Source organism: Platalea leucorodia (genome assembly GCF_965183815.1).
Source record: "Platalea leucorodia genome assembly, chromosome: 2".
NCBI classification, from domain to species: Eukaryota; Metazoa; Chordata; class Aves; order Pelecaniformes; family Threskiornithidae; genus Platalea; species Platalea leucorodia.
The window spans coordinates 66,472,407-66,544,302 of record NC_138824.1 but is presented as its reverse complement, the minus strand read 5'-3'; the positions used below and the strand labels follow the sequence as shown (position 1 = coordinate 66,544,302).

General features: G+C 43.9%; 1 protein-coding gene across 1 annotated transcript; it reads left to right on the top strand.

Moving 5' to 3' along the window:
* The first annotated feature begins 27,916 nt into the window (after positions 1–27,916).
* On the top strand, positions 27,917–71,196 carry GAS6 (growth arrest specific 6). Its single transcript, XM_082334199.1, has 15 exons — positions 27,917–28,131; positions 28,531–28,697; positions 43,393–43,417; positions 44,214–44,276; positions 50,616–50,738; positions 52,316–52,435; positions 54,314–54,439; positions 55,532–55,653; positions 56,377–56,495; positions 56,893–57,082; positions 62,516–62,680; positions 64,225–64,393; positions 66,037–66,209; positions 67,022–67,250; positions 70,648–71,196. Exons 1-15 carry the CDS (start codon positions 28,062–28,064, stop codon positions 70,797–70,799), a joined length of 2,013 nt encoding a protein of 670 aa, XP_082190325.1. The 5' UTR covers positions 27,917–28,061; the 3' UTR covers positions 70,800–71,196.
* The last annotated feature ends 700 nt before the right edge of the window (positions 71,197–71,896 follow it).

The window sequence follows — 71,896 nt, the reverse complement described above, 5'->3', positions numbered from 1 at the left end:
CATCAAAGCTCTGCAACGGCTGGTATGCTCGTACGACGAGAAAGTAGTTGCTACTTGGCAATATCAGAGCTTGGAAGCTATCGGATGACGGCCTGTTTTTCCAAGGCTTTTCTCATCAAGGGATGCAAGCCGTTCTCATAAAGCTAATAGCTGCAGGCCAGCTCAGAGTCCTGGGAGCCAGATCCCACTCTAATTCCTTGCAATTGTAACGTGAAAGAACAAAGGGCTATATCCTGCCATTGATACTTTTTCAGGACTCCTAATGAACATAGCTCGGAGACCCAGATATAGGTCAATGGCAGGATACAGTCATAATGACCCAAAGTGAGCTAAAAGAATGGTGTCTTCCTACTTCAGCTTAATATGACATAGCACTTACACATAATGGAGACCAGATTTTTCTTTTGAACAAGTTGTCAAAGTATCTGTTGCATCCCGATGAAGGAATGCTTGAATAGCAAATCCCAAACCTAACACTTCAGTAAATCTAGCAAATTTGTTATACTATACCACACTGAGAAATCTCTGCAAATCCTTTTAGTTCAGCCTTTGCAGGTAGAGTATCTTGACTAAGACCACAGCTGGAGTTGTAACCAATAAAATGAGCCACCTTAAAAGATGATGGATGATGATGCTACTCCATAGCACTTGGTACCAACTTTGCCATGTCTTTCAGTTTATGCAGGCCAACATCTGTGTGATGAAACCGTATTTTAGAGCTCACTAGCTACTATCAAGTCACTGAATATTTAGCCTTTCTTTAGAGTGTGTGTATTTATTACTGCATGGATCGGTAAAAAAAATGAGCCACAGAGGTTTCAGCTGAACAATATTTTTAGAAGCTAGCTTATTCTTCTACCGGTGGTGATTAGTCCAAACAACTCATGACAGATTAATTTCTCTTTAAACTTTTTCTCTCTCACAGTCAGAGGTAGCATTTCAAAATATCTGGAAGGGTGCTATTTGTTTTTCTTCCCAAAATCTCCACAAAGATGTTGTGGATAACCACAAGAGTATCATCCACATTCCTTTATGGTAGTACATGGGGATATGATTTATTCAAAACCGGAGCGTACTTTAAACACGCGCCAAGCCAAAGCGCGCCGAGTCCCAGAACGGAGCCCTGGAGAATCCACCTAGACTGTTGACAAACCTGGCTCGGAAAAGCAACCTCTACGCTGTCCAAGAGTAACAGGGTATGTGACAGTGCTGCTGAAAACCTAGGAGGCTAACACGACCCAACCAGGCCATCTGGGGCTGTTTAGCTGTTCTTGCTGTGTGATACCATAACTTGGCGTGAAGGGCTGGAGCCTCCAGCAAAATCAGACATGACAAAATCTTCTGAGCTGAGTCAGAAACAATAATCATTCTTTTCCCTGCAAAGAAGCAGAAATCACTGACTTTTGCATATCTGAGAGCAGTCTGGCAGATAGGAGTGGCTGGGCAGCAGTGCCTTTTGCCTCCTGATCACCTTGAAAACGTGAAAATGCTGAGAAAAGAAGGGCTCATTAGGCTTTATTGCACAGTAAACATTTACAGTGTTGATTCTTGTTCGGGTAAATGAGGCCACATTTACATCTACCATGAGAGCCTGCTACTGAGGCAGCAATCAGGCAGGATGGGCCCTCACCTCCTCTGCTGCTCTGCAGGCACGCGGAGTCCCCCTCACGCAGGCCTGCCCTCTCCCAGGAGATGCTGGCAAAGATGAAGTTGCCCTGAGATGAAGTACCTAATCTTGTAATTTTTCAGTCTTTTCCCGTTATTGAGGCAAACTGAGGAAGAGTCTTTCAGTGTGTGTCTTGGAGAGAAATAACTGTTCCCCCTGCTTGCTGGGATGAGACAACCTTGATCCTGGTGTGACACAGAGAAATGGGGAGCGGGAGCCCAGCTGCCGTAGCTACAGATCAACGGGTGCACACCTGGGGTAGGCTTGCCCCCACCAGCGGCACTGCATAAACAGAAATATCAGTGGCGTTAGCAGGGGTGGAAATGCGGGGACCAGACGCCCAGCACGATGCAGTCTCCAGCGCATGAGATGATAATTCCTGTAAACTGAGTCTGCTGCAATGGTCTGTGCCCGAGGGAATAAAGATGTCGGAGATTATGCAATGAGGTAGCCTGAGGTAAAGCTGAACATGCTTTTTACTGGGTTGCTAAAAGATAAGGGTTGGGAACCTCAGAAGAAAGCAGAGCGGAGCTGAACTCTTGCACGTTCAGCTGTGCATAGCTGGCAGCTGCCACCTGGGAGGAAGAGCAAACCTAAATTGCTTCTCTAAAACTTTTGTGAATGCTCCCTGTAAACACTGCCCCATAAATGCTGTCATTTAAGGATAATTTTTACAGTAGGTTTAAAAGTAGGTGCGTTCAGGACAGCTTGTGGCAACAGTAGAAGACTGCTACTCAGAAGAGGTGGAGGTCCTGCCCCAGCCTCCCTGGAGGTTGCTTCTCTGCTGCCTCACACCTTGTGAGGCTGCCAACTTCCCCGTCACCTGGGGCGCAGGGGTGATGTTCTGGTTTGGTAACATTTTTACCCTCACTCTGGGATGCACATGTCTACCTGCAAAGCAAGACAATGATGCTTCAAGCCATTTTTGGTTTAGTATTTTTTTGCAGCTGACATCCTCATTTCACAAAGCCTCAGGGTTGCATAGGCTGAACTTTGCAAAAATTCAAGCAGTGACCTAAACTTTGTGACTTAGGACTGCTTGGTGGCGGTGAAAGGGAAAACAAGAATGTGCGATTCTGTGATTGCTGAGACAGACATGCTCCTCTAGCCACAGTTTGCTTTTGAATTTAAGGAGTTACTGAGAAATTTAGTCAGCCTGGAAAGTAATAAGAGGGAAAAAAGTACCAGAAAGAGCCCAAGCCGGTTCTGGGAGCAGGAGAGCCAACAAAGTCTGGTTTCTTCTTGTTTTTTTTTCTGTTTGGTGACCTTCTGCATCCTACTGCAATAACCCCAGCCACTGTCCCAGCCTCTGCACTCGCTTTTCTTTAATTTTGTTTTATTTTTATGGCTAGCCTTATTGCCTATCCCTTATACAATTGAATTCATATGGCATTATTTCAAAAAAAGAAAAACGCAAAGCCCAAGAAGAGGGAAGAGAACTATAACTCTAAAATTAAAACAGCCAAAGGAATATCCCTGTGTCTTTCCCAAGATTCCCAGCCTCTTCCCAGTTCCTTCCCATGTCACCTATACCTGCTCATGTCACCCTGCCGGCTGTGCTGCCCGACACCATGCACACCCTGGCTGCCGCAACATGGGGCTGGTAAGGACACAGCTCTCTCTGGTTTCCCTTTCACAATAGCTTTTATTTGAACTTTCCTCCCCTACATGGCTGCTGATTTTGTAAGCATGTGGTATCTGCGAAATTGCTACCTGCAGTCTTGCCTAGCCAAATTTGGCACGGGGGCGTGTGTGTCAAAATTTGTTTGAAAGGAGGTTAAAGACAGAGACAGGCACTATGGCTGCACAGGCCACATTGCATTTGGAAATCAGGCTAATACGAACTTTAATTTTTGTGTGTATAAGAGCTTTTGTCTTTAAATAACTGCTGTTCCAGAACTCTGTTTTCTTTGGCTGCTTTAATTATAGCATTGCAGATTTTTCTTCCCCCTGTTTGACTCCTTCACTTACTATACTTTGCTGGATTTCCTCAAGCATGCAGGAGTGTGCTAGCTGCAAAATGACTGCCTATTGAATGAGCAATGATCCTGCACTTGTAAACTTGTCTCATCATTAAGGGCTGAACTGTAGGATACATGCAGAGTTGGACTGCTGCACGTTTACTCAGAGAAGGCAGATTTCCCTTTACAGCTTTTTGGTACAGGGCTATACATCTGACACCACAAGCAGAAAATGCAACAAGCCAATTCAAACCATGTCTACTTCCATCTAAATTGTGTGGTCCCTACAGAGTGAATGCAATCCAATCTGAGCTGGAGAATGGTGACTGGTGAGAGGCCACAACCTATTTATTTTCTTCACAAAGAAGTAAAGAGTGTAAATATCACACTCTGTGCTGCAGATGCACCACCAAGACAGATGCAGGCTGAGAGAAAAGATCTCCCCTTTAACTGCCATGAAATCTGTGGAACAGGATCAGATCATGAGATCAAAAACTGCACTCAGCCTTATAAACTGAAAGTTAACACAAGGCGAAACCCCAGAGGCGTGAGCTCTGAAAGAAATTAGAAGAGAATAGACTAGACTATTTCAGTTGGAAGGGACCTATAACGATCATCTGGTCCAACTGCCTGACCACTTCAGGGCTGACCAAAAGTTAAAGCATGTTGTTAAGGGCATTGTCCAAATGCCTCTTAAACACTGACAGGCATGGGGCATCAACCACCTCTCTTAAGAAGCCTGTTCCAGTGTTTGACCTCCCTCTTGGTAAAGAAATGCTTCCTAATGTCCAGCCTGAACCTCCCCAGGCACAGCTTTGAGCCATTCCCATGTGTCCTATCCCTGGGTACCAGGGAGAGGAGCTCGGCACCTCCGTCTCCACTTCCCCTCCTCAGGACGCTGCAGGGAGCCCTAAGGTCTTGGAAAGAAGCAAAGCCAAGGGGCATCTAGACGCGGTGCAGAAACAAGTGACTTGGATACAAGATTTTAAAGTGCTGCAGTAGCAGAAATACGAGCCAGGCATTGGTGTCCCTCGAACATGCTTGTCCAAGAATTGGGACGTAGCTCCCCTCCTCTGTGAAATGACTCTGCAGCAACAGGTCCAGTTGAGGCATTTCATGATTAAACTGGGCTGACTGAGAAAGTGGCTAAGAAGAGTCACTCCCGGTGGTGACAGGGCTCGCCAGCATGACTTTTGGGGCAAGATCATCATCACAATATGCAGCATGGTTAAATGCCAGCAGTGGGAGGAGCAGCTGCTGTTTAGACACTGCAAATGCTCATGAAGAAAAGCAATGGCTTTTTATATTTCCTGCCTGATAATGAGATACAACTGCGTCTCTGAAATGGAGTCTGACACCTAGAGCCAGAGGGGTTGGGTGAAACTCCTCCCAGCACAGTCCTTCAGGTGGTGGGATACTGTCCCAACAACCCCATGGCTGAATGAATTGAAAGCAGAACAGTATCCTGTGTTAGCCTGGAAGATGGGCAGAAGGAGATCATGACTGGTCTTTCTAATCTGTAATTATTGTCCTAACATTATGTGGAAGATATGTCCCACAATATGAATTTTATGGTGCTAGTTTCAGCCAAAATATGTGTTGCAGGTCCCACTCTTTTGAAGACATGAAACAACTTCTGTTTATAAATTCCTCTGCCATTGCAGCATCGTCGCCAGGATGGAAGGTGATTCCTGCTGACATACCTAGTCAAGTCATCCTGAACCATGTTTGCCTGGGATCAGTGGTTTAACTTCTTTCCCTCTGGCTAAGCACATGTGTGCCCCTCTTCCTATGTCTTGTACAGCAAATAATCATGAAATTAGCCATCCAGCCCTCCAGACACATGCATGGCACACAGGCATCACTGGCAAAGCACTGTCTTGCCAAATATTGCAATACAGAGTGGTGAACTGTCTTGGATTCCCAAAACTTAAATACTGTATGTTTCGGCAGGGTGCTGAAAAGAAGACATGGCCATTAACCCAACATCCTCCACACACACAACAGAGCTCACTGTTTTCTTTAAAAAGCCAGATGAAAGCATTCAAAGAAAATTAAGGGGTTTGGATCCCTAAATGCCATGAATATGCCATGAAAACAATTGCTGTGGAGCCTGCAGATGCTCGGCTCTTCCAGAGAAGCAGCACTTGGAGGATAGTTCTTCACACCTAAACAAGGGCCATCTACCAAGGCCAAGGAGCACTGAAGGGCTCATGTCATATATGTGCTGCTTAGGGCTCTTCTAGGTCAGGCTCATGCCACAGAGAGCTGTGCAGAGCACTCCAAAACATGGCTAAACGTGAAGCGTGCAGGCAATCAGCTGTCCAGGGCTCTAGCTGACTCCCCTGCCCTTTTCTCTTGAGCAGAGTAGATGTTATTCCCATAACATCTCACACTGAAGACTCCAAAAGTGAGAAGCTAAAACCACAAGATCCTGTCAGGGGAAAACAAAAAGACGTGTTGGTGCTTATAGCGTTTTTAAGAGGCCGTGAGTCTTCCCACCTGACAGAAGAGGTTGAGCTAAATAGGACTTGCCATTGAAGCCTGAAAGCTGTCCATGTGTTTCATTTGTGATCGTGACTTTTCGTTTAAATGGAATTTGGACAGTGTTCTGCACCGAGTGATTTCCAGAAAAAATTGTTCTTCATCCTGCTGGAATTTTTAAGGAGATATTTGCCCAGGCTGTCCACATGAGTGTCTCTTGTACTGTTTGATCCCTCGGAGAACAAGTTTGATCCCTTGGATGAAATCACAAAAAACATTGTGCAACTCTGTTTTTCTCAATTAGGAGCTTGGAAATAACAAATATACTGGAATGTGGTTTCAGTCCATTCCCTTCTTTATTTGACCTCCTATGAAGAAGAAATAATATATTCTTCTTCTGGAATAGGAGCTGTGTCAGCCAGTATATTGGCACATCTGTGAAATGTACAGGCTTACTCCAAAACAACGTCTTCTTTTGGAAAGAAAATTGCACTGAATCTCTTCTTAAGTCATTGGCCAGCCATGCAACAACAGGATGGGAATTTGTCCTGCTTTTCACCAGATCTCTGCAGTCCTCAACCAACTGAAGCCCTTTCAGCATGCTCCCCTTTGATGGCTCTGTGGGTTACAGCATCCGCATCCCTCTGCTCCAGCACAGCCAGCCCTCCAACCCAGCTCCCAGCAAACCTCCTTCCACAGCCTCTTAGACCATCGAGAGCCTTGTACCTCCACCAGCCCCTTACCCTCCCAGTGCCCGCGCAAGGACCATGCTGTCCACCAGCCCTGGGACCCTTTGGGGAACCAACTCTCCTCCCACCCACCCCTTCGCTACAGCTGAGATCTGCTGCTGCCACTGTGAACCCCAGAGCCCGTGTGGCCCAAGGCCATAGCCAGACACTCCTGTGCGCAGGAGGAGCCGCCCCACCAGCCTCCATCTCAGCCGCATCATTGAGTTGCAGTTCCTGCAGTCTCCTCACCTCCAAATTTGCTGAGAGCAGAGGGAGAAGGCCAGGAAAAGGGGATACAGCCAAAGAGTCCTCCTATGGCTGCTTGCACCTTCTCCTAGCAGGCATTCCCTCCTTGGGCAGCTTGGCAAACTCACCATCTTCACAGGCACCCCCCACCACAGCCACATGCACACCAGCCCCTTCGGGTCTGCGTAAAACATCTCCCACACTGCATTCACCTTTTCCTACCAGCAGCACGTCATGTCGGACCTACGCTTCCTCCTCACTTTCCTCCTGCCTCCGAGGAAACTTGTTCCCCAAGTCAAATGGCAGGAAGGAATAAACTGCTGGGACGTTCGGACCATCGCAGGGGGATTCCTTATTTGCCTGCAAGGATGCGCAGGCAGTCGCTGCTGAGGTATTTCAGGAACGGCCGTGGAGAGAGACAAGGGCTGGGAAGGAGGTGGGAGGACTATGTCTAGACAAGCAATTGATTATGGTGTTTGGCTTGCTGATTTTGCAATTGTCTTCCTAAAGGCCTGGCAGGACTCTGTACTGGGTTTTTTTAAAAAGCTCATAGAGGCCATATTTAGCCTACAGCTGTTTTTACCAATGCTCAGTTTGCTTTTAAGACATCACCAACTAACAAATCATTTAATCTTTTGCGAAGTCTCCCCCTCCTCCTATTAAAAACCTATTCTCCAAACACCACAGTCTGCTTCTTAATGATCCAACTGGGAAAATGTTCATGTTGCTAATACTTTACTTTTTCTGTTTAATAGCAGAATAGAAATTGTGCCTGCATAAGGTAAGAATTTAAAATAAATCTGAATAGACAACCCAAATCCACAGCCAACATATTAATAGACTCCTGGGTTCTGAGGAAAGGCAGTTTCATCATCAGCCTGATCTCTACACAGGCAAAATCCTATCTACTGTTCATTACAGTACTATTTCGAAAACACTGACTGCTTCTGGAGAAACCTGTGTGTTAGCAGAAAAAAATGGAAGTGAAATAACCAAAAGAAGAACTACAAGCTGCCTATTTGCACAATTCATCCATGCTAATCAGCCTCTCGATTTGCACAGTGTATAGGAGCTGATGTAACTGCCCTGAAATCCACTATAGATGTAATTGAAACCTGCTGCAAAACTGGGCTTTTCTAACTGAGTGCTTGCTCAGTGTTACTGTGAAGTTTCAAAATTTTACAAGTGAGTTTTATGGCTTGTCCTGTGTAGTAAATAAAATGCTGAAAAACTGGCTTTCTCTTCAGATTTGTTGTTCTTGTAATGATTCCAATAACTACCACATCGCTGAATATCTCTTAATATGCTTGCACAGACATGAAAATTTATGATAAACAGATGGATTTTGAGAAAAAGTACAACGGCAGTAACTCAGCCTTGTCTTTTCATGTTCAGCTGCATGCTTTTTTATTATTATCCTCTATATGCTTTTTTCCAACCACCCAGCTATATGTCCCTAAAGAAACACACATTCTTTTCAACTTGGAACCATGCAAGTGTAGCAGGTCACCTAAATAGGAATATATAGGTCACGATATTACATGACTTAGTAAGCTCTGATTCAGTGATTTATGCTCTTTTTCAGTTACTTCATCACCACTAGCTGCTGTTGAAGGAGCCAAAATGAATACAAATTATTATGGTTTGAAATAATAAAAAGGAAAGGTCTTTTTCATGACTTAAATATCTATTTTAGGTTCATTTCTAAAATATTATTCCCACTTATTTTCAGAAGGAAAATGTTATGTTTATTTTACTTTTGTTTAGTCAAGTGAATGGGCTAGACTCACTTGCTACCCAGGTGACTATTTAGTACCACGATTAGTCCCACTGAAATCAGAAATAGGCTTGGAGCAACCTGCAGAAGGGAGCATTTCGGTGTACAATAAAATGCTGTAATTCTGCCGACTCTAATGCACGTGAGCAGGCTATGTCCCTTTTCAGGGGTACAAAATACATATTACACTGGCTGTGACTTGCCACAGTGCCCCTGAATATTGCCTGCTGAGACGTTAGCTGTGACAGGCCTGGTTTGGAGTGGACAGCAAATCATGAATTTGTGATTGGCTGGGATGGTTTAAGGACAAGCAGCCATATTCTTTGCATTTTTAAACCTTTTTACTTTAAAAATTAACCTCAACTTTGGATGAGAGGCCTCTGTATTTTCCAGCACTCCCTCCGGGAGCAGCCCTGCAGCCCCCGGAGCACTGGTGGGAACGCACGGCGGGCAGGAGGGACAGGGTGGGCTGGGACAGGGTCCGGTGCAGGGGCTGCCGCCAGGGACCCCAGTGCTTCCCACATCCGCTGCCATCCTGTGCAGAAGAGGGTGCAGGACTTTACATCTTCCAGCAGACCAGCTTCGGTATGCGAGAGGGAAGCGCTGTCCAGTAGGTTCTTACTTAACGTATGTGTTGTTCAGCCAATTAACTGAGTGGATCAAATACAAACCAGCTTTCAAACATACTGAGAGATCACCGAACTTTATTTTCACCAAAGTCAGCAAGAATTTTGCCACTGATTTTACTGGAGCAGAGGGGTGCAAATACTGCAGGACTTTGAAATCCTTCCCGTATGGTGTACCCTCTAACTCTTCCTACCGCAGGCTGCAATTTGAAAGCCAAATATAATCAAATAACATCTAGCCATTAGGAATTTAGGCGTTTTGGTAAATACTAAATGATTATACACACTGTATAATCATTTAATGATTTATAATAACACTTTGACAAAAAGGTTAGCTCTGAGGAGGTACAGATGAAGGGATGCCTCTTGGCATCAGCGCTTGCTCTGCTTCTTCATCCCCATTGTACATCATTGTACACCTGCCCACTGGAAAGTGGATTGAGACCATCCTGCTTATTTTGCACAATTTGCTCAATTCAGCTATTGAAAAACTTCCCATTTACTTCTGACTGGCTTTGAGTTGGCAATTTCACTTACTCATGGAAAGCTTTACAGCCAGACACAATCCAGCAATTTATAAGTCTCAGAAAAAAACACAAGGACAAAAGTATAACCTAGCACAATTTTTTCAAGGACAGGTCATGCCAAAATAAGGCAATGTCCAAGAGAAGGAAATAGACTTAGTCATTTATTCCAATGTATTATTTGTAGATAGGGAAGGTGCAATATCTCTTCAATTTGGTAAGGTGTTGCAACCAGCTCACATGATACACTCATGCACGTTACATATATACAGTATATCAAGAGAAATAAAAAAGTTGTTGGAAAACTGTATTCAGAAAGTTGCTATCAGTGATCTGTGATCAGAATAGAAGGATGTGTGAAATGGACATTTACAAGGGCCTCAGTCTTTTTCCCTTCAATATTTTCATTAATAACTTCAATAACGCAGTAAAGAGCATGCTTAGTGCTTAGTACTTCTCATTTTGTAGACCACTATATTGGGAAGGGTAGCAAACACTTTGGTGAACAGGATTGGAATTCAAAAAGATCATGATAAATGAGCATTATAGTTTGAAAAGATAATTCAGTAAGAGGAATGTGAAGTTTCACAGTTAGGTTTGCAACTTTCAGTGGCTTATAGGATGCAATGACTCAACATTGTCAAGCTATTATGAAAAATAGTAAAAAGTATGCATGTCTCTTCTGTACAACAGACGACAGACTCTTGTTTTTTTTAGAGTCAGTGGAGACCCGTTGTGAGAGAAGACAAAGTAAAATAGAGGCAGAAGGGGAAAGGAAAATGCTTTTTGCATATTGCAGATGGACAAGGGGAAGAGGGAAGAGAAGACAATAAAACAAATTTCGAGACGATTAAGCAAGGATGGAAACAGCGTTCCTTGTAAAAAAGACAAAACCAGAAAGATTTGTGGTAATGTATAGGTTTTTCAACAAAGGGTTGAAAAAAGTTTCATTTTTAGATCTTCACTTGCATTGTGGAGATGTCAGAAAAGTCTCAATTAGTGTGCTCTGAGCCAGGTTATTTCTATTGACTTTGATGGAGTAACAGTGGAAAGGCTGTCAGAGAGAGGAAACCTCAACACTTGAAAAAGTTATCTCAATTTTGCTGGTGTCACTAATTAACATAGATTTAGTAGAAACACATTCATCTCCTTAAGACATATTTTTTATTATGGGAGAACATGTTTTTATAATGGGAGAAGTCCACTTTTCTGTCACATTGCTTTTTTGGAAAGCAAATCCACTTTAAAAAAAGAAGTCAAAAAAATAAGAAGAGACCCATTCAAAATGAAGAGGTAGATCTAAACTTTGTGACTACTCTAAGCTGTGCAGGTATCCCCAGTCTCTGCCACAGAGGCAACAGAGGAGGGAGAGTTGTGATATCCTATCTGAAAAATAGAGTACCCTCAAAATTTCACTGCATGACCACTGCACTGACACGCGACTTCCATACCAAAGTAAAGCCTCGTAGTGAAGGTGCACGTGGCTGTGATGGAAGGAGGAGCTGGGAGATCAGTTACTGCATATGAGTCTTCAGGAGACTCTGAAGACACAAGCACTGCTTAGCAATGTACCAAACTTTGCTGTTTCCCCCAACAACAACAAAAATTGTCTAAACAGTAGAGAATTCCTGGAAGAGTTAAGAAATTCCCCTATGTATAAAAGGAGATATAACTTTATCATTCTTCTTTTGTAGGAATGAAAGGGCTTAGAGTAATCCCAGACAGTCACTGTTGTCTCCTCTTGATATAGTTGACATTTCAGGATTTTTTTCAAATATGCTGCAGTCACAGAGACAAAACACAAAGGACCCACAAAAACAAAAAAAGCCCAATTTTTAACCAGACAAGAATGTGTAAATATAAACAGGGCTGCCGAAAAGTTCAGTCAGTCCCATTTATAATTGCAGGGAGCCATAAGATCCTTTGCGTCAAGATAGGCTGCATAGGTCTGAAGCCCACACATGAAAGTAACCCTGAGCATGCTACTATTGCTGGTTGTAACAAGATCTTCATTTGGTGCTGCAACCTCGTTCAGTGTGTATCTTTCCATGAATGTCCTAGCCTTTCCACTTTAAGATGTTCCCATGCTACAGTGCTCCCAAAGTCCCAGATAATGAGGAAAAGGGAAAAAGGAGGGGATGTAAACAAACTTGAAGTCTTTCAAACCAGTCAGCATCCCTGGGGCTTTTTTATTTTCCTCACTGCAAACCCTTTGATTCCAGTTGCAGTCCTCTGTACACTTCCCACAGATGAAGAACCAAAAGCAAAGACTGCCCCAATTTGGGTTTTCTACTATCGCCGCCTGTGTCACTGTTAGGCCAATGGATGAGAGCGGTCGAGCTGCTAGGCACGGCCATGCTGGCTGACCAAGCCCAGGTGTCCTGGTCCTGAGATTTCCTGCAGATATTATAACCGTATTCATAAAACAACCTGTCAAAGTTGACTGTGCCAGTGTCAAAATACACTTAAAGCAGAGGATTCTCCATGCCCCTCTCCTAGCTCCACATGAGCTCTGAACTGATGTTCTGAACTGATGTGCCATTCAGGACACCGTACCTGGCAGGTGGAGCGTGGTACCGTGGGGACGAGCTGTTTCAGCATGGGTGCAACTGCTGGGTCGCCACGGAAATAGTGAATAGCTTCTCCTGTACAATGCAAGCTGTCTGTTGGGTTGTTTGGTTTAGTTTTATTTCTCTCCTGCTTGCACCCACAGAATTGTTGGTGTTCACAAGACTCAGTTTTAGATGTTACATGGACATGCCTGCAAGCACACGAGGAAAATTATGCAGTTGGATATCCATATACTGTTTATCCTACCTTGTCCTATTCAGACGAGTCTCATCACAGCCTACTGCAAACCACTAAAAAAATTCCTGTGAGATTTGAAGCCTTTTATACTGCAGGGGCTTATTCGAACTGAATTTCTATAAATTAGTGAAAGAAATTCCCCAAAAGAGAACCAGAGATTGCTTAGACTAGGCTTTTATGTTGCTGAGTTTATTTTTGAATGAGTTTTAAGAAACTTAGGATAATAGGCACTTTCTGCAGATTTCACTCTATTCTCTGTTTCTTGATGAAAGAAGAGTATTTGTTGTAGACTTGAATCTCATTAGACTGCATCTAGAGTCATGAATTGTTTGGTTTCTTTCTTTTTAATGTTAAGCTTTTGAGTATTGTCTAGAGGAAAACATCTAGGACTTGACTGAGAGGTTTAATTTCACAAAGGCATTGATGCTCTCAATTCTTGGTTAGGATCTGGATCCTACTCATGAATCTAGACATACAGCTCTACACCACAGAACAACATAAGTAGCCCAGCTCAAATCACAGATGTACAAAGGACTTTTTGCACGCCTGAAGTAACACACACTTGAGAGCTTTTCTGGACGGGGCCTAGTTCAGAAAGCCTGATAAGATATAGCTCAACACCACTGTGTGACAATGTAATGAAATGCAAAGCACTGACTCCTGCCAGAGACTCGGTGGAGATTCAGATCTCGTTCTGAATCAAGACTTTCAGCATCATGAATTTAAACTGTGGCTCTTAACTGCCTACTGGAAAACATATAAATGCTTAAATACATATATTCTTTATAGTGTTCCCTTAGACTTACATGTAGGCTACCAAGATACAGTCTTCTATATGTTGCCTTTTCTACCTCTATATACACATATGTTTACACATGCTTCTCTTGCTAATTCTCAATTCCGACTGAACTAAACTCAAGAAGCCACAGGTAATTTTGGATGATGTCCGAGGATTACTGGCAGGGAATGAGATGACCCTAGGGTGCTCTGTTCAGCCTTGATGTTCCTTGGGACCTTCTGCAGAACATGTTTTTGCCATCAGCACCTGTTCGATGTGCATAAGGGTTAGCAAATGCACTTTTTGCTGCTGTGCCAATGAACGTCCTAGCTTATGAATCAGTATATGCTGTCAGAAGAGGCCATGTCTCACCCTGCCCAATTTAACTGAAAAGGTATAAGCAGGAGCTGGAACTTAACATGTCAAAGTACATTTTTATGTGCAAAAAAGGCCCACTGGCATAGGGATTATCAGCGAGGAAATGATGTCCCAGGTCACGGCTCAGTCTCCAGGCAACGGGATGGGTGGCGGGGTGCTGGCACAGCCTTACCTGAGCCAGCCCTGAAGGCCAGCTGAGCTGTCATTGCTCCACCACACAGAGGTTTCACAACCCAGGCCTTGTTCCAGACATTCAGCCAAAGCTTTCTTTTCATAACCCTACATAATTCACCACGCATGCATCACACTAAATCATAATTAACGAACAAGAGTTTCAAGCAATCGTAAATCAAATGAGACTGGCCATGGCCTCCCTGGTGGGGAGAATCAGACTCTGCCCTCCCTCCTTGTGCCCCAGTGCTCATCACCTCCTGGTGTCCTCACGTGTTAAGGGCACTTGGATCTGCTCCTCATCTTCCAGCCATAGAGATACTGGGGTGCTACCACACAAACCTATTTCAGCCCTTCATCCTGGAAAATCCCTTTGGCCCTTTGTATGTTATCTTGGCAGCAAAAAATTTTATGCTCCTAACAAACAGCTCTGCAGCAAAACTGTTGTGCTAAAGACTGGTTTATAGTGGTAATGAGTAGCAATTACTGTGCCATATACTATCTCTTCTAAATTTTTCTGTAGGTGCTGTTTTGCTCAGAGGGTTCTGGCCAGGGACACACTGTAATTTTCTAAATACTTCAACTGCAGGATTCAAGGATGGAGGAATAACTAACTGTGAAACTGCATTATCTGGGGAGATAATCCTTGCCACTCCTCTTTGTCGCAGTGCGGCTTTACACGTTTGCTTTGCAGGGTTAGGATCTTATTTGTAGGAAGGAAGGTTTCTACTTTGCTGTTCCTCCCTTTGCCACTCGGGTGGGCAAAGCCATACAGCTCCCAGTGGCCAAAGATGATGGCTGATGGCAACCACCACGAGGAAGTCTTGTGCTGACCTACAGGCTCTTTTGATGAAATATCGATGTTTATAACGCAGATATCCACCATGGAGTAATCTCTTTTTAACTGATGAGTATGTATTCAGGGTGTGAATCATTTAATCCCAAAGCAGACACCTGAAATAGCTCAGATGAACCATTCCCCTAAAGGTGTCTACATCCTTCTGCTTGCCATGAGGAAAGCTTGGGGTGAGTGGATCAGACACAAACATCTGCTCCAGACGTGTCTAAAGGCAAGCGAGATGGTTGCTTCCTCCCATGCATCTCCCAGACCACGAGATCGGAGATGTGTCTCCCCGAGGCGCTCATCCCAACCCCACACGGAGGGCCCGTCTTTCGCAGCAGACCTGGGCTCTGTGAGAGCTTTTGGCTGCAGGACAGCCACTCGCTCTGTGCTTCAGGCTGTCTGCTCTGATTGAGACAATTCCAGCACAGAAAGCAGTAGTTGGGCTCTTTGAGGAATGCTTAATTTTATCTCTTCCCTCCCGCCCCCGCTTCCCGCCACGGTAAGCTAAAATAGTTAAACATTTGGGGTTTGGTTGCATGCATTGTTTATCCATACTTGCTCTTGCTTCTATGTTTAACAGAGGAAATAACTCGCTGCGATAAAGTATCACTACATGCTGGTAACATCAGATAAGCCAAGCTGGACAAAAATGTTTTCTTTGGCAATTCTCCACTTATTTTAATTTGGCCAGAGGACCTGCTCTACTTCTGGAAATGTGAAAGCCCCAGTTACGCTTGACTGTAACACAAAGAGTTTCACAGTTTTTCTTGTTAAACTCCATGTAGGACAAGGAGAACAATCCTGCCATTTCTTTCCCTAGTGTACAATTGGGCCGATAAGCATCAAGCTGCACATATCAAAAACCACAATGAATGTCATTTGCATTAGTTTTCTGCCTTTCCAGAAAAAATGAGCCTTTGCAATCTGCTTATCGGCCCCTATCGGAAGCTGCACAATGCTCTAGTGATATGTATTTAAAGCTGAGCACAGGGGAGGAAAAAGGGAGCATGCCTGGAGGGAGCCCTTTTGGGGTGGAGGCAGCCTTCCCACGAGCAGCAGGAGGAGCTGAGCATCCCCCTTGCAGCCGGCTGGTGTCAGGGGAGCCCCCGTGCGCCCCAGGGAGTGGGACGGGGGCACTGCTCCCCTGGCGCAGCGAGGGATGGGGAGAGAGGATCGGGGTGCAGGGATTGTCCAGTGGGAACGGCTTGTGCTGCAGCTTCTCTGTGGTGCCTGTCAGTGGGAACCGGGCTGTGGGGGTCACGCAGGAGATACCTGGGCACATGGGGAGGGAGGGAAGGAGAGGGCTGCTGGAGGATGGATGCCTCTGACCCCCCTCAGGTAAGCATGTACTGGTGCTTGGAGTGGTTCTCGGGTCAGGTTTTTATAACTCCCTACATGGTGCTCTGGATGTGGCCACAGCTGAGCGCCTTGAGTTGAGAGACCTGAAGCACCGCAGAGGGCAGTTATCTTCACCACTTGTAATGAACATATATAGCTATGCAGGATGTATGCACAGGGGAACACACATGAACTCATCTGTGTTATGAGGTCAGCTGGCGTGCAGGAGTCACACCAGTGGCATGGCCACAGCCTCTTAACTTTACATTTTGCACCTAACACAAAGCTTTGACATCATGAGCCCTTTTCTGCCCAAAGGCTGGAGCGTGGCACTGCCCACGGGAGATGCGGGGCAGCAGCAGTGCTGCTGGTACAGCATCTTTCCCCTTCATCTCCCACCAAATGCCTTGAAAAGCTCTGGCTGGCTTTGCTACAACCCCACCACACTGCATGTCAAGGGCAGCTCCTCTGCTGGTGGTGTGTATCATACAGCCCACACACAGCGAGTCCCCTACTGTGTGTGGGATTTAGCAGGCTTCACCGCAAAAATGTGCATCTGCTGTGCATTCACTGCACCTGCCCCTAAGAGCTGGTGTCTGCGCAAGCGATGGACACACCGAAGATTTCTAGTTTTGACAGAGTTGCCAGTGGTATGGAAACGTGAGCTACAGGCAGCAAATGCACCTGGCATATAGTGAGCCACGCTGTGAGGATCCTCCTTGCAGCATATATACAGACTGAAAGCCTTAAATAGGCTGGATTTATTTGTTGTTTTTTTTCCCACCCTTTCCTCCCTCCCTCAATACAAACATTTATGTAATAAAATATTTCTAGAGCACAATGTATAAACAATGCACACTTAATAAAAATAAGAACTGGAAAACTTTAGTAAGAAAACAGCTGAACTTAATTTTCTAGCCAGATAACGACTGAAGGTTTTTTTTCAGATATTACTGTGTTTTTCTTGCGATAGGTTTGACTTACTCAGGAGTATTCTGCTTAACACTGGCTCCTTAAAGCGATACTTGCATTTTTTCTTTTAGCTATAACCAATGTGCAATTTCTGGGACTTAAAATTTGAATTTCTGGTTAAATAACTTAGAAGCAAACTATAATTACGTGCCTTTCCCTGGTGCAGCTGGTGCCAAACCATAGATAAAAAGCAAAGTGATTATAGACAAAGGGCAACCACTGGGTGACCGCGTTTCCTTTGGAGGGAGTCAATACAAGTCGTTTATGAATAAATCTAGCAAAGAATCTGCAGCAGAGCCCAGTACCCAGTGTTAGGCTGGATCCTGTATACAATATGCAGTCACTGGATAAAATACTGAGAGAAGCTAACACAGGACATACCCTATTCCCTGCTGAGTGTCCTCTCCATATGCCACAGTATCACAGGTCCCTTCTCCATCATCTCCACTGCTTCATAGCGTTGCTTATAGGAAGTGAGGGTGCGCTCCTCAGGGACAAGGGGTTGGCACCACAGGCTGAAGAAAGCCCCAGCTCACGTCCTGTGGTGGGGATGGATTAATCCGTCCCTTGCACCAGTCTGTAAAAGGGGTTGCTGCCCCTCCAGACCTGTTTATTCCTTTTAAAGGGGTGTTGCTGCTGCTCTTCGTATGGCACACTGGTCTGCCCAGGCCAAAACGCAATGGTGCTGAACCGGGTCTTTTGGACCATTGTTTTTCTGGTTCCAGTCCTTCAGATCCAAGAAGGGCTTTAATTACCATGTAATTTATTCAGAGGTTTACTCAACTGCTTATTCAGCTCTCCTGTGGTAGAGCTTGCAGACCCAACTGGCATCAATGATAGCAAGAATACATTGCTTTTTGAAGAATTAAACCTTCATTTTTAAATTACTGTTCTAATACAGGCTAAGATGAGGAAAAGAATCTCTCTCTCAACTTAAAAGCAAACAATAGTTCTCTCCTTTTATTTGTATGCTATTCTATCCAATGATTTTTCTCTCTTTGCCATAGAAATTTTGAAATCAAGTCAAACACTGGAAAGAAAAGATGGTATTGCAAATCTTGGACATAAAAAATCTAACTTGGACTTAAAAAACTAAAGTCAGTTCCAGCTCTTCCTGGGTTTTACGTTTGAACTTCCTCACCTCGAGGCTTCAGCTTTCTAGTCTGTAAACAGGAATAACACCTTCCTGTCTCAGAGAAGTAGTGTAAGAAGCTTAACTGATTTGTGTTTGCAGGGTGCTGGGATATGGCAATACGTATGCGGGTACGGCGATACACATATGTGTGCATATTTGTATGTATCTATGGATGGACGTACAGACTGTTTTTATGTTTGTGTATACCTCCTGTTTTTTCTCTTCGCTGTAGCACCACCTTCCTAAAATGCAAAGCTTTCTTACAGACAAGATGTTTACCTGAAGACCAGCTTGCATGTGAACGAAACACTGTGTTTTCTCGACATATACTTCTTGCCCATTTTAAGTGCCAATGTTAGAAAGTTTTGATATTTGATAAATGTAGTAGAACACAGGCTCAAAATCAGCTCTCATTAGTAATGTACTGTCACATTATCGTATCTTTAGGAGCAATCAATAATTGAAAAGGGAAGCAATACTTCACCTAGATATGCCTCTCCCTCCCTAATTTTCCTGGTTTAAAAAACAAGTTGTTGAACTATGGTTTTTTTTTATTTAAACCAAAACGGATCTTCCTTTTTTTCTGTTGCCAGTGCCCTCCGAAAGAGCTGGGGCAGGCTCCGTGAGCAGACCTTTGTTGGGCTGCCTCCCATACCCAAGCCCACATCAACCCCACCTCTTGTTCCCGGGACTTGTGAGCCATCCTCTGTACCTCACACCTCCTTTTGGTTTGCTGCTTTTTTGCAGGCGTTCTTCTTTCCTCCAGCTTTGGGAGATGGAAATTTCAGGGCAGTCAATCATAGGCTGCTCAACAACATGACATCTGGAAACTCCTTCCCTCAATGACGGCAGGCTTACAGCAGGATAACCATCTGCTCTGGCCTGCCCACCACTTCCATTTTTCATTGTCTCCCACAAAGATGTTAAAAGGCCTGATTCACTTTTCATTCCCTCTCAAACCAGACAGCCAGAATTTCCCTTCCAGAAAAAAACAAAACCAAATCCAAACCAGAATACATTCTGGTTTAGAATTAAACTCAGAACCCTTGCTTTACTTAGCCTGTAGAAATATTCTATTATTATTATTATCAAAATATAAACACACAAATTTCCATTTGTATGGAGAAACCGGCACATCAGATATTTTGTTTTCCATTCAAAAAGTAGATCTAAATTTTGATATTTTAATACATATCCTTGCATGCACTTTCCAAAAATGACTTTTCAGTGTCTCAGTTATGTCTATTTCTTGTCCTGCTCTGATACAATTCCCTCTGATATTACCTTTTCCTCATCCTTCACACATGCCAGAGGTTACAGCATCCCGCTGACAAACCTTGTCGGAACAAGGAGCTAATCAATAAGACATTACAGAAACCCCTGTTTTCATTTTGCAACATGGACCTGCTGGAACTCTGCTGCAAAGACTCGTCTCCTTCGAATACAAAATAATAAAGATGTAGTCCAGAGGGCAAAATGTCATCTTCACCATATTTAGTAAACATATTTTCAGCCACTGAAGGTATATGTCTATATATACACACAAACAGGAGGCCAGGGGTGTGTGTGCACATAGTATGCAAAATAGTGACTGGCTTCTGTTTAAGGCTCTTCACATTTGTGGCTTTTTAATTAGGGACAAAAAAAAAAAAGAATGGATGCACTTGGCTTTGGCAAGGAGGTCAGTGTTTCCTGCTGCTAATAGGGAAAAGGTGAGTGACAAAACCGACATGTTGCTGTGCTGATCAGCACAAGCGCTTACTGATGAATTCCCAGGTTTTCCACCTGCTTAAAATAAAACGCATCCACAGGAGAAATGGGCCTTGTGGCAAAAGGTTGAGACGGTTTTGCTTGCTTTGCCAGGAAGGAACTCTGTTATCCTGGTAAACAATTTTGAGATGCCATTAAATTGCTCTTATTCTGTTATATTAAACCTGACAAATGATAAGATAGGTTTCTATTCTGGTATTCAGCTCCTTTCAATGCAATTTAACAGCTGGAAATGAGAAGGCAGCTCCACGTTACCAGGCAACTCTCCCCCACCACCAGCAGCTGCCCCAGGGACCCGGGCTCGGGAGCTGCTGGGCAGTGACAGCTCTTCTCCCTTCTTCCAAACCCAGATCCATCCATGGAGGCTGCTTCAGTGTGGGGTCCTCTCTAAGAGCTCAGAGCATTTGCGGGAGCTACATCTCATGAAAACTACAGCTTCGTCTCTCATCATCCCATTGTATGGCGTTACATAGCTAGGAGTTTAGCCACTGACTTCCAGTAAGCCAACTTGTTTCTATATACAAGCGATTTTAAACTTACACATTTATTGCTTTGCGTTAACGAGCACAATAAAGGATACATCATGCTCTCCCAATAAGAAGCTCATTTCAAAGGCAGTAATGGGTATCCGTACACTCCCTCCTGCCTCCGAGAGACAGCTCACACTCACGTAATCTCTCAGCAAGTCCACTTGCCAACTCAGTGTTTAGGTTATCCCTGGTGCAGTCTTGCAGGGCATGACACACTGTATGGGCTTGTATTTGTTCTTACTGGTTTGCTGTGATGTTCTTTTACTCCTCATGTCACCATCTATATTTATTTTAGGCTTTACTCAAGCAACTAAAAATCCCCTAGAAAACAAGCACATGTGGAATGCATAGGAATAGAAACTGCAATGACCTCATACATAGTGTATTAATATACAGCTGGCCTAATAAAACACAAATCACATCCACTAGGAATATTTATGAAATACCTTACATCACTCAAAAGTTCATTCGTATTCAGAGAGCCTGGTTTGGGATTCAGGGTTGTTGAACTCTTGTCCTTGGTGAAGTCAGAAATGGGCTCCGTATGTTGACACCACCTTTTCTCTTGACTCTTTCCCAGCAACAGGACAGGTCGCTGTAGTTTCTTCATCACCAGGATGCCCCATGTTTTAACTCAGCACACTTCCACTGGGATGAGGACGGCAGGGAAGAGAGAAGAGGAAACAGCTCCTTCCACGCCGGTGCGATGCTTCAACGCAAGATTCAGTTGTCTGGGCTGCAGAGGAGCATTCAGGAGGCAAACCAACGGCCCTGATGATGAACTGGTCCTGTGCAAAGGTTACTCCTCTGGTCATTCAGTCCAGCACACGGACATGGGCATGACCAGTATATGCAGGAAAAGGAGCCTTTCTCTTCTTCTCCCTCCGGCATAATGTGTCACTATCAGAAAATGGGGTTTGGGTCCCTTCTTGAAAAGAGATCCTAGTTAGGGAGTCTTTTATTAAATTTCTTTTTGAGTAAATTATGCGTGAAAGATGAATAACCTTTCTTCTACATCTCTCTCCATGCATCCAGCTTCATCTCTTTATCCAAGTCTTTTTTTCTCTCTCTCATCTGTATTTGCTTCTTCTCATCCATTTCTTCCTCCAGTAAAAGTAAGCATATTTTGAAAGTTAACTCTTTTCTTCTTGAGTCAATATATGCTAATTGCTCAAAAGAGTTAGGCAGTATAATGGGACTTTTTCTGTGTTTGTTTCATTAGAAAATGTTTAATTTGAACATATTAGATAAGAGAAATTTTATGACATTAGCATTATTGGAGACCTCTTGATGAAATTTCACCTCCTCCCACAAAAACATTGGCCTGATCTAAACAAAGAGACATGTTTGTGTGGCTCCAGGAAAGATTTATATTTGGAAGAGGGGAGAATAATTTTTCATATTTATCCAGGGATCTGAAAATAGCCTGAATGAAAGCGTGGCTTCTAATTGTTTTTAGTTGCAGTTTCTCATCTTTCTGACAGATCCTTTTTCATCACCATGTTCATTCTACATCAGCCTGTATCTTTGAATAAGGTTTCACACATGCATTAGTAAGATCTTTCAACAGAGCTGCAAGCCCATCCATCGTTACACTGAGGGCCTTGAAATCGTCTTAGAAGGCTTCCATCCTGTTTGTTTTTTACACTTAAGGTTTTTTCTTCTCATTAATACAAACACTTTACAATTTTGATTTATTTTGATTCATTTTACAGCCAGACATTAAGTGAAGCTGATGTGTTTCAAACACTTGTTGTTTTCAAAAAGGAAAGTGCAGGCTGTGCAAAAAGCCCCAGCTCATCTGCATCAGCAGCACTTTAGGAGAAGGTCCAGCCTGATCCCCCACGTGGGTTTCCCAAGCAGCAGGGGTTGCATTGGTACCATGAAGGTTCCTGTCTTGCACTCTGTGTTCAATTCCTGCTGATGATGAGAAGAAATCTTAAAATTTTTAGCCTGGGAACCCATACTTTTTCTCATTAAGTTAGGCCCATCTGGGGAAGCTTCACACTGCTACAGGAGCTTTTTCATCTTTGGGTGAAGCAGAAATGCAAATCCTCAGCTCTTCTTCAAAATGGCACTGTTTCGGTAAGGATTTTGTGTGTGATTTTTCCATACAATCAAAATGTGTATGTGTGTGTGTGGTTTTGGTGTAAATTACCTGTCAGGGATGTCCTAGAGCTATTCATATTCTGTCTGCCCACGGTGGTTCCAGTGATGGTGATGGGGACTTTATCTTCAAGCAAGAAATCTATTACACCTTAACGTAATATCCTTAACTGGAAAACAGACATGCAAAGGCAGGCACATGGTAAAGGAATTGGGCTTCCTCAACAAAGCAGTTAACTCCCCAATCTAATGCTTGGATCCCAGGGATCCAGAGGTCTTTTCCATAATGGAGGAAAGCAAAGCTATTCTTTTCAAAGCTATTATTTTCAAAGGGAGTACAAATTAAAATGCAGAGTCGGTCATATAAGGACCTCTTTCAGTTTCTCCTTCTTGTCTGCAACCTCTTCTTGCCATGACAAATACAAGAGCCTCGCTGGGCTTCCCACCTCCCAGGTGCTTGGTGCTAAATGCATCGTGGTGACTCAGATTGCACAGAAAGCAGACCCTCTGGTCCCCCATCCCCACCTCATCCCCTCTATCACCTGCAGCAGTATTTAACAAACAGGGAGCTGCAATGTACCGTAGGTTGGGGCAGGAGATTTAGTATATTTGCTCAGTGCCATTTAGCCTGAGAGATCCTCCATGGAGGATGGTGGCACGTTCTGCCTAGGAGTTTGCACATTGTCTTGCTTGCCGCAGAGGCAGTGCCACTGCCCAGATGAGCAATTTGGTTTTCCTGGTGCCTAAAGCCATTTTCAGTCACCATTTTGACCCCTAATGAAAGGAAATCCCATTGACCTGGAACCAAGACAGGCACGGAGGGGACGACGACAGTTCAGAGCTTCCTGTCCTTGAAACCTCCAGTTTATATCCTGGCATCAGACTGCAAACTGTAGTTCACATAACCAAGCAGCAAGTTCCAGATCTCAGTGTGCTAAGCATATTTGGCATGTGCCCAGCCTGTAGTGCATTCAGGTCAAGGATCATGGAATCAGCTAGCTTACTCTCCCAGGGATTTGTTGGTTAAGTACGCTGCCTTCCACAATCATTTAATTTTTTAAATATTCTGATGTAATATCACACCCTTTTACTCCTCCCTCCTAGTAGAATAGAAAAAAAATATAGGAATGTCATCTTTGGAGCACTTTTGAAGGAAAAAGAACAAGAAACGAACATGGAATGAGTATGTGAAACAGTCATTTGTCCCTAAAATCTGAGATACTTTGGCAGTGTGGGACAACCCATAGGACATAAGTCTAACCAATTTTTCCTTGAGGTCAAACATTACATGGAAAAAATGGTCCTTCAGAAGTCAACAAGAACCCTCCCCCCTCAGTGCCCCTGGCTGAGGGGATGACGGATGGAAGGAAGGGCACACCTGGGAATCCCTTCCTCTTCTCCATAACTCAACATCTTTGACTATAAAGTCGTGAGGTCTATTTACTCTTTTCAGGACATTTTAGTTTCTTTCTACAGTTTGGTACCTACAAATGTAATTAGTTGCAGGAACCTAAAGGAACTTTGCTCATTTATTCCTGCTTCCAATACACTTCTACAGCTTGGCTACATCCTATGCACTGGTTTGCACCGAAAGGCAAATGCAACCTTGGTTTTTGTTTTAGGGCTAGGTAAGGAAGATGGACTAACTGATACTCATCAGAACTTGGAATAACTGACTCAGGTTCTCTTACTGGTGAAATAATTTTTTGATTTTTGGTATTTGACAAACACCTTCTAGTGGTATTTTTAATCACTTTTCTCAAAATTTGTTAAATTTGGTGCATATTTCTGGTTAGTGTCTAGTAACCAATGGAATCTAATCCTACAAGTTCAGATTTACATCTGGAAATCTCTGTGCCTAGACTACTTTAAAGTCAAAAGGGCGTCTAAAATGAAATGGGACATGCTGAGAATACAAGCAGTTCATATAATGTTGTTTTAATATTTTCTGCATTATTTTTCTATCCTGCTTTTTATGTTCCCTAAGACCTCACTGGGATAGATGAGATCAGATGGTATAAAGCCATGAATTTTGAAGAAAATGAAACTGCTGCTTTATGCAATTCATTGCTTAAATCCGTCTTAAATGCTACAGTGCCAGAAGAATGGAAGATGGAAAATGTGACTGTTGGAAGGACTTCTGGGCTCACCCAAATCCGTGTTTGATGTCTGTGCCAGGCAACTTACTGAAAACTATAATAAAGAATAGAATTAGTAGACTGAATGACATGTTGGAGGAGAATCAGCATTGCGTATCAAGTAGGATGCCATGTTTGGCAAACCTATTAGAGGTTCAAGGAATGTTTTTTATGTAGATAAGGATGGTTCTGATAATATTACATACCTGGATTTTCAAAAAGCTTAAGTGTATTCACATGGAATAAAAGGTAAAGGATAAAAAAATGTCTGAAAGAAAGGAAACTTATCATTAGATTACACAATATAAAGCAGTTTCCAGAACCCACAAAAATCTCTGCTGTTCACCATCTTCAGAAACTTTATGGAGAAGTTTAATGCCATGAGGACAGTTTGCAGATAATACAAAATTTGTCTAAACAGTCAAATCTTAAATTGGTCATCAAGAATTTCAGAAGGCTCTTAGAAAAAAGAAATACTTTTCTGTTGGCCTAGTGAGCTGAGCTGACTTGCTGAGAGGTCACATCAGTGACAAAACCATACAAAAATTGAGGAGGGAGGAAGAATTGTGCATCCAGGGATGGGGTGGAAGCACAGAGGGAAGGAAGAGTGGGACCACCTCTTTTGGTAGCAAAAAGCCGTTAGATTAGCTCAGTTGTATCGCTTGATAGCACTTTTAATGTGACAACGTGAAAAATAACAAGTGTAATTTAATATATGGACATGCAAAGTGATGCATCCATGGAAGGCAGCCCTCACCATATGTATGCAGTGGTAAAATAGCAACTCCACTCAGGAAAGAGGTCTCAGACCTTTTGTTCATAGCTCTTTGAAAATAAGAGGCCAGGACATAAAAAGGAACCCAGGCAATGCTTGGAAATAGTAAGAAAAATATAAGAGACAAAAGCAGGACAGTGCCGCTGTAAACCCACATCTTGAATACTGCATGCAGTTTTGTCCACTTCGTCTGAAAAGAAGTATAAATAGAAAAGATACAGAGAAGGATGAAAACAAAGATGGGGAATGGCTTCTGTATGAGGGGCGCAGGCTGCAAACCCACAGCAGCCTATGGACTTACTGCTGCAATCCCACTCCTCATCTTACACTTCTTCACCCCGTCGTTGAGCTGGTTCAGCACAGCAACCTGGCAGAAAACATACACACACTAAAAAAAGCAAAGAGGTTCCTGCCAGGTGGGTGAGCTGAAACGGCACAGCCACATCTCCGGACAGGGGCAGGGGGACACACGACGGAGGGAGGAACGTGGCAGCCAGCCCTAGCAAACCTCTGCCTGCAGCTGTAGCTTCACAAGCCATTGGGGCCAGCTCTGCTCCTGAAATTAGCAGGCCCACGCTCCCTTTGCTTGCGGCTACTCGTTGCCACCCCTGAAAGCCTCTCCCCTTTGGTGTTTGTGCAGCCATGCGGAAACTCAGTGGGGGAACTGATCTGAATGAAAATTAATCATTTTTGTTGGGTTACTCTGATCAGGTTCGTTGCATGCCAGCACAAGGTGCGGACGTGACGAAAGACAGGACCAAGCAACGGGGACTGGTGGGACTGCTTCTTTGAGCAATGCCAGCTCAAAGGGGTTTGGAAACAAATAATAGACCAAAGGTCCATAGCTTAGGAAAAGGGATGGTTCTGGAAGTATATGAGAGAGGGCTATAAAATGACATGCTGAAAACAAATAGAGCATGATAATTCACCATTTCTTAGAAGACAGAAATTCAAGGTACCCTATAAAATTATTAAGCACTGGATTTAAAACTGGTGGGAAAAAGTTCCTGTCTAGCCTTTGCGCACATTTGGGACCTTGCTGCCGCTCCTGGAGGCCAGAAGTACCAACAGATCGAAAAGGTATTTGACAAATTCATGGAGAAGAGGTACATTTGTGGCTGTTAGCGTGATAGTGGACATGTTTTTTACACTAGAGAGCTCTTCCTCTGCACTTCAGAAGCTGAAAACAGAAAGAAAAGACCACGCCATGGTGGTTTGTGTATTTTTATGACTCTTACCTGTACGTCGACTACTGGCCATTGTCAGGCAGAAGATACCAGCCTAGGAATGCTTGCTCTGAATGAGTAGACTGGATCTCATGTTTTCATGTACTTTACTTCAACTATCTGTAATATAAATACATTGTTTACATTAGTTACATTATATTTGCAGTAATTTATTGTGTACGCACAGAGTCTGCATTAGATATACCTAAATACTAAAATTACATTAGACGACTTATTTTTTCACACAAGTTATGCTGTTAAAAGATATCTTGAAGAATGTATAGATTTGGTATTACTTGAGTTATCTGTCACATTTACCCATCTGCAGGGCAGTACAGATAACAGGGGTAGCTTTAAAGCAGTAGCAAGAGACAGCCTACGCACAGCTCCCAGCTCGGATCCTAGAGTTCTGGGTCACAGCTAACAGGGTTTCCTACATCAGAGATGCGCTGCGTCATTACGGATGGACAGGGGCAGTGAAGGACAGCGGGCAACATACTGGTATGAACCACATCCATCTCTTTCCTGAGGAGTTTATCCTAAACCACCGGTATCAACTGAAAATTTAGTTGTGAAGAGAGTCTGTATTGGGGTGTGGGGAGAAGGTTGTTTCGAATTCAAGTTTCTAATTTAAGGCAGGACTGGGCTGGGTTTGGTGCCAGCTTCTCCCCCTCTCACGATGAGCCCCGCAGCTATTAAAAAGATGCGCCCGGAGGCAGGGGAGCCGCCTTCCCAGCAGCTCCCCGGGCCCCGCTGTCCGCCCATCAGCCCGGCTCCCCCTAAATCCGCCCCCCGCCGCTCGGCACGGCCCTTCCCCGGCGGCCGGGCAGGTACGCGGGGCCGGGCCGCTGCCCCGCCGCGAGGTGTGTCCCTCTGCCGCGGCTCGGCGGCGACTTGGCGAGCGATTGGGTAGGACGGGCGAGCGGCTCCCCGGCTCCCCTGCTGGGCTCCCCGCCGCCGCGCTCCCGCAGTAGCGGCGCGCTCCTCGCCCGCGCCGCCGCCGCCGCCCGCCCCGCTCCGCTCCGCTCCGCTCCGCTCCGCCAGCGCCCGGCCCGGCCCGGCCCCAGCCGCCGCCGCACCATGCCGCATCCCGCGGCGCCCCTCGGGGCCGCCCTGCTGCTCGTCCTGCTGGCGGCGGACTCCTGGCAGAGTGAGTACGGCGCGGGGGGGGCCCGTCCCTCCCGCAGCATCGCCCACCGCCCCCCTGTGCGGGAGCCGCTGGGGATGGGGCGGCGGGGGGGTGCGGGATGCGCAGCTCCGCGGCCCGGCTGCGGGGGGGGAAGGCGGCGGCGGCGGCCGCAGCGGGGGATGCCGGTGCGGCGGCGGCGGCGGGGTCGCCGCCGTGAGGGGCCGCGGCGAGGCCGCGGCGACCCAGGGGCGGGGAGGGCGGTCGGTGCCCCCCGGCGGGGCGGTTTGGTGTGCGGGGGTGGGGGGGTGCGGAGCGGCCAGGCGGGCTCAGCTGTTCACCGCTGCCTCCCCTTCCTCCCGCTCCTCTCCTCCTCCTCCTCCTCCTCGCCCTCCCCCGCCGGCCCGGCGACCGGCGGCCCAGCCGTGCTGCTGCGCGCCCCGGAGGCTGCCCAGTTCCTGCGGCAGCGGCAGCGGCGAGCCTACCAGATCTTCGAGGAGACCAAGCAAGGGCACCTGGAGAGGGAGTGCGTGGAGGAGCACTGCAGCAAGGAGGAGGCCCGGGAGGTGTTTGAGAACGACCCCGAGACGGTAAGGGCGCCGAGCCGCCGCGGGGATTTCGGTGGGTTGTCCGGCTCTGCCCTCCCTCCGTCCAGCTGCGGCTGGGTGCCAGCTGCCGGCACAGCTGGGGAAGCCGTTGGGAGGAGGAGGAGGAGGAGGAAGCAGACCCATTAGGTGAATGACTGGAAGCCACACGGCGTGGCGAGCACTCAGCCTGCGCAAGGGCTGCGTCAGTGCTGTCCGGTTAGGAACACCGCCGTGGGGATGGTCTGGGTGAGCGGCCCAGCCTGGCGCTCGCGGGCATGACAGCTGTCTCCGGAGAGTGGAAGGGCCCTCTTCGCCCGCACCGTAAATCCATAGAGCAAGGCCAGTGCGCCATAACGCTATGGCTCCTCTGCCTGGACACCCCACTGTCCCTCTTTCCTTCACCCTCCCATCCCAGCTGTACTTAAAATCCCCTTAATGTTGTGGCATATGTCAGAATAGGGGTTTCTCAGAAGAAGTATGTCATAAACACACTTTATCCTTTTGGGCCACATTCAGCGTGGTTAGCATTTTGGAATCGGTAGGTTCAGGACCTGTCACTACGACAGCAGGCGAGCACGTGTACGGGAACGTGGTACTGCTGCACTTCTAACACTAAGCGTGGACTCACACAGTTACAGCCTGCACACCGCATGCGGAGCTGACTTTTCCACTCTTCTCAAGGCTGACTTTCACTTCAGCCGCCTTCTCACTTTGGACAGCATGTGGATGCGGTTGTGTTGCTTTACTAAGCTTGGCTTACTCCTCCAATTACATTACACCTCCTCTCTATGCTGTTTTGGATAGGCTGTTCTCATTGCAGAGATTATCTGGCACTGATTTAGCAGTGGGAAGTGGATTTTCTTGGTGTTCAGACTGAAGCTTGATATTGCACAGCGTGTTCTTGTTAATGGTGTGATGCTCTAGGGAGAAGAGAGGGGGGAGAGAGAGAGTGCGCGCAGAGACACACACACCACAGGCAAGGGAGGGACTCCTCGGAGGAGATGTTTTATGTTTCAGTCAGACAAGTCTTGACATGCGTGCTTCATTAGCAGGCTCGGCACTGGATATACACTGCAGTAGCTTGTCGTCACAAGGCAGTAGTAAGTATGGCAAAAACATTGTGATGCTGGCTTTTCTTTTTGACAGTCTTTAATTCAGAGCTTAATGTGGAGTGCTTGCCCAGGCAGTGTTTAAGGGTACGCCTCTTAGGTGTACGTGTCGTCACATCTACATGCAGCAGTGCTTGCTTCTGTTCTGTAAAACTGAGCTAATACAGAACATGGATAACTATAATGTGGTGAGAGTGGCTGCCACAGCTGTTTCCATATTCACATTGAATAGAATAGCTTTAAGCACAGTATAAATATTCACTATATAGCAGCAAATGCAGGAAAAATATCCCAAATGGGATTTTGTAGCATTCTGGAAGAAAGGTGATCTGAGGTCACCAGTTTGGCTAACTGGCTTCTGGCCAAGAAAGTAGCCAAAGGCGATGCATTGATAGATCAGTTTAGAGGGTGGTAGACTGTGTAAATGTGTCAGGAGTTTTTAACAATATTGGGTACTTATTTTGTATATTGAAAAAAATACACAGTTCTCCTACTGTAATGAAAATAGTGAAATCATTTTGGTTTAAAAATTTTTCTGTGTCATATAAATTCTGTAAGATCCAGTCATGCCATTTAAGCGTGTTTTGCAGGACAACGCAAACTTTCTGTCATTGCAAATGATTTTGATTTTTTCGGTGCATTTCCTTCGTTCCTGCTGCTAGGTCTCTCTCTAGTTCTGAAAATGCCTGAAGAAATATCACCAAGGCTAGATGAGCTTCTAGTGTCTGTGCCCCCTTGCTTATTTTACATGCACCAAAGTACTGTATTTTTGTACATACACCAAAGTACTGTATTTTATAATACTTTTAGGTTTGCAGTGACATAAGATCCTACCTTTTCCGAGACACAAAACTCCCAAGAGCTGTGAACTTGCTTGTTACGTGCAGTATGTCCTGCTCCTTCAATTTGACTGGGAAGCAAGTGTGCCATCACCTATCAGGGGGATTTGTGGCCCTTCCTATCCATTTTGCAGTTCGTGTGGGACATGAAGGCAGCAGCTGCTGTTCAGCAGCAGTTTTTTAATGTATGGTGGCAGAGGTCATGTACGCGGGCTGTTATTACTCTGCACATTGGAAGCCTTCAGTGCTTTGTAAGGCATAGGGGACTCCTCCTCCGGCAGTATCTGTGGATTTGATGGGCAGAGTATTTTCCTCATCTGCATTTTCATCTGACTTGATCTTTTCACATCTCCTTAATACGCACCTGAGGTAATGGAAGTGTGTCTTAAACGCTAGGAAGTTACCATGCTGTCATTTCACTGATGCTGCCTTGTCTGTCCTGTCCTGCTGACTGACAGAAGAAGGAAGCTGGCTGAGATGAGCTTGACTCAGGAAAGATGAAAACTGCTGATAAACGGCACCTAGCAGCTTGAGGAATTACAGTAACCGCAGTCATGCTTCATCGTATTGTCAGCCTGCAGCTGGTCCATGCTGGTAAAGTGAGGACTTTTTATTGACCGGGGAAATGTATGGATTACTGTTGGCAGCTGATGTCTCCTTGTAGTTTAGGAAGGCTGACATTTTTCTCTCTGCCTGCTGAACCTGGTCACAGGGATTAACTACTTGGGTCACAGCAGAAAGAAACAGAAACAGCACTTTTTGCCCTGTGCTGAGCCCTATGGCTAACCTTGTAGTAGGCAAGCGGTGAGGAACACATCAGTGTGCTCCTGATCTGGGCTTTCAGGTCTGTCCGCATCTCCTGGGTTTCATGCTTTTAAAGCACCAGATGAGCACAAACGTAGGCATTTTGGCTCTTCACTATCCCATGGGAGCAACGGTCTTGCAGCCTTGATAACTGAAGGTTAGTTTGAGGTTAGTTAATAGATTGCTGCTTCTCTGTTTGACCTCAGGAAAGGCTTGCCATGTGAGCACAAAAGCGTTGTCTCTCTTCCCTGGTCCCCCCGTCAGATGATCTGATGAAATGCATGAGTCTTCCTTACAAAGCTTGCCATTCTTAATTCTCCTATGCTTGTGTGAAGAGAATTTCAAGGCCCCATTTCAAGACCTATGACTTAAAGCTGTGATATGAGACGACATTAACCGGTTTAGTCAGACAGCTCCAGAAGTTCAGGTAAGATGAAGCAAGGCTGTAGTGTAGCTTACATGATGCTTCCCAGGTAAAAACATAGCTTGATCCAGCCAATTATAACATCTAGCCAAGAATAACCTTTTCTGGAAAGATACCTACTGAAGCAATGGAAGGCACGGAAAAAGGGTGCTCTGGTACAGGTAAATGACATGTCATTCCTATGCCCTGGTCTGTACCCTTTTTCCATGCCTTCGGCTGCTTCAGTGATCAGCTTTCCAAAGCATCATCTGCAAGCCGTCAGCAGAAGCTACACATTCTGTGAAACCTGAATGCGGGTGTTGCCACATGTGTGATTACTTACATCAACTGCTAAGAATAGTCTATTAGGCGGGGCTAAATAGCCATTCATTTGCAGGCCAGTGCAGCTTTTGTCTTCTGTGTTACGGAAAATATAAATATCAGCTCGCCCAGACTGGAGGAAGGAAGATCAATTGAAACATTTTTAGATTGTTTTTTTTTAGGAGGCAGAACAAAACTCAATCTGTGCTATTTGTATGACTATACATGGTAAAAACAAGTGCGAGCCTAGGTTAATGAGTCTTGCAGCCTATCATCTTTTTCATGAAGCTGGTTATAACATCCTTAGATATTACTGCAGGATTATGGGATGGTTCCTGTTTTATAATTTCATTTATGCTAGAGGTACCAAACAGAAAAATGAAAAGATAAGAAGGTGGGAAAAAATAAGGATGGAAAACAAGTTCATGGGAGGTATGAGGACTGTTTCTAAATGTGATCTATTAAAAAGATATGCTAGGTGTGATAGATGATAGAATGAAGTTGCAAAATATCTTGGATACAGAGATAAGAATGTTATCTTATGTAAAATGTTGATGAGGCCTTATAAAAAGCAGTACTGCAGAAATATTTGACCTTGGTCTGCAGTCAAGGTATTACAGCTTGTTAACCAACTGATAAACTGCTCTGGAATTTGGTTGACCTGTTCTAGAAATGTGGTCATCCAAGCATGTAAAACAAAGGGCAGAGGCGGGTATAGTTGCTGGAAACGCTGGATTTCACTAAAGTATAAATACAGCAAAAACGTGTCCTTGTGCACGGAGTTTCTCTGTTTTGAAAGGCTCAGCACAGGGAAGGTGTTTGAATGCAGCCTCTTATCATCTGGTACCATAGTTCATCAGTACAGCATCTGTCACCGCACATCTTGCTTGCTGTTGTTATTGTTGAAGAATTACTGGTCTTCCTGCAGGTCACCATTGAAATTGCTGTGCTGAATACTTCAACACGGTTTCTGGTGTTAGGCCCACCAGAAACGCTGACGTAGGTCAGCCTGGCCACCTGTGTTTACTGTTCGTGGATGTGTCCCTCAATAGAGTCCCATGGAAAGCCAGCTGGTTTTCATGTGTGTGCAGAACGAACATCTGATTTGCAGGCATGCACATAAAAAGGTCTCTTGCTTTTTGAGGGACTTGCATCCAAATTCCTATTCAAATCCATGGCTTCTCAGATGATACACAGAGCACTGGCAGAGAATCACAGGGTAACCCAGGCCGAGGGGGACTCGGGAGGTCTCTAGTCCGCTCATAGCAAGGGCAGCAGGGAGGCCAGACCAGGCTTTTTGGGGCTTTTTGCAGTCATGTCTTGAAAATTACTGATCCTAACAAAACATCCAGCAATACCAGAATTACTCCTGCTAGGCTGGGTTTATCGAGAAGTTGAAATGCAGGTGAAGCAATATATAGGGTGTGAAAATGGTCAGTTTGGTTGTGTTTAATAGTGTTACTGGCTGCTTGGTTTTATTTCTTTATTTCTTCCATTACGTGACCTGGTCATGATAACAAAGATGAGCTGCATGCATGGACTAGAGTCATCCAAACTCTACTCTGATCTTTTAGGAGGGGTGCTTGGCAGACAATATTTAGGTCTCATTGCTAAGAATAGCAATTTACACATTTGTAAATACAAATCAGAAAAGTATGAAGGCATGTAGGGGGAGGAGAGGAGTCACTGGGAGAGTTAAGCAGTATAAAATTTCTTTGAGTAATTTAGTGAATGTTGTGTAGTCTAGACATTAAAAATACTGATATCATCTTTAAATACAGATGTCGTCATCCCTGTATAGAATATTCCTTTCTAGATCCAGGCAAAAATATAGATTTACTTGCTGTGAAAATTCTTCTCAATATATGGCTTTGTTATGGCATTTTGGCAGAGTGTGGAGCAAGGGCTAGATTTACAGCTGGTATAAACTTCTGTATCTCTTCTTGTTGGTGCAGAATTCACCCAAGAGAGGGAAAGAGTTATCGGAGAACTCCATGCTGATGATTTAACCTGCTTGGACTCAGTGTATGGAAGAATTGGATTCCCAGGCACAATGGTACCTGCTTAATAGATTTCAAGAAAGGAAATACGGGGAGGTTTAGACTTTTGTCGAGGAATGACGTGACGGAGAGAAGAAGGAAGCAGAAAAGTTTGAGTGCTACCTTATTGCTCTCTACAACTACCTGAAAGGAGGCTGTAGCAAGGTGGGGGTCGGTCTCTTTTCCCAAGTAACGAGGGATAGGACGAGAGGAAATGGCCTCAAGCTGCGCCAGGGGAGGTTTAGATTGGATACTAGGAAAAATTTCTTCACCAAAAGGGTGGCCAGGCACTGGAGCAGGCTGCCCAGGGAAGTGGTTGAGTCCCCATCCCTGGAGGTATTTAAAAGATATGGGTAGATGTGGTGTTTAGGGACATGGCTTAGTGGTGGACTTGGGAGTGTTAGGTTCATGGTTGGACTCGATGATCTTAAAGGTCTTTTCCAACCTAAATGATTCTACAATTCTGTGATTCTGTGATATATGCCACAGCGGTATCCCAGCTCTCTGTTGGGATGAGATCTGGGCGAGCACCAGTTGTTCTCCCTTCCTTTTCTTCCTTCTCCCTCTGGTTTCTTATAAAGGAAACACAGGATGGGAGAGCACTGTACCAAAATCCAGTGGGTCTAACTGATCTGGGAGGCAAACAGATTGGGACTGTGGAGCAGGATGCATCTATCTACTTGCTGGTACAGACACAGCATTTCTTTGTGGTGCTGGAGTTCAGTAGCAGGAGGGTGGCAAAAATACTCCTGCCTGCCTTAGAAGGCAGGTCATATTAGCTAAATGCTGCTTTACTGAAAGTTATTGAGAAGGATGAGCAAAGTTTGCTGTTGGCGGAAGCAGACGTAGCTCCATCAGCTCTGCTGGACTCACGCCTACCTGATCTTTATCTGTTTCCACTCATGTGAGTTTAGCCCAGAAGTTCAGAACAGACCTGGAAATACTGAAACACCACATCACGAAAGTACTACATGCTAAACCTCCTGTGCAGCAGAAGGGAAGGAACAAGAGAAAACAAAAGTGGCGAGTGTTACACTGAGGGGCTGTTTGAAGACAGGATGGAAACAGATGCTAAGAATGGTAAATTGAAGCAGGAGGATTATACAGGTTTGGGTCAAGACGGAAGATAATGGAAAAAGCAGATAAAGTTAGGCTGAGTCAGGTTTTTAGAGGAATACAATAGGTTTTTATAAATATGTGAGAGGGGAAAAGGCCAATTAAAGAATAGGAAAACAGTTTTGTGGCTATGGGGTCATTCATTTTCTTTTTAAATTAAAAAAAAAGAGGAGCCGCATACTAGGAATTAATAGTTTGTTAGTACAGCTGCATGAGAATCAGGTAAGAGAAACATTGAATCTGTATAAATTGGCACTTGTGGTTCATGTGAGCTCCAAACTCTAAGTGAACTTAATGAATTATGAGCAATTACTTTCCAATAAGTATGAAGATCAAGGGTGGAACCAGCATCAGAGGTTTAGAAGAAACTGAGAAGGAGCATAGCAGGGAGGTTTACTTCACCTCCACTCACATTATAATCTTTTCAGGTTTTGGTTTCGCATTTGGGAGCTCAGCTGGTCTAGTTGGTGTAAGTAACCCCCTTGCCTATTCTGTTTGCCTTGCCTGCACAGCAATTTGTGCAAGTGCATGGACCAATTTAAGGAACCGATCTAAAGAAAAGTAGTCTGGAGAGAAAAATGATCATTTTGCAGCTGGATCAGTTCCCTGGTCCAGTTCACCATGCAGCTTCACAAGGAGTTGCACCAACAGATTGCAAATGACAGCATAGGTTTAGGATGGGAAGGCCAGGTGCAAGGGGAGAAGCAAGAAAGGGTTGTCACAGCTCATGCTGTCAAAGAATGGAATGAATAACCAAGCCTTGGAGAATCTGATTGAAGTTTTTCAGCCTGTCTCCCTTCCATATCTGTACCTTCATCACTGCTTTGTTATGACCTGCTGTTCTAGAGGCTCTCCACACACGCATGTGTCTGTGGGGAAGTTTCCTTATTTACTGTTTTGGGTTTTCTTCCTGTTCCTTTGAGCATCAGCAGTGGGACCCAGAGGAAGAGCGAAGCTGGAAAGTAAGGAGGATACCCAGGAAGGGGGGGAAGTGCTGGTGGTGTCTTCGCTCTCACACCTGCCAGGAGACAAGGGTGCATAAATGAAGAGGTAAAAGGAGAATGGGACCTGCTTGCACTGTACAAAATCACGTGCATCTGGAGAGCTACCACATTTGGCCGACTCCTGGAACAGGGAGTCCTAGTTCAATTCCAGAAAACATTTAGGACAGGAACGGAAAAGCAAAAGTTATTTAGTTATTAAAATAATGAACAAGGAAACATGAGATCAGATTCTGTCACAAAAGCCTAGTGTGGTCTCAGATGTCACTTCCCTGTTCCTTGCTTGCCTGTCCCCTCTGAGGCCAAATCCAGCGATGCCTTAACGCGGCTGTCACTGTGAGTTGCAACCTCTGCAGGTAAGCAAAATCCTAAGAAACAATGTCATTAGATTACAGGAAGGGGAAAAAGACAGTATTTGTTCACTTCAGTGGATAAAATGTTACAGAGCCTAAAAGAAAGATGACAAACATTTAAATCATGTTGGATGGGATATATAATCTGTTCTGTTTTAAATACAGCTTGAATAATTGCAGAGTAATGACACAATATAGGATGTTGAAGGGAGACAGCCTGTTACTTATGCTAGGTGTTTTGTCAGCTCCTCGTTTGCTTAATTTGACTTAAGTTTCTAAGTGAGTGTTAGCTTAACCACACGCACAAATATTGCAACAAGTAAGGATTCAAACAAGCAACACCAAGTGAAGATCTGTTATCAAACCGGGATCCTCTTTTCAAATTGCGCGTTAAAACAGCTGGAGAGAAAGTAACCTTTCAGTCCTGAAGCAGTGGAGGAAGCCTCAAGGCATTCGTGATTGGATTGCATTAAGAATAACTTAAAAGCACATGCAACCAACTCATTGGGTCACTCGACAAATTATTTTTGTTGGAATATTTGGCCCGTGGCACCAGTTACATCCATTTCACACTGTTACTGACCAATGAAACCCTGCCTCGGGCTGCATATAGAAATCATGTCTCTGTGCCCCCTACATCTTCACAAGTGTAAAGTGTCTGTGTTTTGCTTGGCTGTGACATACAAGAACCTTTTTTTTTCTTCTTTTCTTTCCTTTAATTACTTTTTTTCCTGTAATTGTGCATTCTGATCGTTGGTGGGTTCTTCCTCATTGCCGAGCAACATCTTTTGCTGAAGTGGCACCTCCGTATGGTGTTGGGAAATAGTCCTGCCTCTCAGAAGAGGGTGAGGGAAGCTATGACAATAGATGCTTTTTGTTTCCAGTCTCCAGGATTCTGCACAGATGCCTAGTCTCTATGAGGGAGGTGATGCTAGAGAGGGTGGTCTTGTATGCTTCTTGTTTGAAAAGATGAACAACTCGGTGGAAGGGGCAGTCATAGTCTTTGTGCAGCAGAATAGCCGGACAGTGAAATGGATACTCTGCAAATGGAGACAAAATCTAAAAGCTACCCTAAACAACAGTAACTCTGGTGGTAGGAGACGAGACTTGGAGGCTGCTTTTGGATTGTAACATGGCCTGCTTGCTTCTCTAAAGCCTCACTTGCCAAATTGTGGAGAGAAGTTCTCTTTGCTCCTTGCATGGAGAGTGCACGTTGCCCCAAAGCAAAACAGGAAGCAAACTAACCTGGCTGAGCGTAGTGTTCCTCGCGACGAAAAGGGAAGCTCGTGCAAGCAACAAGGCATTGATTTGAGTGTAAATCTACAACCCCAAGTTCTATATATTCAAAATTCTAAATTGTAGTACTGTTTAATTACATTGTACAGGAGGAAGGCCTAATTAGTCAGCATGAGATTTGCTATGCATCAAAAGTGTAGGGCTGAGTTTAAAAGAATGGAGAGAGCTCTTGAGCATTAATGAGATTTGCATTCTCATGTTCTAACAGTTAAACAACTGTTGGCTTAAAAGCAAACCCAAGTCAAACACTAAATTATAGCTAATCGTGGCTGGTAGTCGCCATTTCTTTGCCAGGATAGTGCATGCCTGCGATGTGGAAACATGAAGTACATTTATAAACAAGGAGGTCAGGCCATGCCCAAGACAAACATTCAGTCTTGAAGGAAAGAGGAAAAGGGAGAGTCATTATATGGAAATGAGAAAAGGGCATAATGTGGGAGTCGTCACAGCTCTCTAAGAGGTAACTAGGTAACTAAGAAAGTACTTTTTAGAAATTACCATTGCTAATACAAGTCTGTGAGATCCTTCAGTGCCGGCAGTGTTGCAGTCGCAGAATCACAGAATCGCAGGGTGGTTGAGGTTGGCAGGCACCTCTGGAGGTCATCTGGTCCAACCCCCCTGCTCAGGCAGGGCCACCAAGAGCCGGTTGCCCAGGAACACAAACAGTCCTGTAGACTGCGTCTTTTATCTGCTGCCACTACAGCTGAAACATGATTTTGATTAGACTCAGTGCTGATCAGGCTTACCTGACCTAGTACTCAAGTGAAACAAACAGAAGCAGTTGGGAGGCCCTTTCGGCTGAGGTTTCCAGTGTTGCCAATTACTTTAAGCAACAGTGAGAACATTTTCCTGGTGTAGACAGGGTCATTGTTATGTTTTCAGAAGGGCTATTTTTACACAGTGACTCATGTTAACGCCTGTTCTGATTTGGTGTTCTTCCATCTTCTCTAAAAATGCAGCGGGACTAACGCATACCCAGTAAAATTTCACTAACTTCTGGATTTTACCATGAAGGGAGAGTTTGACCATGAGTTGAAAATAGATGGTGACCCCCGTCACATCGTAGGTTTCCTTTGGCAGGGAAGCTGATGTAGGTACTTCTGCCCGTTTGACGCCACAGCCCTGCTATGAATTCTTACCTTCATGTTGCTGTTCTCTTCAGTTGTTTCAATGCAGGGTATTGTGGGGGTGGCTCCACAGAAACTATTCCTAACTATTTCACTGCAACCATTTACACTTGGAAGAAAAAACAAATATAAAAATGAACAACTTGGAGTTTGGGGGGGGGGTGGTGTTTGGGTTGGATTTTTTTTGAGGATGCTTTTAAACTTATGCTCTCTTTTCATTTTAGATATCTCCATTAAGTGTTGTAGTGGCTGTGTTATAAGGGTAGGAATAAGCTCTGGATGTAGGTGGGAGAGGAACTTCTTAACCCCATGAAAAAGTGTTTGGTGTCACTCTACCCTGAAAAAAAAGCATACGTTCTTAGGTCTTGCACTACTGTTGTAGAAACCAATAATTGTGTTTAATGCATCGAAAGACTTGCTTCTAGCATGTACATGTGTTCGTGTGGAAGGGGTGAGGGCTGTAGAGCTTAAATCTTTTCTACTAAAGCACAACTCCGTCTCCTGGACAGCAAGAAAAAGGTCTCTTGAACTGAGCTGAAATAAGCAAGCCAGGACCTGCCTGGAGGGACTGGCCTCATGCCATACTTGCCACTTCACTGAAAGGGTGGAGATTTGTAGATGTGAGGCACTTCCCAGTCTCTCCTATTTCTCCCTCTTTACCTGAGATCTCTGCTGAGCTGTACTTCTGGTGGCACTTGACGCGTGGTGTGTAACTCATCCTACATGCCGGTCTGCAGGCTGCGGGTGTCCTGGTGCCAGGCCCTTGACTGTTGAAGCTTCTGGCGCCCTGGTCGTACTCGTTGATACATGGGAACCAGACAGACAGAAAGTGTGTTGGGCCACAAGAAGGAGGGGTGGAAATACATGAAGGTTTTCTTGGTAGGAGCACACACAGAGGTTGGAATTGTTGAAACCAGGTTCGTGAAGGTTGGTTTCTTGTGGAGGTTGGTGCTTCTGCAAGGTGGTGTCTTCCTCTTGCATGCACGGGGCTATTACTACTGGCCAGATTGGTTAGAAAGCTTGGTGAGGTCAGCGTGTGTACAGCAGCCTATCCAGAGGATGTTTATGTTCAATATGTATTTGTTTATAGCTTCTTATTTAAAAAAACCCACTGCTCCTGCTTTTATTTTCAGCAGTAATTAGGAAAGCAAATCCAAAGGGGAAGCGCTGACAACATTTAAATGTTAACTTTTTTTACCAGAGTCCAGGCTGAAAATTTAACACTTACTATAATTCAGTGGTGACTTTTGCTACCACAGTGGTCACAGTTAAATAACTCCCATGCTTTTTGATTCTGAATCAGTGAATACTTGGTGGCTTTCTGGATGGTGAGATGTTTGGTGAGCCTGAAATTTAAGGTGACTAGCTGAGAAATCAGCAAAGTAGTAACAGAGAATCTTTGCTAACTCCTTGTTAGCAAGCCTCAGAGTATTTCTCTTGCCATTTTTACTGGATCCTGAAAATACAATTGAGGACTTCTGGTGGAGGGAAGATGGGTCTCAGACTTGTAACAGGGACCTGTATAGGGCTTTCATCTTCCCTGACATCTGCGGGTCATTAAGACATAGTACCGTGCAGAAGACTGAAAAGGCATTGTAGAGTTGAGCACTCACACTAGAAATAATTCATGTCTGTCTGTCTGTCTGTGCAGGTTAGGCACAACTTGAATTTTTAACTGGGAAAACTTCTCATCCATGTATTTTGAAAAGCAGCTGCTACCCTCAGTTTAAGCAAGTTCCTTTTTCTCAAGGTGGAAGACCATTCGTCTTGCATTCTTGATTAATCTTTTGGCTGAATGGAAATACGTTGTCCTTGTATTTCCAGAAGCCTGTTATAAGGAAAATTGATTACGGAGAAAAAATGAAAAGTTAATCATACAAGAATGAATCATGTTAGAACCTGCAGTCACGTTGCTTTATTTTAGAATGGTTTTATCAGCAGATCCTGCAGACCTGGAGAAGTGCTACTGATCAACAAGTAGTTTTGTATAACATAAGCAGATGAGGAAGACAGGGAAAGAAGGGTTAAATTTCTGTTAATAGCCTCCTGTTTAAGTCACTTACCTCTGTTACGTACCTCGTGAAATGAAGCTTATGGTCGTATAGTGTCTTGGAGTTTCACTCTTCTGCTGTTCAGCTGGCATTGAATCAACATACAGTCAGTTGTCATTCGGAAGGTTATTTGTGCAATGAAAGTAAGTAGTTAGTTACCTTAAGCTTTCATTCAAAAGTAAACTCTATACAACTTTTCTAGCACTCAGCTCATTCATCAGAGGTCAAGGAGAAAATGAAGTTTTATGCCTTCGCCATCACTGACTTGGAGCAATTATGCTGGTCGCCATGAATATGAAAGCTCCTATTTCTTGTCCTCTGAGTGCAGAAAATGTTGGTCTTGCCATTGTCTGGATTATCCTGTTGGTGGTTAAATGCAGATGCACATTCTTGTGACGTGTATTGAATAAAGGGGAAATAATGAAAAAAATGCTTGGAATATTTAATCACATGCCGCTATCTTTTTCTCCCCGAGTGCTGGCTGAAGTTCAGTTTGTGGTTATAGCACAGCTGGGCACTCATCTTTACTTTTATTTTGACTGTATTTATTTGACTTGTCTTTTCCAAAACTAAACCTGAAAAAAAAAGAGGGAGAGGGGACCGTAGTGAGTTCTGAGCTCCTCACTCAGTTTGTTAACCCGAAGAGATATTACAAGGCTCAACCTCAAAAGATGCCAAGCCTATTATTCTCATATCAGAATTGAAAATCAGAATAAGTGTAAGCAAGCTGCTGCTTCTACTTCTTTATTGATGCTCTCATGATTTAGGCTGAATATTTACATGGTGCATTTCAGTAGCTGGAGCGTATTTGCCAGAAGCGATTTCTGGTGAATGACAGCAACGCAAAACTTTTAGTTTATGACCTTGTCAACCAATTGATTGCATTAGACAGTCCAGGTCAAATTGAATCACAGTGTGTGCCTGTCTCTGTTGTATGTACGTGCCTGTATATATGCATTAGCTTATCCAAACATCTGTAATAAGAGGAGAAAATAAAATCGTTTCTAATCTTGTACATTGTATAGACCAAATTAATTTTGCAGAATACAGGATATTTACTGTCCCTATCTCACTGCAGATGATAGTGTTATATGAAAATTCCTCATGTTGTATGAAAGAGAATTATACTATGCATATGCTTTCATAATTAGCTGAGAAATGGTTTATTTTAACAAAAAAGTTAAACACTGATACAATCTACAAGTTTTCCCTCATTGCATGCCCCAATTTTACATTTTTAACAGCACTTGAACGAGTGACATACATTATGAAATCCAGTATGAAGTGAAGTTGGAAAGAAATCCTTTTCCCTGGCCATGACTTTTTGTATTTTTTTAAGAATGTGGTTTAATGATCAGTTTAGGCCAATCTCCCACTCTTCCATGCAGCACGGCTGCATTTTCCTGCTGTTCCTCTGTGTTGGCGCAAGCAGTCATGCGACTGGCAAGGTCTCACCAGACTGAGTTTTTTCTAACATGCAAGGTTAGATCCACATCACGTCAGCAAACTGCTGCTCCTACCGTAGGGCTGCACTTTGTTGACACAAGGTAGGGAACAGTAACGTGTGGCCATCTACGACGAGAGGAGTGGGAATGCCTTTTGCAGTCCAGTTTTAGGTCAATGAAAGTCAATTTTGCCCTGTCTTGCAAACTGGCAGCATTCCCTTCTTTGAGTGAACAGTCTCCACGATGTGATGGAGTCAGCGGTATGGCAATGGGTGCTGTTAAAGGTGTAGGGTGCTCGTTGTTCTAAGAGCAAAAGTTACCCTTTTATTTTAGCAGCTATGGTGTTAGGGTGCCGCCCATGTTCTGCATCAGCAGAGGGCCTCCGAGGAGGCTCTGGGTGACTAAATGTTTCTGTACTTTCCCTCTGGCGTCTCGTCCCTCGATTCCTCTTCCTTCCCCTACTTCATGCTACCATCAGCACCTTTGCCTCTTGGACAGTGAGTAAGTAAGTGGCTTCACGCTCAGTCACTGCCACTTACCAGGTCAGCTGTTGTCAAAAAATACCTTGAGACTGGAACTAATGTTTCTTGCCTTTTCAAAAGACAAAATGCATGTATGATACTGTGCTGCTTCTGGCTCTGAATAAAAAGAAGTGAGGTTGGTTGTGTTTGGACCTTGTTAAACGACTGCCATGCAAGACCACCAAACTAACGGCAACTCTTAAATAGTGTGACAATAGAAGCAAATATTATTCAATAAATCTTTGCTTTTTTTTTTTTTCTCCCCTCCTACAGGAATATTTTTACCCGAAATACTTGGGTGAGTTGCAGCTTTGACTTTCACTTTGTGGCAGTGCTGGTATGTGGTGCCTAACACTGGAGCTTGTCGCAGCTGAAGTCTCTGCTAAGGAAAGTGATGGAACTCTGATTGCAGTACACATGCATTTCTAACTTTTAAGATAGACTGGGCGTTCCTTCTGTGATTTTGTTTTTTACTTATGTATAGATTTACATACAGAGATCCTTTATGTGTTTTCTGCATGTTAAAATGTTGGTGTTGCATTTATATCTGTAGCTTGCAGCATTAGTAAATAATTAGAAGTCTCCTACCTTTTCCCCTTCTTAATTAACTTAGCTATTAACTAATTTCCTTCTTAAAAAAATAAAAGTGCTTTTATTGATTGATCCATTGGCTTATTCTATTGACTGTATCATAGTCATGGCATCATATTATTTTCTGTTTGTGTTTAATATGTAGTACTTAAAATCACAAACGCCAATGGTTTTCGAAAACTCCATGTGCTTTTTAGATTTTTTAAAAGAGTTTTAGTAGGTCAAATTTGAGTAGCTACTAACATGCTTTTAGAATCATAGTAGCATCTGGTAAAGTGATCTCCTCTTCAGATGGCTTATAACTCTACTGTACATCAGAGCTAAAAAATTTTGATGAACTTAAGAATTTTAAGGCATCTGGGAGATTGTAATATTGCATAGATTTTGCATCCACCCTCCAGATCCTTGCTTAATGAATCAGCAGGCCAGGTATGATTTTGCATGCTTTGAACATCTGCCATGTCATCATTATAATAATAACAATTTCATTTTCTGTTCTTCAGCTTGTATTCAGAAATATGGGTCGCCGTATACAAGAAGTCCAGATTTCCTTACATGCGTCCATAGTAAGCATTTTTGTTTTGTATATTGTAGGTAAATGTTCTCTCATGTTACCTGAAGGAGTGGAACCAGCTCAGCCATCTCCATTTTTAATAGTATTTTAGTACTGGCTTTCCTATTCTCTAGGCTTGAGACTCTGTGTTGCTTGTCCTATCTGAGCAACAAAACAAGGCCTTTTCCCTTGATAACCTAGTGCCATCTCGCTGTCGTCTTTCAGTGCTTTGGTATTTTATGATGCAAGATGTTTCTTTCCTACCAGTTTTCCAAGGTCTGAATAATCTAAGAAGCAAGAGGTACGAGAAATAGGATTTACCAGAAGGTTGTACACTATGCTTGGCCTTTCGTTTTCTTTTTTCTTGAATGCTAACTTTGGCTTGCCCCTGTTAAGGAACCTTAAGAAAAGCTCATAGTCAAACCCAGGCTTGTGTTGGACTTCTTTACATTAAGAAGATCAGTTTCACGCATCACGTGTCTGTGCTTTAAATATTGCAGCCTTTAAAAATTCAAATCAATTTGGAAGTCAACCCAATATCTGTGTAGAAGGGGAAGGGGTATTTGTTCATCACTAACACTAGAGATCAGAATTTAATTAACTCTTCTAATACCTTTCCAGTTCCCTCTTGAAGCTTAGCAGCGCTAAAGATATAAAGCGTCATAACTATTCTAAATATGTTCTGGGAGCAGATCAGTTCAAATGGGGAGAAAATCACGTGTGTATATTTATTTTCATTTTTACCCCTGTGGTTCAGTCTCTTACTGTGATCAAGTTTGATTAGTCATGTGTTCATATCAGTGCTACCAAAGCAGGATCAGGATTTAGTCGAGCTTTCACATTTATAAACTGCATTACAGCAACCTTTTTTGAAGAGCGAATTCCAAGGTTAAGAAATGTGATGTCAAGACCTGCCCTGATACAGTGCAGTAGTATTGCTTACGGATGTTAGAGTCCTCTGAACTGGGAATTCTCGCACCTGTAGTACCCGTGTCGGCTGCGGTATGCCAGCTAGTTCAAAGTGGGATGTGAGGCGGAATGCTTTCTTTTGCTCACGTGTGTGGCACGGCAAAGAGGTGGCAGTTCCTGCTGAAAATAGTGGTATCAACTGGGAACACTTGTTCCAAACAGCTAATAGTGTTGTAGAAATGCAAGTCTAAAGGGTGGTGATGAGAAAATCTGAAAAAATAAAAGCTGAATAATTGTTCTTAGGGATTTTTGCCCATTGCAGATGCAGTGGTTTGGAAATAAAATGATAATATTTTCCCCCATTAAAATATTAAAATATTTTTAAATGGCTGAGTTTTGGCTAGCCATTGTCAATTCACAGGAGAAGTAATGGAGAAGGAGCCTGAAACGCGCTTGGAAGAATGACAGGCTTTGTGCTTGGCCAATTCCAGTGTGCCTCTTCATTTTTCACAGATGCTGCCAAAAGGCTATGTAGCTCTGTGGAGCTGCGCCTGCAAAACACATTTAAATTTTGTTTCTTAACAGTCTTTCTCCTCTCAAAAGAAGGTAGTGGAAGGCTCTTTCAATCTGGCATACAAAGACATTGCACAACCCAAGGACTGGAGGGTGATTAACTAGACTAGTTTGTACTGGAAATGAGGTACACATTTTAGTTGTGACAGTGATTAGACAGCTTAGGGGGGCATTTGAGGATTCTCAGTTTCATAAGATCTTTAGATCAGGGTTACAGGTAGGGTTCAGCTCTGGATTCAGAGAGGTAGATGCAGGTGGTTCCGGGAGAGGTGCCTACATGAGCAACGTTCCCATCACAGTGGGGAGTTAATCTGCAGTCGGTGGTTCTAGAGGGATTCCAGTGACCACACCGCCGCCACTCTGGGGAGAGCTGAATGACCCTACGGGCTCTGTTTATGGTAGTGACTAGATCTCCACTGACTGCAATGAGAATTTAAGACAATTGCTTTGCAGATAAATGCCTTACACATAGATACCTGTACTTTGGTCTGCAGATCTGGATCTTTTTCTAAAAGAGATCCTGTAGGTCAGCTAGGAATTAGGGATTTGGTTCTGCAAGAGTTTGGAAAACTCTACAGGATTTTTTGGAAATGAAGCTACATGTGGCCTTAAAAAACACAATGGGATTTTTGTTAAGTCCTGTGTGATTGCTTTTTAATAGTGAGTGTCATAATCTTTGCAACCTAGCATTTTCCCAATGAAGTTTTAATTTGCACCATTTTGTGAGTATCAAAAAATAAATTCACAGTACAGAGTAATGAACTGGAAACAGCAGCCAATGTAATCAGGTAAAGGCTTGTTTCCATGCAGACTTCAAAAATGGAACTAGTAGTTCTATCCTCTGTCTGCATTTATGAGCTATCAGACATAGCTCAAAGCACACATAAAGGTCATGCTCTTTATTACTTTTAAAAACTTTACTAAAATTTGTCACGTAGATGAATGGAAGCAAAAGCTCCATTTTCTCTTGCAACAGTTTAAATCAGGAGCATCTTCTATGAAGTTGGCAGAATTACACAGCTGTGAAGCCACCAGGAGAGTATAAGGCTGTGTCTCATGTTCTTGAACTCTCATGATAAGAGAAGCAAGCTATCGGCACAGTGTTGATGCGATAGAAATGTCCGTGGTTGTTCCTGCCATTTACCATGGGTTGCGATAGGGTAGTATTCTGCTGGGAAGTGTTATTTCCATCTGGCTCTGCAAGGCACGTCAGAACCCGGTTTGAGGGAAAGAATCCGAAGCTTGAGGATACACCAGATAAGCCACGCATAACCCTGTTGACCTGTTTTGCTTATCACGTGACTTTGAAAACACTGCCATGTCTGGGAGGCTTAGTTTGTGCTGCTTCAAAAAAACAGACTTGGCTTACTATACCCAGACCATTCTGTTTACTGTATACAAATTCTGGTCTGCCTGGGAGAAGAAACATGCTGATCAGAGCTGCTCTGTCGTGGCTCATCTCCGCCTTAACCTGGCCTCTCCTTCCCTGACTCCTCCACCTCCAGCGGTGTGTCAACTGGGCGGTGATTTATTGGGATTTATTGGATTTATTTATTCTGGTGGGTGGATGTGGCAGACAGCCTGTGTAGCTGTGTTTTCTTTTGTGTGGCCTGGCCTCTACCTTGGCTGTGGCTTTGCCCCAGCTCTGCCCAGCTGGAGTGGTGAGGAAGAAAGGTAATTAGGCCTTGTTTGCAGTGAGTGGATGGTTATTTCTGTGAGGGTCCTAGGGTTGTGTACCCCTGCTTTTCCTGTAGAGTTTTCCCAGGCAGTAGCTTCTGAGCATCAAGATGAAATACAGAAAATCGGCATTTCTTTGGCCAAGTCACACTCTGTTCCTGGTGAGCCCTCTGGCTCTCTCCTCCCTCGTCCACGATGGAACACCTTGCTGAGGCTCAGGATAAAGGCTTATCTTTTCAATGGCATAGCCCTAGCTAGAGGTTGAAGCTGGGCTGGTTACAGAGGAGAACCTGAAGTGAGAGAGTGGATGGAACCACTGTGTTTTGGCTGTGTTTTGGTAGAGGGGGATGAAATCACAACTTAAAATGCAAATTCTTCAAGTTGTGGAGATTTGTGATCCTTACGACCTTTTACAGAGCTCCTTCCTTCACTTCATCTATTTTGTCCTGCTTGATTCAGCCCACTATATTTAATGACAGCCATTGCCAATCACCTGCTGATTTCTGGCATCTGTTAGTCCTCTTCAGAAGAACGATGGAGTCTTTATTTTAAACATATGCATAGTGGACAGGTATGTTTGTCATGGTTGTTGAACTTGGACTAGACAGTCCTTATGTCCAAAGCTCAATTAAATACCCTACAGAGAAAGGAGTGGTGAAAACTGTTATATTGTACAATGTGACAAATGTAAAGCAAATATGAAATTAGTACTCCGTGGTAATCTGGATAAACCGCAACACTGTGTGCAGCTAATATCAGTCTTCAGGTAATTCAATGTGCAGTGCAGCCCAAGAATCTGACTATTTTTTCGTAATGACTATAACACAAATGCTATCCAACATTAGGGTATATTCTCTTGCCCTATTTTTATGCCTAACATAGCACCAATCTTAATGGCTGTCCAAAAGGCAGACCGAAAGTCCCAAAGGCAGTGGGCACAACCTGAAACACAGGAGGTTCCGCCTGAACGTCAGGGAACACTTTTTCACTGTGAGGGTAACCCAGCAGTGGCACAGGTTGCCCAGGGAGGTTGTGGAGTCTCCATCCTTGGAAATATTCAGAAGCTGTCTGGACAGGGTCTGGGGCAGATGGCTCTCAGTGGCCCTGCTTGAGCTGGGGGGTTGGACCAGATGACCTCCAGAGGTGCCTGCCAACCTCAGCCAGTCTGTGATTACTGAGATTCAAATCTAAGGAGGTCAGTGCAAACAAAAATGCTGTTCAGTGCTTTATAAGACATCAAAGGGAGTTGCTTCTGCCTGCACTCACAGAAATGTTAATGCTTTTTCAAAGCAGCCTGTCATGAAGGTGACTTTCAGGGTCACACAGAGGAAGTTAAGAAGACAAATGTAGAAGCAGTATAATCCTGACAAAAGTAGGAGTTAATCCAATTCTTCTTTCAATTTTAGAAGCCTGATGGGGCTACAAACAGTTCCTCTCCCTACATGCCTCCCTGCCACCCCATATGCCCATCAATTCACACGTTACGTTTCAGAAGATTGTGAAGAGTCTGAACTGGATATTGGTCTACTGAACATTGGTCTCAGCAGAGCCTGTGTATGAAAAGGGGTCTTTGCTGTTGCTGCTCGCTTAATATGTACCCACTGAGCACTTTTTGCATTGCAAATCTAATATCACAGACCAAACTTGGTCTTTGGAGAGCTGTTGCTAATCAGGTGCACTAAATGTACCTGTCTGGTCCACTTTTCGTACACTCCTTTTGTCTGGACTGAACTGGGTTTCTGCTGAGCAGTAAGGATGTGTTGCCCAGACTGTAGGGTTGCAGGAGGCATCGTTAATGATGGTAGTTCTTCCTTTAAAGACTGCTAGCTGCAGCAGCTGCCAACAGTTCCTGTATCATTCACCAAAAGGATTGGGTAGAGTCATTGCTTTGTAGCTTTGCCACCCCACTCTGGCGTAGCTGGTCAGGCACAAGGAGCTGCCAGGAGAGAAGCCTGGACATCATGCCTTCATGTCATAGGACTTCCTTCTCCAATGCATTCCATGTGCTGGTGAGCACAGAGGACAGTGGGACTGACCGCGTAACTGCTGCAGTGTAGGTCAGTCTGTAGGTCAGTGCCTAAAGTTCACCCAAGTGTAGAAGGTCTGCAGGAGTGCCCTGTTTCTCCTGAAACCCACTGCTGGGAGGGGGTCTGTAAACAGACAGGCCCTCTGACTGGGTGAGCTTTGCAGGCTACAGGATGAACTTCTGCGATGCTCCTTCTGGTTAGGGTTGTGGAAACGGTTAATACATTTATATTTTTTGAAGATCACTGATCTAGAACAACTGTGTAACTAGTTACTACTACATGATAACAACCAGTTCATTTTTTGTGGGGACAAGGGTATTCTCTGATCCTCCTTTTAGCTATCTCTGCAAACACTGTCCCTGAGTGTTTTGCAGATAGGTGGGTAGGTGAATTTGGACAGGTGACTTCCATTCATTGAGTAATTACATGGTAATTCGATATTTGTTCCCCCAATCCTCCCCAAAGTATGGTGACTGCTCTCTTGCTGTGATCCTATGGAGAACATCCATTGCCAACTATTGGAACTTGGCTTAAAAATCAGTGGCAGACTTCACTCTGCGTTGGCCCCATAGGAACATTGTGCTTCCTGTACACTGGATTAGTGGTTTGTGATTCTTCTGCTGTTACCACATTGGTATTTCTTTTTTATTCTCATTCTACATAGTAGAAAAGCCTAAGTTGGATAGCTCTGACAAAAATTTCAGATGATACAAACCTTTGCTAGCAACAAAGCTATCAACCCTGGTGAGATACTCAGTTGAACTACCAAAAGTAATTGAAAAGAGTACCCATCCTTCCTGGAATGCTTAGTTGCTGCCTGCTTTCTGTTTTCTCCAAAACTAGGGAGAGTAGAATTAACTTTCTTAAAAATGAGCTACTTTGAGCTGTTTCTTTCAGGACGTGCCCTTCAGATACAGGGGTGGTAGCGCACTCCCTTTTGCAATGAAATGAATTCCATTGCACGTGCTCCGCACAATTCCTGGCACAGCTTGTTTGGCATGTGAGCACTAAGAATTAGCTTCCAGTTTTGCCAGGTGTGAGTATTTCTGATAGTGATTCCCCATTACTGTTTAAGCTTCTTGACTTTTAATGAAACACCAGGTTGTCAGTGACTTCAATGTATTGTTCTGTTTTGTTTTGTTTTTTTTATTCCTTATATAAATCAGATTTGCCAAACCAGTGTTCTCCCGATCCTTGTCACAAAGAGGGGACCGTCAAATGTGAAGATCTCAAGGGGGACTTCTATTGTGAATGCAAGCGTGGCTGGCAGGGAAAAACATGTGAAAAAGGTAGTTGGGTTTCGTTATCTTTTATACCTGTAACAAAGATGTATTGGGTTTTGCCATGTTCTCAACTGGTCACTGATACTGTGCTGCACAATTCAAAAGTCACAGAATTGAACCTGGATTATACACCACTCGTGTTTTTACCCTTCTGTGAATCATATAACTCTTGTCACGTCAACATTTTTTATAGGCCTTTAACGAATCTCAGCTTGGTCTTGGCCAGGTAATCTAAGAAGGTATGCTTCAACTTTCTGTCCCACCTTTCTGAAAGGGGCAGCAGAAATAGAGCTGTAGTGGCTTTTCAAGCAGAACCGCCTCAGCTGTTGCTGTTAACCCCAATGTAGTAGATCACAGACTGCAGACCCTGAGAATTCGCCCCATCTTCCTTTCTAGCAGCCCTGCAATGGGAACAGTGACTTTCAGCAGGCAGTTGGGGGCTGATTCTCATGATGCACAAGCTGATGAAATTCATCTGTTAAAGCCTCCTCGCTAGTAGGACCTTATTCCACGTCCACGTACATCCCACTGTGTATTTCCACCAACTCCAACGACAATATTCAGGCAGAAATTATTTGTGCAAGAAGTTCCAGGCCCCAAGAGGACTTTCTGCATTCCTTTATAAAACACTGAAGTTATCTTCCCTCCTCTTGTTTTCTGGTTTCTTTTTTTTTTCTGCCTCCCAGGCTTCCTGTCAGGGCCTCTGCTTTTCTGCCTGCCAATATTAAGTAATTACCAGAAATCACATTCAGCCAGTCCAGGGTTGTGGCAACCAAAAACAGCAGGAGATCCAAATCCTCTCCTTCTGATGTAAATATTGTGGGGAGATTATAGGCTCACTCACAAGCAGCTTCTTTAAGCATTTGAGACAGTTGTCTGATCAGTATAAAGTCAGCTTTGAGAACTCAACAACTGATCAGTCTGAAGCATATTCCCTCTTTTTCTTACAAAATGAAGCCATGAAATGTGCTGTTCTACCCATCAGCTAACTCTAGAGTCCCATAGACAAGCAGGACATAATGACCAGGTAGGACACCTTGAGGCCGAAATCCAGGCCCTACTGAATTTAATAGGCTTTTGCTGCTAACTTCAGTGGAGCACCATTTAGCTCACGGAGCTCAGTAGCTGTGAACTTAAAACTTTTTTGTGTTCTAATGAGTTCTGTAGTAGTAAGGGTATATTGTTCTTGTTTTATTTAAAGCTTTCATCCTGAACTTACTGATCATAGTAGAATTTTAAAAGCTAGTTATGATATAAAATACATTAGTTATAATTAGTTTGCTTCTGCAAACAAACTTTTTCACCTCCACAAAGACTAAAGATACTCTTCTGCATTCTCAGAGCTGTGTAGGAGATACTCAGTTACAGTTCCTTCTCTGTCTTTTTTGTTTTTTATTAAATGAAATTGAGCTAATGTACTTGAAGCGTTTGAATGAAATCTTTGTGCTTTTTGTAATCATTGTGTTGCAGCTGTAATAGTGTATCTTGTTTGGTCTTTCTCCTTCCCAACTCCTATCCCACTCTCACCCTCCAGATTACTTACGGAGGCGAAAAGCTGACTGTGACACTTTCTTTTGATGTAGATATTGATGAATGCAGAGTGCAGAATGGTGGCTGTAACCAGCTCTGTCTCAACAAGCTAGGCAGCTACCGTTGCTCATGCTACAGTGGTTATGCTCTTAAAGACAGCAGAACGTGTGAAGGTAAGCTTTGCTGGGCCTCCCAGTTTGCTTCAGCGGATGCTCAGTGACTTGTGACTGTATTGCAGAGAGCTGGGTTGCACGGAGCAGCCCTGGCCTACTCCCTAGCCCAGCAGAGGCTTGCTGGTAGCTCCTGTTAGCTGCACTCTGCTGGGGTTGTACGGGTGCTCCAGCCAGCACTGCATGCCTGGGCTTGTCAGCGGTCGCACCGTGCTGCTCTCCAATATCATAACACAGGCGTGATTCACAGAGGATTTGTGGCTTGGATTGTGCTAAATAGGTTTAGCTGATCAGTCCTCGTAGCCTGACATTGAGAGGAGGAAGGGCTGGCCAGATGCGTTGTTGTGATTCTTTCCAGTCTCACAATGCTGTAGTATATGAGCCATTTGTTTTTCTTTTGTGTGTTTCTTATTTTCGTTTATTTTTCTAAATGTGGATATGTGGAGCAGCTAATGAATTCAGATAGATACAGATGGATACATTCACTGCAACTGAATACGAATAGCTGTAGAAAGGCCCTACTGAAGGCTGGCAGCTGTTTTACACAGTAGCTGAGAACAGAAAGTGAGGATCTGAAGTATCTGATTGAAACTGCGGAATGAATTTACATAACCAAAACTTAAACAACTGAGATTTTAAAAGTGTTAAGAAACTGCATGCTGAGACACAAACTCATTAATGATCACAGGTGGCTGTTAAAGTCATGTGTATCTATCTCATGAAAAAACAGGCAAGGCTGTGTATATACCTCTTACAGATGGATGTGACAACGTATTTCTAACCAGTTTGCATACCTGATCTGAACAACATAGTAATGCTACCAGCAAAAAGACAAAGAGCAGGGTTTTATTTCTGTGTCACTTCCACTGTTTCAAGCAAGGACTGTACAGATTACATGGTGTCCCTTTCTAATGGGAGCAGCTGCTTGGAGGAGCCAGCTTCGCCTTTGAATTGTCTGCTGGTGCCAGCTGGCGTGGACAGGTGGATGGCGAGCGGGCTCACAGTTACATTTGGTTTTGTATGTATGTATATGTGTATAATACCCTAGTGCTGTCTATCAGAGCACTGTCAACGTAGCGTATAAGCATAGGCCAGTTCACTCGTACGTGGGAAAATCACAGAGTGTAACATGTAGTTGTAGTTTTAACATGTACTAAAAAGCAAAAGTAAACATTAAACTCTCAGTATACTGCAAATGTTTTGTTTTGTCAACACCAGGATTCTGCTGGGTATTAGTTAACATGTTAGAAAAACACTTGTTTGTTTTTGTGGGCCAGTTCATTTCATGTTCCAGTCCATTGCCTGCCTTCGTGGTGAAACCCCACAACATCTCTCAGACACGACTTCTTCTTTGTGACAAATTGGGCTGCTTCAATTCCCCTTTACCACTACAGATCGGCAGATTTAGGTCTTACTTTTGTGAATGCATGAAAAAGTTACTGTTTGCCTGTCTGAGGAAGGAGAACAGAAATCTGTGATGCTCCGCAGGCTGTGTGTTCCTTCTGTGTTTTGGGAAAATTCATACTGCTGTTCCTCAGTTCCTGCTTGCTGCTTTTTAACCCGCAGTTCCAGCCCCCTGAACGGAGCGGGGCTTTTTGGTTTCGTAGGAATTGTTTTGGTTTACCATTTTTCTCCTGGCTCACTTTGCATTATTTTTTCCAATAGTGGTTAATGGCTTAAAGAAAGAAGCAACAACTGGTTTTAAAAGCCTGAAGTCACTTCTAATAGCTAGCTAACCCTAAAGGTAGATTCTTAAAGATATTGTTTTTTCAGTTACCAAAATAATAGAGGGATCTCTTGACCCTGAGACCACTGCACTGTGCAAACAGTGAAGTGATTATACTAATCTGAAGTCGTGTTGTTTAATTGCCTGTTTTGCAGACATAGACGAATGCACAGCATCAGCAGACATCTGTGGAGAAGCTCACTGTAAAAATTTAATAAGCTCATACGAATGTCTTTGTGATGCAGGCTACAAGTACGATGACGTGAGAAAGACTTGTCAGGGTAAGTTCATGAAATATCATGCTAGCATTTATGACATGATTTAAAAGTATTAAAAAAAGAAATTTAATTTCAGGCTTCAGTAAAAGCTTTGTTTTAATATTTCTTACACACTGGACTTCTGTTCCCTTCCCCTAGTTCTGAGTGAGTTTGCAGCTTGCAGTCATTTTTGATGACTTGACTCAAGCTGTACGAACCAGCGTACTGAGATTTCTTGAATTTATGACAAGTACAAGATCTGGTGGAAGCTCAGAAGCATCTGTGCATGTTGCTGTCTCCCTTTGTAGGACAAGGAAAGTTACAGAGCAGTAGCTGTTGTTCTTTCAAAACCTGTCTTGTGGTATTAGTCTGAACTAGGAGCTTAATATGCATTGGAACCATGCACAGTTCTGCTGGCTACACTGCCTGCAAGCTTTCTCAACAGAGTAAGTTTTGAAAGTTTTCCAAAACTAGCATTGTTCCCTGCCTTTTGTCTACGTTAACGTAATGACTTGAATCACACGGCAACTAGCCCTACCGGGCTTTAAGTGTTTATCTGTGCCTGAAGAGATCCTTGTGGGCCATCACAATTTGTTTTCCTGCATTTGTTTGTGAAGCGGATAAAAACAAGCCGAAGGAAAAAAAAAAATGAATGAGAAACTCAGCTTTTACTTGTCTGTTGAGGAGCCAGCTGCTGACTAGCAATGAAGCAAGTAGTCCCTGAGTGGAACCTGAGTTGAAGGAGCAGGAGCCGGCCAGCGCAGGTGTAGCAGAAGGGGCCTGAAGGGAGGGAGTCTTGCCTAGAAATTAAAGCCCAGGGCTCTGAACCAGCAGACAGGGAGCTGAGCTCTGCTTCCAGCCTTCTCACCCACTTGCTGTGTGTCTTTGGGCAGCTGGAATCTGTCTGTGAAAATAGATTTGTGCAGATGCTAGTTCTAACTCTTCTCTCCTGTAAAGATGTGGCAGAGGGTAAGTACGGGCTACGGGGCACTTGGGCACGCTCAAATGAAAGGTGCTACAAAACAGCATTGGTAAAGTTTATTTCCCCCCAGATGATTCATGTTTAAACGAACTCAACTGCTGTTTTCTCCTCACTTCTTTGCTGATTTTGTGTAGATATAAATGAATGTGAAGAAAAGCTCTGTGAACAGACCTGTGTCAACTCGCCAGGGAGTTATACCTGTCATTGCGATGGCAGAGGGGGAGTAAAACTTTCCCGGGACATGAATACGTGTGAGGTATGTTAGTCTTCATTGCCATAGCTGCAGAACAGACCTTTATTTTACATTGCAATTAAGAATAACTGATGAAGCTCTGAACTAAAACCATTTGAGCTGAGTGACCAGCAGGAAGGACTCATATTGGCAAGGCCACGTGAGCTGGGGACAGTAGCTCTCCCGAAAAGAAGGGTCTCGTTAGCCTTTTTGGGAGGAGGTTCATTCAGACTCTCTCTTCTCGTGCTCCTCCTGTCCCCATTCCAAAAAGGGCATGCCACCGATAGCCCTGCTAGCCCTCTGTTTGGCTCTGAGCTGCACAGGCTTTTCTGAGTTAGACCTAGTAGGATGGTGAGAAAGTCTCTGGGCATATGGTGTACGTTACAGACCAGCACTTGCACTTGACACTTTCCACTGCCTCTGCGGCAACCAAGCAACAGCAAGGTCTTAGCACATCTTTTGTTGCAAGCACGACATTGCAGTAGAAAACCTTATGCTGTACTTTATGAGTATGGTTTCATTTTGCAACAGGAAAGCATTCCTCCGAGGCAGATAGGAGGGATGAGGGAAGGAAAGAGGAAATGTTCTCAGTACCAAAACAACTGTATTTTGAGAGTATAAACATTAAAGTGCCCTAGCCTGCTATATGTATAGCAACCACACGAGAAAAGAAGAGGAGGCATACTCTCTGATTCTCTTTCTGCCGTGTGAGGAGAATAAGCACTCAAAAATGTGTTTTGCTTATAGAACATAATACCATGTGTGCCTTTTGCTGTTGGAAAAAGTATTAAATCCTTATACCTGGGGAGGATGTTCAGCGGCACTCCTGTTATCAGGCTGCGCTTCAAAAGGAAACAGCTGACGAGGTGAGGACGATTTAGAATGACAGTGGAACGCGCTCTCCAGCTTTCATGCATGCAATGGAGTTAAGTCCTTACAATAACAATTATTCTTATGATCGTTCTTATCTGTTTGGATTATGGAGTCCTGTAAAGTGAAACAGTATCCAAACCAGTAACTGAGAAAGGCAGCCTTGACCACAGAGCTCCTAAGATAATTACTGAAGTCCAGTAATGTGTTCTTTATTCTTGATGCTACTTTAAAATCCATCTTCACAGCTTAAGTCTTTCACGAGTACATTAAAAGCTAGTATGTTTTAACAGAGCTTTGTAACTGTTAGAATTGATGCTATCTGTATGGAAAGTACTCTGTGGTTTTTGAACTCTGCATAACTAATTTATTTCTTGGCACCTGTGCGGTCAGACTTGTGGCTGAGTTCGACTTTAGAACCTTTGATCCTGAAGGTATCCTTTTCTTTGCTGGAGGCCATCAAGACAGCACATGGGTAGTCTTGGCTTTGCGCAAAGGACGGCTAGAGCTGCAGCTGAAATACAGCGGAATAGGCCGCGTGACCAGCAGCGGACCACTCATCAACCACGGCATGTGGCAAACGGTGAGTCCAGACCACTGCTGAGATCTCACCCTTTCCTGGCCTGTTCCTGATGGGCTCTGTCGAGTGCAGCTACGCTTTCTGTATTTTTTGTCTTTTTGAGAAGGTGCTTTTCCAACCTATCTATTCAGTGCCCACCGGTACACTATACATCCTAAGGTGAGAATAGGATATTTTCCCTAAGAAATTGAATTATACTTTATATCCATTGTAAACTAGGCTGGGTCACTAGTTTGTGCAGCACTAGCCTGACCAGAGAAGACACAGTGCCTCTGGGATGCAGCAGTGCTACGATGACTTCACCGTAGCTCGAGAAGACGCCTTCTGGGTGGGGGTTGGAAGGGAGTGAGAAGGAAGGAACTCTTCAGGAAGTTTCCAGGAGTGGTTTGTTTGCTGTGTGGTGTGTGTAGTTGGTTTTGTTTATTCATCCGTGTGTTTGTTTAGTCGCAGACAAATCTCTTCTGCTACAGTATCCTTTTTTAAACTCCTCAGGCTTGTTTGTATACAAAATAGTCCATTTCCCTTGTAAAGGTATTGGGATATATTAGAAACTAAGTGGATCTCTGCTTACTAATAACATAATCCCAGCCATCTCATGAGACGATGCACTGCATCTTGGAGCTTGTAAGGACTCATGTTCTTGATGCTCTCTCAGGACATCTCCTGGTGGTTCAGGAAGCATCATGGGTGTTACTGTTTGTGACAGGATCGGGAAAAGCATCCTGTAGTATGATCTACACTAGGTTAGCAATTTATATATGCATCTTCTCACTTGTGCCTTTTTCCCCCCTTTTATTTTTTCTTACTTAATCAGATCTTTTGACTTTTAAGTTGATGTGTCTCTTGGGGAGTGGGTGGGAAGTTCTCAGCTAACTCACATATGAGGCAAATACAGATACTGGTAACTGAATAATTTCCTGGTTTCAATTTTTTAGTATAAAAAAATTTCAGAATTATTCATTAAAGAAAAAAGCAAGGTGGGAAAAATTTTGTTCCTAATGAATAAATAAAGAAGTCCTTGAGTGCATTCACTGTCAAATACTGACATTTGGCAATGTTTCCAGCAGATGAGGTGATGTTTAATTCAGTTCCTTTACTGTCACTGAAACAATTTTAGATTCCAAATGGAGAGCTGTAGAGGTTCAGCAAAGCTGTAGATAAAATGTATGACATGCTGTATCTTTACAGGGAGGAATAGCCTCAAGCCAGTTCTTACTAAATTCGTTGTAAGACTTGTTCTTCTGGTTTGAAATATGGCGACTGTAATTGCCTGCGCAGGGAGGATGGTGACAGAGGATGTGAAAAGCAGAGTTGGTGCCACTGGGGTGACTTCGGAGTCACAAAAAGCAGTCATTACTGAGATAAACCATTTAACACAGGAGCATAACATACTTGTTAAGTGCCAGACCTCATTATGAAGTAATTACAAACTTTCCCGTGTTAGTTATGGGGGAGACATCGGAAATGTATTTTCTTTCTTCAAGTAATACAAAAGTGCTCAAACACATAGGAGTTACGGGGTAAACAAAGGCTGTGCTTGCTTTCTGCAGGGAGAGAAGGCAGTATGATAAAAATAAGTATCATTTTTAGGCAAGAATTATTGGTCTTCTGCCAGCCAGCGGTGTCAGGGCTCTTATCCCCAGGTACCATCATAACCCAGAAATTGCCTGGTTGGGTTGCTGCAGCAACACGCTCTTTGCACGTTTCCTGAGAGATTGTATAAATCCCCTGGAAACCCTTCCCCAAGCCTTTTTGGGACAGTGCAGACCGAGCTGTGAGTGCTGTGCGGTGGAGGTGGACAGGAGCCACGCCAAAGCCGGGGCAGAGGTGGCCCTGCAGCCCGCCGCGCTGCCCTGCGCGGGGGCTGAGCAGGGCCTGGCAGCTGGCAGAGACCATGGTATGGCTCTATCAGCATCATGCAGTGCTGGCACAGGAGTGCTTGCTCGGAGCAGGCCGATGGCCGTAGCTCTGGTGACTGTCTCCAAAAGTGAAACTGTTAATGCTGTGCCTGATACTGGCCAAAGACAGAAGGATTTACCCACAGATGAACGGTAGCAGGAGGAAGGAGCCTTTAGTCTCTTGACTTCATGGTTGACTCACCTCTGAGACTCGGGATGCGGCTTGCATTGCTGGGGTGCTGTTGATTTCTCCTTTCTCTGCTCTGCTTTCTTATCCCTTGCCTCCACCCTACAGGTACTTTGTTCTCTTCTGCTTAACATCCAGGGTCACCCCTGTCTCTAAATGTCATTTAATCTGTATGACTGAGCCATAACACTATAAATCTGCTCCGCCATTTTATCCCCACCCTCATTTCTCCTTTTTCCTCTGTCTGGCATGGTTTTTAATTTGGGAAATGCTGTTGAGGAGGGGTTATTCCTTTTTACCTGTCTCTTATAAAACATGTAGCCACACATTTCATTTTAAGTATGGACTTGTGTGTACTTCTCAGCCTCATCTTCTGTGAAGCACAACCCAACACCTTTCAGAGGTCACAGTCCAGACTCAAATGCAGTTTGGGAGTCTTACTCCAGACTTCAGTGTGCACAGGATCAAACTCCTAGTTTTGGTTAGACCTACAATAGTGGAGTTCGGAACTTGGGAGAACTTTATAGAGGTTGTGAGAAAATAGTAATTTTACTATTTAACTTTCAGCAGATGAAAAAACAATGACTATTTAAAAGGAAAACATGAAAAAAAGCACTAGCAGTGTATGTCTTTTGGTATCTTGAACAAAAGTTGCATACTTTCATGGAAATATGAAGGCATTTTCAAAGCTTCGGGCTCTACCTAGGTATGTTCTCTGATGTTGATTGCTCCTAGTCTGGTTTTAGATGATCGTTCCCAGCATTGAAAACACAAACAAGCAAGCCTCAGGAAAAAACTTTTAATACAGTTATTTGTGTGTAATCCAGCTGGATGAAGTGGCCTATGTGAACTGATGATAGTAGAGAATGCACTCACCTTCTGTTTGTTTTGCATTTCCCAAAAAAGTCATCATTTTGTCTTATTTTCAATGTTTAGTTTAGTACTGCTCTGAGGACAGCATGGTTAGCAAAAGTAATAACCTACCTGCACTGTTAAATGTCAGAACTGAAGGTTAAGCAATCACAGGCAGATTCGTATTTGCTTTAACCCTGCGGCTGCCTGTAGTCTCGTCCCTTTTCGGTGCCGTCCACTTGCTTTCCAGCAAAGAGCGGACAGGCTGGCTCTGCACTGTGAGTTACCCAGGGCATGAATCCAAAACAAAAGCTGACTGACCTTATGGCCAACCGTATGGGAGCCCTTAGCTACGAGAACTGCCCGCCTGACCATCCCTGAGCACGCCATGGCAGGCTGCAGCTAGCTACTCCTTGCAACAGGAGGAGGGAATTAGAGCAGTCTGCTAACTACCCAAATGCTTCCCCTTTTGGTTTGTAGGTGATGGTGGTGCACCAGCAATTAAGCTTTGAATATAAGGAACGAAGCTGAAACTGCCAGAGGGCAACTGTGAAGTAGGCAGAATGTAATTTCCTAAACTGGAATTTGTTAAGAGCTTCCACAGGGATTAACCCCTTCTCCTATGGAAGTTTCCACTGATTTGGGTTTGTTTATATTAATGATTAATGAGCAGCTAAGAACTCAGACTAATTTTTAAAAATTTATATGTTATTACTTACTCTACAATCTAAAAAAATTTTAGAAGGCCCCGAATTTTGGTGGCCCTGCAGGTTGCTGGATTTCTCCACCGAGGAAGCACAGTATGGGCATTGCTGCAGCCGGCTTTTCCCCGTTCGCTCCATGGCTGCCTGCAATCCATGCTGGGAGCAGGGAGGTGGTCTGCGCCAGCTCCTTGTGGCACTCTGCACCCCGGTGCATTAGGGCAGCGGTGACCGCCACACCGAGTAGAGGCGCCCGAGTGAGGTTTAGCTCGATAGCCAGTGTAGCTAAGCCAGTTGGGCTGTGGCTGCCAGGACCTGTGGGCTAATGTTCCCACCCACTGAGTGGACTTTACAGCCTGCCAATGCCCAAAAAAGCCTGTTTGAGACTGGCTTGTGTGTCTCCATGGAATGCAATGGGGAGGTGTAGATGCCACTTTAAACAAGCAAGCTTCAGACAAGTAAATTCATGTCCTGTAGGATACAGCATGGAGCAACATGCCAGGTGTAAATAGTGTTTAGCAATATAAACCAGACTGTACTGGAATCCACAGGAGAAGAAAGCCTAATATTCTGTGAATAATCTTTTCAACTATCAAATTCACTTAATCTTCATTACTGAAGACTGCAATCCAAAGGGAGTGTCCAGGAATAAACCAGCTCAACCCTGTCATCCTTTACCTTACAGCCACAGAGAGAGAGCTCAGTGTGGCTGATACAAATGATTTTGGGGCAGCTGCTCTCAAAATGCAAAGAGAAAGATGCTCATGACCTGGCCTACTAGCAGGGAGAGGGAAGCACAAGTCTAAAGAGCTGCTGAAATAGATGTTTGGTTCTATAGAGTGGCTCACTGATGGAGGCAGCATCTGGGTGTCCCAGGGAACAGAGCTATATGGATGAAGAGTGGGGTATCTGTCATGGAGTGGGAAGAAGGAGTGCTGCGTTGAAGATGATAAATAGAGGAGGTGTGCGCCTTTCTTCTGCTCTGCAGGAAGAAAGGGGTTGTCTTCTGCTACAGCCACAGAACGCCCCGTCGGGAGCAGGACCCAGGTCCCAAGGCGCAGAATCTGTGCTGCTGTTCAGCAGCCTGCTACGTGTCAGCTTTGTGCTTCGCCTTCTCCTCTCCCTCCACAGAGCTGGCTGCTTTATAGTGCTTCTCTGTGCAGCCTGGTCATAATTAAAATTATGGAATTTTTTTGAAATTTCAGTGGTGATCGAATCCTCCTAGAAGTAGCTCTTCGGAGACAGGGAGGTAAAACTTGCAGATACCTTTTGAGAGAAAAATTATTGCTTGTTGCACATGTTTATTACCCTCTCAAATGTGACATCTTCTTTTGTTCTTTTTTCAGGGGTCAGTATTAAAAGACTAGACTTAATGTGGCTGGAAGACTTCCGCTTTATCATTCACTGGCCTAACAAAAGACACCTTATCTGTCTGTCCAGCTTTTCCTTTCACATGCAGTTGCAATAGGAAGTTTCTCATTAAAAACTCATTATTGCATTTACGTTTTGCATAGAGCGACCTACAAATGTCATGTAGTTAATCCATTCATATTTTTGTGTAGCTGTTTTGAAGTAGCTGAGCTGCCTTCACCATTAGGGCAACCCCAGGTTGCTGTCTAGAGTAAAGATTTACGTATCAAGGTGGAATGTAGCTTAAAAGATAGACAAAGAGGCTTGGGGACAGAAAATATGTCTCCATCTCGGGAATTTCACTAGTGGTGTCTGTCCTTTAGTTGAGGCTGCAGATATTAAGTTCTTTTTATACTGAATTATTCTATTTGCAATTTTACTTTTTCAGATCTCTGTTGAAGAACTCGAAAGAAGTTTAGTTATAAAGGTCAACAGGGATGCAGTTATGAAAATAGCTGTCTCGGGGGATCTGTTTACTCTAGATAAAGGACTGTACCAGCTGAATTTGACAGTAGGAGGCATTCCTTTCAAAACAAAGGACCTCATTCTACCGGTAAGTATAGCACGATCGCTCATGTTGTTTTGCATGCCTGAAGGGCTTGATTTCATCTTCTCTTGGGGTGATGTAGGTCCTTCCTGAGAGCAGTTCAGCCTGCCCTGAAACAGGTGGAATTATTACCTTCTGGATACAGCTTTCTCTCCATTGAATATAGAGGGAGCCTAAGCCAGTAGCAAAGGTGAGACTCCTGATTTTTTGATGGGTAAGTTTGAGTGAGATGTATCACACCCTTGGCCTGCAGAATTAGGACCCAGCAAAACTGGAGCACATGGCAAAGCCTTGAAAATTAATGGTGGTCGTGCTGGCTTGGAGACCGTGAGTGGCCCTGGCGTGTCAGTGGGCATGCCGCTGTGTGAGGGTACCGCTGTGCCCACTAGGTCTGGAAACAACGTTGGGGGCACTTTTTGTGCTGTGACCGAAGTTTGTGCTTCGTGTATGTTGTATCACAGTTTTGCTGCTTGTGTCTGCTCTTTCAGTTTAGTAAGACCCGAGGGAAAACAGAAGCTTATCTTTATTTCCTCCTAATTCAAGCGGATAGGCGCATGAATAAAAGTTAAGGCACTCTTTGGGTGAGATTGGATGATTGCTGTGTTTCTGAAATAGCTGCTGCTCAGGCTGTTTCGAATGTCCACCACACGCAGAGTTGGCACCTTGAAACCCAAATGGGCATCTCTTTATTTCTAACTGAGGTGACAAGCTTGCAGCTCTGTGACTGGGAGTGCAGCAGCTGAGGAAGGCTCCTGTTCCTCACAAGAAGCCATTCAGGGCCACTGCTTGTCTGAAACATTGAGCTCAGGCTGTGGTCTCAATATAGGATTGAGGGCCAAAAACTCCTGAGGTTTTTATCCTGGCTCAGACACTTAATTCTCTCTCTGCTTCAGTTAATTGGGCGTAATGGTGCTGATTTATACGCTTTGGAAGGAGCCTTCTCCTTACATACCGTCTCACATTTTAATGCTGACATTTGGTACGGGATAACGTAACTAGAAGCTGGAAGGAACAAGGTGTGTACAGAGTGGGGTGCCCGTCTTGTGGCTCAGGCACCCCTCCCTTAAGCCAGAACCCAACAACTTACACCATGATCAGTTCCAACATCTTGTGTGTCATGAAGGCTGTTTGCAATGACACAAAGGACAATTTTTTTTTTAACTTCAAGTTAGCCTCCAGCATTTGCAATGCAGAATTACGGGAGTTACAAAGCTTTGGCTACAGAGCTTTAGAAGTAAATTGCACTAATGATGTGCAGCATGTAGAAGCAGCTGACAGAATCAATACAACCAAATCAGCACCTGCATTAGCTAGTGCCCTTCTGTCCTGTGGAGGCAAGCTGGACTCAGGTGAGTTTCCTGGGGAATACTGACCGCTTATTTGCTTGGGGTTGTGGGATTGGGGTTGCTGCGGTTCGCACGGTCATAACACGTCAAAATGATTTCCTCTATTTGATATCATAATATAACTCAGGATTCTTCTGCACCTGAAATCAGTTATTCTTCACTGAATAGCAGTTTGAGGCGTGAGATACTGCTTTATCTTCCTAGATAAACCCTCGGCTGGATGGTTGCATGCGGGCATGGAACTGGCTGAATGGGGAGGACACCACTATCCAAGAGACCATAAAGATGAATGAAAAGATGCAGTGCTTTTCTGTAGCAGGACGAGGGTCTTTCTATCCTGGCCGAGGTTTTGCTGTGTTTAATCTTACTTACGGTAAGTACTTTATTTTTTTTTTATTTCTGACCTGTTGTCCTGCCATTAATCATACTTGGTTAATAAACAGTTTAAAACTTACACGTGTGCCAGACTCAGTGTTGATCGATGCAGAACAGACTGGCAGCTGTGGATGGAGAGGGAATAGCTAAACTTGTGGTTCATAGTGAAGGCAGGCCTGTGTGTGATGGTTAGAGCCAGTATGAATATGACTAGGATGGATTAGGTTCTCTCTGTGTAGCTCGAGTAATGCATTTCACATCCAGGCTGGTTCCAGCTCATCCCTGGCATTAGGGGCCTCTCATCTCTCTGCCAGCAGCGTAGGTGATTCCAGCACTATCCACTGTTTTCTGCTAAGTAGGGAGAGCTGCAAGCCATAGTGCTATATTGTCTGTAGCAAAATGTCCAAAATTGGATTCACTTTTAATCATTGGGTGGTATTGGTTACACTTGGGACAAACACACTAAGCATATCCCTGATACAAGCGGAATGAAATTGGCCTAGATACAGTAATGACAAGTTTCAAACCAAACTTGGCCATACTGATTTAGCACTCAGAAAGGTACCTTTTCTTTATTCTGGATTATTCTGTTTGTTTATATGTGCGATCAACTGTCAGTGTTTTTAAACCTATACAAATGCCAACCATCTATTTTAGTTTTGTGTGCAATTCCTCCTCTGCAGAAGCCTTCTGTGCATCATTATGTGGATTTCCCTGCTGTGCCATTGTAAATTAGGGAGTATCAGGTGTCTGTAGTCTCATTTACCCCACGGGTTCAAAAGCTGTGAAGTAGAGACAATGCAGCATCTGAAGTGCAGATGACAGCACTCAGCCGAGATGAGTCTTCAGCACCTGCATTTTTATATTCTTTTTTCTACAAACAATAATCTTCCCTTTTTTTGGCTTTGTAATGGTAAGCTTTATAAAGAACTTATTTATTGTATTTCAAGATGTGGTGAACCAGCATAGCTAATACTACTATGTAGGGATGTTGCAGAAACAGTATTGAAATCTTTCTTTGTAGCCAGCATCACCTTTTAAATTACAAGGGCACTGGGTCAGTAGGAAAGATGTCAGAGAGTTTAATTCAGAGTTCAGCAGGTGAGATAAAACATCCTATGCTTCTGAGAGGCTGGTGATCAGGCAGTGATGAGGTAGGTGATCAGTGTAATATGCTTATAGCCTTTTTCAGTTAAATGCAGGCTTTCATAGAAATGTTTGCTGTATGTCAGATTTGGACTTGGATTCCTCAGTGATCTTTGGACAGTCAAGAACGATGCAAAAATTGGGTGCCCTATCTTGCAGCACTTCTTTGAATGTGTTGGGCAGTTCTTTGAACGTGTTGGATTGAGAGCCATGGGAATTTGAATCTCTCTTTGTGATAAAAAAACTTAACCTTGTCCTTTGGCATTCTGAAAGGCAGCAGGATGCAGAAGGTAACAAGAGGAAACTGATGCCATTTTTTTCTCTGATTTTATGTTCAGGTGCTTTGGAATATTTTTTTTTTTTTTGAGTAAAAGAAATGTGGCAGTCTGTCCATATGCTCATTCATCTGTCCTCTTCTCCATCAGAAATTGCACATCCTACCCATTTGACCTGTTAGTTCTATGTTTATCATGCTATGCATTTCTTTTTCTGTAGTGCAACCTTCTTCTGGAAATGACACCAAGACAAGCTGGGAAATAGAAGTAAATGCTGCAATTCAACCAGCGACAGATACTGGTGTGCTGTTTGCTCTGGTTACCGAAGAAGCATCTGTCCCTTTATCACTATCTCTGATTGACTATCACTCTACAAAGAAACTGAAACAACAGGTACAGACCTAAGCATTTTTCTAGAGAAGGTTCCTTGCTATGTCCTGGGCACTGGAAGTCATTCTCAGAGACGGTTGTCAGGTTTGCTGCCTGCCTGCTTATTTGCACCCACGCGTTCAGAACACGGTCTGAGGCGCTTGGCTGACACCGACGTTCTGCCTCTTACGGGCACGTGTCAGACACTACTAGGGAGCTCTTTGCAAATGTCGTCGAGGTAAAAGATGGAACTGGTCTCTTGAATGCAGGCATATTTTGTTATATTTTTCTGGCACAGAAGCTATTTAATGCCATAAGCAAATAACTTCCATTCTCTGGAGCTCATCAGTAATAGTCCCGAGGTAGTGAAGAGACGGGCTTAGGTGTCGCTCCAGGTGCTGTGAAAGGCCAGTTATGATGGAGTGCTGAAGCAACTGATTTAATGGTATTCATAATAAAGGGCTGGATTCTGGCATTACATGAGTGTAAGTCAGGAATGATTTCATTAAAACCCACAAGCCAACTTTTCATTTACAGTACAGCAGCTCTAGCCTGTTTCGTTCCAGTGCAATGTAACAACCTCTGGAAGACCCACTAAGAATTCTCTCTGAGAAGACAGTGGTTATGACTAACAATTAGTCCCACTGGCTCATTGGTTTTTCATCTATGCAAATGAGCTCAGAACACGATCAGCAATAGTAATAAGGCTAATTCTTTGGTGGCTCTGCAAAATCTTTGTAAATGAGGCCACAGTGGGGTCATCCTGGTCTTGGATAAGCACGGCTAGGTATATTTCTGCTCACTGCCTCTGTTTTCTTCTTTCTCCTGCTGTCCAGTTTATCATCGTGGCCTTGGAGAACACAGTTGTATCCAGACTGGCAATAAATCTCTGCGATAAGAAGGAACACTCTGTGGACATCCTCCTCAAGAAAGATCACTTATCCCTGAAGGTAGATGGGATAGCGGGAGAGAGTGAACTAAGCATCTCTGAGCTAGAGGACAGCCTGTCCATCTTGGAGAGCTCTTTGCAGTCCACGGTGAAGACATACGTGGGAGGATTGCCAGGTGAGCATCCAGTTTTGTAGCATGGACTACAGACTCCCAACTCGCCTTGCGGAGCTGGCAGTCAGGAAAACTGTCCCCCTTCAGCCAAGCTGGGAGCCTCTTTCTCTGTTTCTGCTTGAGCAGGTTTTGTCTGCAATGCAGACATGTGATTTTAACAGGTGTGAGGGTGTGCTTGACAATTATTTTTTTTCTGGAATGCTTGTGTCCTTCTGAGGACAGCTGGAGGCAAAAATAGAAAGAGGAGGTTTTGCTTGGTCAGCAATAGGAATGATTTATCTGAAGGATAGCTGTAAGCAGGGTCATTATCTTAAACCTGATAAAATCCATAAGAGCTGGACCACAGGCTCCTGCAGTGCTTCATTTATGTAATGAACATGTGTGAGCACTCCTTGAGGGGAGCACCAGGGCCTCACGTTGTTTTGACTGAAGCTTGGGAAGCCCAGTGTGATGATTCTCCCTGGCCGATGTTCTCTTTGAACTGATCGCTGCACTACACAACAGATTTCCTCCCAGCAGAGCGTACTTAGGGCACAACCAAGGAGCTACCACCATTTATAGTACTGCTGACTTTTCAGCAGCAGCAGGGCTTCTTGTGGGAGGTCAGTTTGCTCCTCTATTCTGAACCTGGAAGATCAAACTTGCATCCAAGTCATGAATTTTGGCCAAGTTTGGGGGTTTATTTCTTGTTCTGGCTGAACTGGTTTATCAGTCCCTACTGCTGAGGAATGCAATTAAGGAAACGCTTATGTCTCTGATGCACAGCAGTACATCCTATTTTATTGCCAGCAGCTAAGCACAATCTTGCCCTTACTTGCCCAAGCAAGGGAGGGGCAGCAATGTTGGCCTCTTGGTACATGCTGAAGCAGTCAGGCTGGAAGAGGGTGGCTGAGGTGCCATGTGTGCCAGGACACATGGTGTGACTGTTCCCACCACGAGCAAGAGTTTACAGAGTGTTTATGCTGATGATGGAAGTGGCTCCTAGTCACACCTAAAAGGGGGAGGCCACGCACCCTGGGATGTTCGCACGCTGGCAGGGACAAGGCTGAATCCCCAAATGTGGCATTTTCCAGTGTCAGATCGAATTGTCGGAGCTGGCCGTTGCACAAGGAAGGCAGGTGCTGTCCCAAGTTCTCTCAGACTACTCTCTGTGGTTCATTTAGACTAACCGTGCTGGGTGAAGCACAGTTTTTAATTAGCTAGAACTAAGCGTGAGATATCATAGCTATGGCTGTTGAGACCCAGCTGGCTTCTGTAAATGTAGCTGCTTTCCCCCTTTGATCTGTTCCACTCAGCAACGGGAATTTCTGCCTGTGGTCTGCTTTTGCCATTGAGAGGAACCCAGCACTTGCATCAAGAAACCTTGTCATTTGCCAAACAAATAAACATTTCAGCACTTTGGTTGGATTCATCACTCTGGGTTAAATAACTATACCAAATGGTCAGATCTGAGTTTGGCTCATTCAGATTTTGAAAACATCATGTTGGTTTTGGTTTTTCCCTGCTTCCATACCCTGTGGAAAAAACAAAGTATAGTGGTCACACTTAATGTCTTTATTCCATTTGCCACAATTAAAGAAAGAATTCTGGGTCAAAATATGTAGTATGTCCCATCCTAAGTACAGCTAATATTGCAGATGTGGAAGAAATATTACTTAGAGTTTCAAGAGATAAGAGGGAACATATAGGCATTTACTACCGTTTCTATGGTATTTTCAGTTCTGGTAAATCCTACATTATGTAGTTTATATGATGCATAGGTGTTTTACCAGGCACTGTGTATACCACCAGGTGAAGGAGCCTTTAAACAAGACTTCTGAGTCTTTACAGGACCACATTTCAGACAGATCCATTTCTAGTCAAAACAGAAAATTAAATATTTGACCAGATTTGCAATTATAACAAAGAAAATATTTTTAATTAATTTTTAATAGTATCTTACAAATTCATCTCAAAGTCCACACTGTCAGCCCTGTGGCACACGTAGCAGCAATCTGCATGATTCCTTAGACGTGTGTTCAAGCCATTAAGCCAACACTGTCAGCTTCTTCTGAGTCAATATTTAGTTTACATTCATGTGAGGTGCTACAACACAGATGCCCCCTTCTTTTAAGCAGATTTCACAGATTAAGTTTGGTAAATGGGGAGAAATAGGAGATAGCTAAAATGATTAGTTTAAGCAACTGCCAAGCAATGGTACTTTTCAGCAAGGAAGCTGAAAAATTTATAGTATATCTTTGTGGCTTACAGATCCCACACAAATATTCTTTCTCTCACTCAGTCCCAGAGTCTGTCCTCAGTCTGAGCTGTGTTTGATCGCATCAGCTTCAAATTTGGCCCTCCTTGTCTCCGGGCAGAATCCTTTGATTTGCATATAATCTCAGGTCAACAGGACAACCTATTGTTCAAGTTGTCCTTGTTTCAGTGTAAAGATAAGGGGTTCACTTAGCTACCTGCATCACTGTGAAGTTAAATAATCTTTCAGACGTTCATTGCTTTCTATTGCACAACCAGCTTGATTGGGTCAGCTTTGGGTTGTAAATAAACCTTTGGGGAAGGGTAGAGGACACAGTTCACGTAAATTTTCATGTTATTACTTTATTACATGCAGGGGTTTTTTGTTTATTTAAGGTCAGCTTGTATATGATGTTCCAGAAGTTAGTAATAAGATTGGCTAATTTTCTCTGGTCTGTTGGACTGTACTTAGTGTCTTCTTCCTTGCTATTTGTCTTCTGCCTCTGGTGAACTGATCAAAAGTATGTCACCAGTGGATCTCCATAGGAAAAATCAGTCTCATTAGCCTTACCAACTCAACTGATGTATTCCAGCACCTTTCTGATGAATGCCAGCAACCTCCTTGTGCGTAATCAGAGAACAGTAAAGATGGGTGCAACAAGTGGTAGAGGCTGCATATAGGAGGAGCCTTCCTGTCGTGAAGTTCTTCCTATAACCTTTTGGCAGGTATTTTGAAGAGAGAGGGGGAGAGCGGTAGAGGAAGGTATAATAACTCCACTAAAGACGAAGCAGAGGGTTCAGAGATGGAGGGGGAGAAGCGTTGAGATGGAAAGCAGCGTGAACACAGTGTGCGATTGGAGCGAAGCCTTGCTGCTGTGCAGCACATAGTATCATCAGGACTGGAGGCCTTGCAGAGACACAGAGCAGCTGAGGAAGGGTCCAGCCTGGGAGAAGGGCTTTTTGTGCATGAGAGCAGATGGCGTTTTCCCAATGTCTGAGATTGTGCTCTTGCCTTCTGGTGAGAGGGCTGGGGGGGTAGGTGGAAATCATGGAGTAGAGAAGAGGAGAGTTTGAATTCATTGAAGTGATGCTCATCTGAGCATAGGTAGGGCAGGTATTTATTCAAAACCAGCCATCAGAGATGTTTGTCTCCCCTTTCACACAGACGTTCCTGTGACTTCCACTCCGGTCACCGCATCCTACCACGGCTGCATGACTGTCAAGCTGAGCAGCAAGGCACTGGACTTAGACGAGGCTCTCCACAAGCACAGTGACATCACCTCACATTCCTGTCCTCCCGTTGAGGCGGGTCAGTAGGTACCACTGCAATGCGAAAGTTTTATACTCGGAAACTTTCAATGCTTTTCTTTTTTTTTAAAGATATAAATTATTCAGACCTACCGCACTGCGTGTATAGTTTCTCTTAAACACTGAAGTTATGTAGGAGCTACTGATCCTTATGTCAGATTGATTATTGAAATACTCCTTTGCTTTGAGGTTTAAAGGTTGTAATATATTTGTAAATAGTTCAGAAGACTAATATTAAATAAGCCAAAAGTACAGAATATACCTAAAGCGAATGTTATCTTTAGACTGTAAGAGACAGTTTTATCTGTAATGTGGAAAACCTGGTAATATATGAGTGTGGACTGGAAGAAAAATAATAATTCTGTATTATTTTTTATTACCAAACACTGCTTTCTGATTTGCAAAATATGAGAGAATAAAATATTTACATACAAGTTTTTAATTTATCTGTACTGAGATTATTCTGTGTTCTGTTATTTGGAGATAATGACTCAGGCTGTGCCTGATGTGGAGATTACACTAGTGGGGGGTTTTTTTGGTTGCTTGGTTTGGTTTCTTGTTTGGAGGTGGGGGCTTTTAAGTGCTTATGTCAGTATTATATATCTTCTGGGCTGGAGAGCAAATGGTTGCTGCTATTCTTATTGCTAGAGTTTCTCTTTCTGGTACCACAGATAGAAGACTCAATTGTGACCTTTAGAAAAACTCTTGGTCAACAGAAAATGGAAAACAAAATCGGGTCAGCTGGAAACAATTAGAAGAAAAGACTCAATAAGTTGAAAGCCGTATGGCTTTTGTGTCAATAACCGCCAAAGCAGATGATGAGGTGTCAAGAATTGGGGAATATTATCTGGCGATGACATATTTCTGCTGCTTAGTTCTTCGGTTGGCTCACTCACTGTGAGCCTAGTGGGAGCAAAGAGGCTCGAGACTGCGAGAGTTAGCCAGGCCAAACTGCAGTGTGGTGAGAATATGCATGGGGCTTTAGTCCCCATGCTTAGGGAGGTTGTGAGCCATGAAGTGCATTCAACTTTTAAGCTATCCTTGTGAAGCTGGGGTGGGCTTTGCCTAGCCTCCTTTGAGGCACTTAAATCTTGCTTTATTTGGTC

Bases quoted from the DNA above. Each gene is read 5' to 3' on its own strand.
- GAS6 (XM_082334199.1), top strand. From the start codon at position 28,062: ATGCCGCATCCCGCGGCGCCCCTCGGGGCCGCCCTGCTGCTCGTCCTG. The intron at 28,698-43,392 runs GTAAGGGCGCCG...CCCCTCCTACAG, and splicing joins TTGAGAACGACCCCGAGACG to GAATATTTTTACCCGAAATA. The intron at 57,083-62,515 runs GTGAGTCCAGAC...TTACTTTTTCAG, and splicing joins ACCACGGCATGTGGCAAACG to ATCTCTGTTGAAGAACTCGA.